General features: G+C 34.6%; 2 protein-coding genes and 1 long non-coding RNA gene across 4 annotated transcripts; 2 read left to right on the top strand and 1 right to left on the bottom strand.

Annotated features, from left to right (window-relative positions):
* The first annotated feature begins 1,747 nt into the window (after positions 1 to 1,747).
* LOC148763237 (uncharacterized) lies at positions 1,748 to 2,723 on the top strand. Its single transcript, XR_016025922.1, has 2 exons — positions 1,748 to 2,470; positions 2,612 to 2,723. It is a non-coding gene; the product is annotated as an uncharacterized LOC148763237 (long non-coding RNA).
* Positions 2,724 to 34,673: 31,950 nt separating this feature from the next.
* LOC148763236 (uncharacterized) lies at positions 34,674 to 35,249 on the top strand. The gene has a single exon (XM_088805757.1). It carries the CDS (start codon positions 34,674 to 34,676, stop codon positions 35,247 to 35,249), a length of 576 nt encoding a protein of 191 aa, XP_088661883.1.
* Positions 35,250 to 42,079: 6,830 nt separating this feature from the next.
* DEG7 (DegP protease 7) lies at positions 42,080 to 61,037 on the bottom strand. Of its 2 annotated transcripts, none has more exons than XM_007033002.3 (24): positions 60,537 to 61,037; positions 60,049 to 60,119; positions 59,575 to 59,709; positions 59,199 to 59,257; positions 58,435 to 58,471; positions 57,450 to 57,575; positions 56,378 to 56,467; positions 55,450 to 55,515; positions 55,298 to 55,354; positions 55,126 to 55,191; positions 54,411 to 54,518; positions 53,159 to 53,239; positions 52,921 to 52,970; positions 52,288 to 52,453; positions 49,689 to 50,153; positions 49,218 to 49,400; positions 49,040 to 49,145; positions 48,515 to 48,685; positions 48,343 to 48,422; positions 47,992 to 48,219; positions 47,609 to 47,821; positions 47,249 to 47,406; positions 44,239 to 44,350; positions 42,080 to 42,735 (listed from the first exon to the last, which is right to left on the bottom strand). In XM_007033002.3, exons 1-24 carry the CDS (start codon positions 60,820 to 60,822, stop codon positions 42,568 to 42,570), a joined length of 3,282 nt encoding a protein of 1,093 aa, XP_007033064.2. In that variant the 5' UTR covers positions 60,823 to 61,037; the 3' UTR covers positions 42,080 to 42,567. The 2 variants fall into 2 exon arrangements, with proteins under 2 accessions (XP_007033064.2, XP_088661574.1); XM_088805448.1 differs by lacking the exon at positions 60,537 to 61,037 and adding an exon at positions 59,852 to 59,964.
* Positions 61,038 to 72,089: the final 11,052 nt, after the last annotated feature.

The raw sequence follows: 72,089 nt of genomic DNA, 5'->3' as shown, positions 1-72,089 counted from the left end.
ATGAAATGGTTTGTGATTTGTTGTTTAAACTTGCCTCTATTTTACTCGCCTTTAAATATTTATAATAATATCTGTTTACTCATTGGGATTGCAAACTCTCACCCACCTCCTTTCCAAATATTTCAGGCCTGTGGTAGCTTGTAGATACCCGATTTTGTTGAAGATTCCAGTTGACTCCTCTATCTCACAGACAATAGGTTACTATCACCAACACTTAGTGTATTTACAGGCCACTTGTCATTGTAATTATTATTGTACATTATAACTTTGTAAATGATTGTATGTATGAATTTATTTTACTTCCACGTTACAAAAGATTACTTACACATGTTTCTATAAATATTGTTTTATATAAAAATATTATATTTTAATCAATATTTTGAATAGTAATATTTGTCTATAAATCCTTTTAAAAAACAAAAATAATAAAATAATTTTTGTCTTTTGATTTACTTGAGCTGGAAACGACTGGTAATTGTTTAAAACGGAATGTTTAACAACGATTGCTCACAAGAAAGGCAAGAAACTGATACGTAAGCCTTGCGGGGTTCCGATTGGCATTCTGGGTAATGAGTGTAAATCGGGACGTCGCGGCGGTTGTCATGGACTCGAGGGAGGTTTCGGGTCGTGACATGTCTAGTAAGGACAACACCTAATACTTGTTGAGATTTTTTGTAAATCAAAGAGCTCTATATGAAGATTGTGTAAGAGCCGTGTGTTTTAAAAGGAAATGGCTTTGAACTTTGGTTGTTCCTACTGGTAGGTTGCTACGGTTTAGGTGTGTTCTATTTCATTATACACAACTTATTTCATATTAGGAGTATGTCCTATATGTTTTTGCTACAATACTACCAAAATGAGTTAGCTTTTGTACACATCTATTAAGGAATGAAATTTTATAGAATGTTTTTCAAAAAATAAAAATTAAAAAGATAAAAGAGAAGTGAAGAAAAAAAGAAGAGAGAGAAAGAGGAGTAGAGAAATAAAGTTGAATAGGACTTATTACGTCATTTTATTATTTTTTATGTATATTAACTATTTAATAAAAAATTATTTTGAAGGGAATTAAAAAATATATAATAATTAAACATTAAAAATTTTGAGGGTCACAACCCTAATAAATATACTATCTTTCACCCCTAATTAAAAATTATATAATGAATAAAATATTTTAAGAATTTTGAAGGGACCACGACCCCTATCACTTAACTACTCTCCATCACTGCCTTGTGATGACATTATTATATAAAAAAATTAAAATTGCGAATGGGGATAAATTTATCACAATTGAAATATATAATCATAATTTTTATTTTATTTAATTTTTTATAAATTAAATTTAATGATTACGATTAAATCTAACTGCGACAACAAAGTTAAATATATTCTTAATTATCACTACTACATATATTATCATGAGTAGAGAAAGGAAATTATCACTTCTATTTCTATCTATCTTTATCTAGGTTTTATAGATTATAAAAGTACATATATATATATATACCCTCTTTATCGGCAATTAAAACAAGTACTTAAGTTCAAGGCTTGAAAGCATTTTTAGCATATACATGTAGGGTAAAGTTATGCAATTCAATTTGTATCTCAAAGAGAGATTTATGCAATACCTTAAATACGTATTCAATAGGTTTAATTAATAATTCAACCATCCTCACTAATTAATCACCTCAAGTGGGCCAAATACACCCTCCCCAGTCCTTCTTCACATGCATTTCTCTTAATTTATAATTACCACTCTCTCAAAAGGCAAATAGTGACCCATTTTTACACCCTATAAATCTTTTTATCAATATTTTTTATAGCAATAATTAAGCTCCTATAGGTTGCTTTCATAATTTCTTGTAATACTTCAGTCATCCATATTCCTTTAAAGCTCGAGCAATTTCAACAGATCACCACACATATCACACCCCCACTCAGCCTCTTCTCTCCCTCTCATCTTTCCAAGGCCATAATCATCAAATCATGGCCCAAAAATTCAATCAAGAAATCTTTGCCTCAGTCTTGGTCATTTTCTTACTGAATTTTCCTGCCTCAACCTTTTCAGAACCTGAAATTTCTGACCGAAGCAAAACAATTGAATGCGCCAACCCTTGTCTACCTCCACCTATACCCGTTAACTGCCCACCACCACCACCACCACCATTACCGCCAGGGCCACCACAGCCACCACCATTGCCACCAGGACCACCACTACCGCCAGGGCCACCGCTGCCACCACCATTTCCAGTCCCCCCATGGCCGCCATTTCCATTGCCACCACCTCCACCATGGCCAATGTATGCACCTCCACCTCCTAACCCCATTTGGCCTTTCTTTCCGTGGTACTTCAAGAATCCTCCGCCACCACCAGATTTTTCATCAGCGAGGCGTGTTGAAATACTCTCTTTGGTTATGGCTCCATGCATGGTTTTCCTAGCAATATTATTCTCTTTCTTCTTCTAATTGGGTGGTACATTTTCTTCTTATATTTTGTAACTTTGACTATCAATTGGAAGAATTTTATGCTTTTCCATACTTTTAGCAGGTCGTATCTACATTGAAGATCGTGCACATTGGATTAATTTCTTGCTTTTTGATATATTTTTATTAGATGGAAAAAACGAAAGGAAATGATTTTTTCTCCCACCACGTGTTGAAGATCATGGCATCTCTAATAGTAACCAATTGCATCGTGCCAAGTCGCAGTTAACCTTATGGTTTCAGATTTGTAGGTTTGGAAGTATACATTTGCCCCTTTTTGCCATATTCTGCAACTCAACGCTGATACTGCCAAAGGGGCAGTGGTCACCGACAGATTCTCTTGTTTTGGGAATGTTACCAATTGCAGCAATGTGCCACGAACCTTATTCATCACACTTTTTTTCTCATGATAGTGTAAGGATGTCAATTAATAAGGTGTTGGTTATTTTTTTAAGTATTTTATCTTGAATTTTATTAATTTATAAGATATTTCAATTTTATAAATATTTAATTAAATTTTAAAAAAAATCACTCAAATACATATCATAATATGTTAAAATTACTTGTTCAATACTCCAACAAGTTAAATATTTATTTAATTGTTTCTAGATTTTTCCTTTTTTTCTCAACTCTCAGTCTCTTTCTTCTCTCCTTTCAGAAAGCATATACTCAAATATCCACAAAATCCACAACCAAAAAATAACGCCCACTACCCAAACTTACAAACAATTGTAGCCAACAATCAACCATAATTTCAATTAAAAAATAAATTTTAAATTCTAAGTTTTTTGTGTATATGTATAAGTAAAAATTAAGAAGTAAAAAGGAGAGAGGAATTTTTAAGGGGGTAAATTTGGGGTGATACCTTGTCGAGAATAAGAGAGAAAGAAAAAAAAAGGAAAAAGAAGAAGAAGAAGAAGCAAAGATTTTACAGAAAGTGGAGAGAAGAGCTGAACTAGGATTTAAAAAAAAAAAAAAGATGATTGAGGATGGAAAGAAAAAAAAAGGAAGGAGCAGAAAAGAGCGGTAGCAGAAAAAAGATGTTAATGATGAAAAAGCTATGAATTACAAAAGCCTTAATTAAAGAAAGGACACATGATATGCACATTGTATAGGTAAAACAAAGAGCACATGACTATCATGTGTAAGCTGTAAATTTGCACAGCAGTAAATTTGTACGGCCAAAATTATTATTACTAATTTTTAGCCTAGGATTTTTCTCTTTCAATTCCAAGGAATTAGAAGGACTTCTAAATGGTTTTGACAAGTCATATAAATGTAACCGTATATTCATTCAATGGTGCTTTGAGAAATAAAGCAATACTTTTTTGAGTCATTTCATTCTTGATCAATGTCTATTCTCCCAAAATGACATGTTATCAAAGCATGTTAGAGTTCTTGGGTGTAAAGGATTTACAGCTTTAGGCTTTTCATTGGTGCTAGTTTCTTGATGCAAATCCACTAACTGTTTGTTGATTTGTCAAAATGACATTTGGTATGTTGATTGTACATGATTTCTTTCTAGACCTACTTGCCATTGATTCCTAAATTTTACCTTGAATCATTTCTTTATTGTTGCTTACCGTATTAGTTGTCTTTGAGTTTTTGAACCAAGCTTTGTTAATGACAACCTCTGAAAAAAATACACCAGTTGCATCTAGTGCTTCCAATTCGAGATCAACCTTTTCATAGATCCAGATACACGCTATCCATATTACCTTCACCATATTGATCTCATGGCTCAATGGTTATAACACTTAAGTTGACTTCAACCAATTTTGTGACTTGGAGTCATTCCTTTATGTTGGCACTATCTATCAGGAATAAATAAGGATTTCTTGATGTTTTATCCCTAAACCAGATTTGTCTGATGACTTATATGTCCCTTGGAAGAGATGTAACAACTTGATTGTAGCTTGGCTGCTAGAATCCATTACCCCTTCTATAGCTTCAATAGTCTTTTATATGGATTTAACCCTAGAAATATAGGACACGTTACAACAGAGATTTGCATAGCTTAATGACACAATAATTTGTAATCTGCAATACTTTTTAGGCAACATTACTCAAGGCATTAGACTAGTGGATGCCTACTTCACTGAGCTGAATTGCATTTGGGACGAACTCAAGTCATACTATCCCCTACCTTACTGTGAGTGTGGAACTTGCAATCAAAAATGCTTCAGAAGGTTTTCAGAGCAATACCAGAAAGACACAATGTTCAGATTCCTTAATGGACTCAATGAGTCTTATTCAGCCTTTAGGTCCTAGATAATTTTAATGGAACCTTTTCCTACTCTAAACAAAGCCAACAATATGGTGTTGTGAGAGGAATCACAAAGGAAGCTACTAATACAATCACAACCTTTATTAGAATCTGCTGCTATGTTGGTGACTACTTATAGGAAAAGAAAAGGGAAACCAGATATCACTTTTGCACATTGTGGGAAGAAAGAATACTTTAAAGAGAAATGCTTCATATTGATAGGCTTTTTAGAAGATTTTAAATTTAACAAAGGCAAGAATAGTCTCAAAAGGAGGAATCCTAATCACTTTGGTAGCAAATCAGTGAATAGTGTTATGACTACTGATGATTCCCATTTTGATCAAGATGAGAATTCAGGCACTAACTCCATGTCTTAGATGTCTTTTGCAAGGACTCAATTTTAGAAACTACTTGCTATCATCAAAGAAAATGATTAGATAGTGAGGTTGGTATTTCCCAAAACACTCAACAGACTAGGCCTTCCTTGGTAAACTCAACTCTCACAAGTATCATTTTTTACCATTATTGCTTAAACATATTTTATTCTCATTCAAATAGCTCATTGAATTTCAATAATTTCATGATTAAACAAGTTCTTGGATTACGGACACTGGTGCATTGGATCACATAGCTTGTAGTTTTGATAATTTTATTTCTTACCATCAGTAAATAATCTTTTTGTTCACTTACCAAATAGAGCTAAGGCAGCCATTTCACATATAGGTACAATTAGGTTAAGTCCAATCTTGATATTATACAATGTCTTATGTGTTCTTACTTTCAGATTCAATCTTTTGTTAGTAAGTTAGTTTACAAAATCCAAAAATAATTGCCTATTTTTTATTGATACTTGTTGTGTCATTCAAGACCTCAAAACATGGGCAGTGATTAGGGTTGCTAAGCTTACATCAAGACTTTACTTTTTGCTAAACAAAAATGATGCACAATATCTAAAGTAATTTAAGTTTGAGAACACTGTCAAATTTCCTTCAAATGTCTGTGTTAATGATTTCAAAATAGATTCTACATGTTTTGACGTATGGCATTATAGGCTTGGACATGTGGCTATTGATAAAATAAAGATGATTCACAAATTTTTTCCAGAAATTTCTTATAATAGTGAATTACCATGTGAGGTTTGCCTTCTAGCAAAACAAAAGAGATTATCTTTTCCTAAACATGTTCAACGCACTACATTTGCTTTTGAGTTAATTCATATTGATATTTGGGGACCTTATACTACTGCTACATTAGGAGGTCATCATTATTTCCTTATAATAGTTGATGATTTTTCAAGGTTCACATGGATATGTTTAATGAGAGCAAAATCAGATGTATTATCATTAGTCCCTTCCATTTATAACTTTATTCAAAATCAGTTTAAGTTTCCATTACATTGATAAGATCAGACAATGGCTCAAAATTCAACTTAACTCAATTTTATGCATCTAAATGTATTGTGCATCAATTGTCCCATGTAGAAACACCACAGCAAAATGATGTTGTTGAAAAAAAACACCAAACATTGCTAATGGTTGCAAGATCCTTGCTATTTCATTCTTGTATGCCAATTAAATTTTAGAGGGAAGCCATTCTTACTGCAGCCCATATAATAAACAGAATTCCTTCATCTATCCTTAGGAATGTATCTCTATATGAAAAGTTATTTGAAAAACCCCATTTTTACAATCACCTTAGAGTATTTGGATGTCTTTGTTTCACATCTACTTTGACACCTAATAGGAAGAAATTTGATAAAAAGAGCATCCAAATGTGTCTTCCTCGGTTATCCAGCTAGTGTTAAAGGTTACAAAGTGTATGACGTCGATGCACACAAGGTCTTTATTTCAAGGAATGTGGTTTTTCATGAAAGTTCCTTTCCATTCCACACCATTACTATATCTACATTACTATTTGACTTTTCACAAAGATCTACTCTGCATGAGTCCCATCTTCATATTTTTGACACTTTTCTTGACAATTTCCTTTCTAGCCAGAATTCAATGTCACAAACAGATTCTCTTGAGTCAACCACTTCACCTAGTTCAGTTCTTGTCCTTGAAACTAATCTTAATTCTCCTACTTTACATCAAGAAAATTATTTGCTTGATGATTCTGTTTCACCTCAAACTCAGGAAAACATATCCTTTGTTGATCATTTAGTTCCTAGGAAAAGTACTAGAGTTAGACATTTGCCTAGATATTTGGAAGCCTACCAGCATAACCTTGACCCTTAATCTAACAATGTCATAGCATATCCAATTACTAGATATCTATCAGATGCTAAACTGTCACCTGCACATAGGATTTTTACTGCCTCTCTATCACATATACCTAAACCTTAATATTACCACCAATTTGTCAAACATTCTCAATGGAGGGTAGCAATGAAATTGAAATTGCAAGCTTTGGAAGATAATGGTACATGGAGTATGTCGTAACGTGCCGGGTCTAGGAACCCGACCGTTAGATGTGAGGTATTTTAGGGAGTCGCCATTAATCTTTTGTTACCTAGGTGTGATTTGCCACCTATTAAATTTGTTTTATTTGACGAAGTTCTAAATCGATTTTAGATCCGTCTAAGGAACAACAAACTGGTCTATGTATTTTATTTAAAGTTGGGTTCGCGAGTATAGTTACTTATAGGGAAGGATTATGTCACGACCTAAATTTCGGGCCATGACTAGCACATGGACCCAATGGACATAGCCCACTAAGCCCAAGCAAGCCTATCTATATGACCTGTTCATCATTCCATCAAAAGTTGCTAAAGTTATATTTCATAATTCCAATTCAAAATAATGCTAACCATTACCATTTCATAGTGGCATTACTAATAAAAAATACATATATTGTCTAAAACATATATCTTAATAATTTATATCAAGTTTGCCTATACACAACCAAAGGGATACTCAACTCCCACCGGAGAGACCCGGGCAAAAGTACAACTATTGAATGTTGAGATACCTACAAAGGAGACCAGTCTATAAGGACACCTTGATTTAGTTACTAGCTACCTCCTGATCTGAAAACATGAAGTTGAAAATGGTGAGTACAAACCCAGTGAGTGAACATAGGAAAGGAACAAGCAAACGATAAGGAAAATTTAAAGAAATCATGATGCATTTATCTTCAACAACTATGTAATTTAGTTTAGTTCTTATTAAACCCTTCATCAAACCTTTAATGAGTTAATCACTAGACGATAAAGGGTCCATGCACAACAAAGGGTTTGAAGAGTGAAAACTTTAATAGCATTCAAGCAAGTCAAGTAAAATGATAGGTCTGCAGCGAGAATGAATTTTCACTGCAGCGAAATTTGGCTCAATTTATCAACTGACCGAGGGTTTCTCACCAAACCTCCTCATTTCAAACTTAATTAATTAATTCCTTAATGTTGGAAGTCCATGCTCAACTATGGTACCAAAGAAGTGAAAAATAAGGCAGCAACCGAACGAGATAACAAGTAAGACAGAAAGTTTCTCGCTACAGCGAGAAGCTTCAACGACTTTCTCAATGCAGTGAGAATCAAGCCAATGTAATCCTCTAAACCCGAGAGCTTTTCGTTGCAGCAAGATTCATTCTCGTTGTAACGAGAAACAGGACATCAACAATAAGTTTTCATTCTCTCAAGAAAAGGCCATTTAGCTACAAAGACAAAATCAACTTGAACATGCTTAGAAATTTCCGAGGTTCAACATGCAATATTCACACATATTACAACCATATACCATACTCATGAACTTTCTATAACACACATATTTATATATATATACATCATCATGCATACCATCCCACCACACTTCGCTCATGTGCACTCCTTACTCGCACATAGCTAGGTTATCATTATCACACAAAAAGGAACATCCAATGCATATTATACATATCAACATATTGTGATAACACATAAACCATTTATATGGCACATTTTCACAAGATAGAAACATTTCACCAAAGGCTTATTCCTCAGGTATATTTTTAAAGAAAAGTTGGATAAAATCATTCAAATGTTTTACCCCAAATACATATACATTTCCCAAAGAAATTTTGAAATGCAAGTTCACTCACCGGTATTCGTTAAATCTTTACTCAACTCCAACTTCCTCTAATGGTCCAAATGGGGCGGTGGGGCTTCGTTGGAACCTATCATCACATTGGCATCACAATTAACTCAATTCACACAACTATAAATTCTAAAAGCTATCTCCTAACTAGCATCCAATAGCATTCAGTAGCTATCTATTTTCACTATTCTAATCACTCTAAAATGAATGAACAACCTCAACTACAAAACACTCACAAGTCTAATCACTAGTCATTCTCAATACTTAAAAATCAACTTTAATTTACTACTCACCTTGGTAGCTTTGTAAATTTGAAATTCTTTTCAATAATTTTTCAAGCTATTATAGAAGCTCCCTCTTTCTCTCTCTAAAATACCTAGCTAGTGAGAGAAAGTACGAAAGTAAGACCTTTCAAGGGTTTTAAAGTGAGAAAGTGAAAGAGCACAAAGGTTATATGCGAAAGTGCACAAAAGCATGAAAATTAAAGCAATCTTGTGAAAAGTTATGGAGGTTTCAAAACAAGCTTCCATGGAGGATGAAAGCAACGTGAGATGGGTGGAAGAAGAAGAAGCTACTGGAAGATGATATTTATAGCTCAAGCTTATCCAACTCCACTTAAATTACGAAAATTTCCTTAACAAGTTGGCTTGTTCTCCTCTAATCTTTGATGCAATCTTTTTACTCTTTTAACACTAGGACAAGGTCCATAATATTCTAGAAATACTAGGGTTCACAAAACTTAAAAATTTTGATCCGAGACAAAAAATGACCATTTTGCCCCTATCTTGGGAATCATCATTATTTTTGTTTCCTTCATCATTTTTTCCTAATTTTCATCATTCATTTATGGCTTAGGCCTACTTAGGCCTTAATATTGTTTAAAAACTTACTTTTAGGGGCTAACTAAAGAAATAACAAAATTACCCCTAGTTAGTGATATCGTGTCTACTTGTAGGTATGAGTCTATAAAGGTCAAGGTCTCACAAATTAGCACCCCTATGATGCTTGTTCCATGAACAGTACCACTTAATCATATATTATCCTAACCCATTAATTTTATTTTTATGTTTCCTTACTTTGATTTATTTAATTCATCTTTTATTCTTTTAACAAGTTAAAATGTTTCATTTGGTTTTACAGATTTGACATGCACTTTGATGTAATTGTGAAATGCATGGCATAAAATCGAGATAATGCCAAATGAAAACCTTTTATTGAGCGTACTTTTTAAATTCGCCCATCATACTAGTGGGATCCGAGAGTATTCTCTCACCAAGGGAAGTACCCGGGGAATTCACCTTCGTAAATTTACTAGGTAGATACCATCATTGGGATAGTCGTTTATGAGTAAAAATAGTATTTTCATGAATGAAAATCCTAATACGGGGCAAAAGCTTTTTATTAAAGATATTTCTCTAAACCCTCCCATCATACTGGTGGGATCCAAGGGTATCTTTTCACTTAACGAGTTTACCGAATAAACTTGCCTTCACGAGCTTCCTTGGAAAGTCCCATCATCAGGGCTTACACTCACACACAGAATATGTCTATATGCCATGACATTTAACAATGCAACCATGGTACGTGATGCACTTATAATTCTAATGTTTGTTCCTTATTTTATTATTTCTCAGTGTGAGCATATATACCATGACTAAATATTTTATATTTACTTATTGCTCCATTTTTATTTCGTTATGTATTTTGCTATATAACTACTTATTTATTTTACTATATGAAATTTTCCAAAATCATATTTTTAGATCAAGTTTTTCTATTATTCTTAATTATTATTATTTATGCATATGTATTTTATCTATTTTTGTATTATTATGATTAACAAATTTATTGTTATCATTAATTTTCTATTTCTTTTATTTGTAGATTTTGATTAATTGGTGATTAATTATGTATAGTTTTTTTATTTATTTAAAATTAGGAACATTGAAATTTCAAATTAGGACCCTCCCATCGTACTGGTGGAGTTTTAATCGAAATCCCTAACCTAAGGAAATTCACTTAGAATTGAGACTTCTCACGTTCCGAATGGACATCCTATCATCGATCTCGATCCTAAAACTATTTTTACATTTTTCTACATCATTTTTATTGTTATCATTATTTATCATTATTTTCTTAATTATCATTATTATTATTTTTGTTCATTATTTTTATTTCATTTTTGTTGTTTGCTTTGTTATACGCACATGTATTATATTTTTTATTATTATTGACTATTCACTTTTGCTTTATTATTTTATCGTTCTTATATATATATATATATATATATATATATATATATATATATATTTAGCCTTAGTTAAATCTACTTATTTCCTATTTATATAAACCTCACCTGTTTAAATCTTTTTTTTTTTGCAAATAAATATTTATTTAGGTTTTGGTTTACCTAACATGTTTGAAACTAATTTTCTATTTTATTTTTATTTTCATTGTTACTTTCACTACTATTTTTTTCTATTTTCTATTTATTTTAATTTCCTAACACTCAAATTGACATTTATATATATATATATATATAACCTTGTCCTACAATGATTTAAATTAAACCAAAATTACATTTTAATTAAGCAAAATAACTGGACCCAAAACTAATTAAAACAAGCCCAAATCAAAGAAAAATGTTATACCTTTTCTAGGTTGAGATTAACCCAGCTCAAAGATCCATGACAGGCCCAAGCCCGCTACACCAAGCCCACTCCTTTAAGTCCATAAGGCTGCACTCCAAACGCACCATTTTGGTGCTTGAATGGTTGGCTGTTCTTTCTCTTCTTCTCTCTTTCTTTTTCCTTTCTTTCTTTCCTTCCTTCTCTCTTTCCTTTTTTCTTTCTTTCCTTCTCTTTCTTCTTTCTCTCCTTTCCCCCTTGTCGTCGGCCTCTTCTCTGTCTTCTTCTTTCTTTTTCTTTTTTCCTTCCCTTTCTTCCTAGCCTTTCTTTCTTTCTTTCTTCCTTTTTTCTTTTCCTTCCTTCTCTCTTTCTTCTTCTCTCTTTCTCTTTTTTCCTCGTCGGCATCTTGTCTCAACGTCGGTGACTCTTCCTTTCTCTCTTTTTTTCTTTTTTATTCTCTCTTCTTTTTTCTTTTTCAGATTTTCCCTTCTCTCCTTCAAACTTCCAACCTTAGTCCTCTCTCCTACTCCCATAAAAAACTCACCACCAACTCACCTTCCCTACCATTAACCCATATAACAAATTTCAAATCTGGCTCTTTATTTTATTACTTTTTGGTATTTTTTGTTTTTTATTGTTGTAATTTTTTTTCTTTGATTGTGGCTAAGGTAGTCTGCTGGTAGAACTTAGGATTTTTGTTACTATTTTTTTTTTATTTGAAGAAGGTGGGATCTTTTTTGTTGTTGCTATTGAATCTATTTTTGGTTTCTGGAAGATTTTTTTTGGATTGTTTTCTGGTTTTCAAAAATCTTCCTTCGCCGTTTGTTTGAGAACTCCTTTTAAGAGTTGGATTGTCCAAAAATTTAGACAATCCAGAGGTGAAATCATGCTATTTTGAGCATGATTTTAGAAGGCTTTGGCACAAATTGGGGGGTTAGTAGCTGAAGGTGACCATTCCTCCCTAAATCTAGTTGTTTCCCAAGGGCATTAAATGCCCTACAATGATTAACAAGAAAGGGAGGCTGAGCATACGCTCAGTCATTGCCCTTCTCTGTTCTCTTTTATTATTATTATTATTATTATTATTATTCTATTATATTATTATTTTTATTTATTTTTGGATGATTTTGAATGGGTGTCTATAGAGTGTAGTTCATTTACCTCATGATTCACATGCAATAGGCTGTAACTGGGTCTATAAAGTGAAGATGAACTCAGATGGCACAATGGAAAGGTACAAGGCTCGATTGTTTGCCAAAGGGTATAGCCAAAGAAAAGGTTTTGACTACCAAGAAACCTTCAGTCTAGTGGCTAAGAAAACCATTGTTAGAGTCTTCTTGGAACTTGCAGTAGCTCATAATTGGTTCTTGTCACAACTTGATATCAACAATGCATTCTTGAATGGAGATTTGGAAGAAACCGTCTACATGGAGCTTCTTCAAAGGTATGTGTCTAAAAGGGAGTGCTCATCTAATTCAGGAATGGTGTGCAAGCTACACAAGTCCTTATATGGGCTTAACCAAGCTTCCAAGCAGTGGAACTCTAAACTCAATGCTTCCTTGATTCAATATGGATTTTGTCAGTCAAAGTCTAATTACTCATTATTTACCATGACCAAGAATAATGATTATGTTGCAATTTTGGTGTATATTGATGATATTCTTATTGGAAGCTCGTCCATGGGTGTGAGATCTTGACCTTTATAGACTCGTAACTAGAAGTAGACGCGATATCACTAACTAGGGGTAATTTCATCATTTTCTTAGTGAGCCTCTACAAGTAAGCTTTCAAATAATATTAAGGCCTAAGTAAGCCTAAGGCATAAATGCATGATGAAAATAAGGGTAAAATCACGAAGAAAATAAAAATAATGATGATTTCCAAGGTAAAGGCAAAATGGTCATTTTTCATCTTAAGTTGAAATTTTAATTTTTCATGAACCTGAGTATTTTTAGACTATTATTGTCATGATCCAAATTCCGGACCATGACTGGTGCATGGGCCCAATGGACATAGTCCACTAAGCCCAAGCAAGCCTATCAATCTGACATGTTCATCATTCCATCATAAACTGCTAAGTCATATTTCATAACTTAGAATCAAAATAAAATTAAACATTTGCCACCTCATACTGGCATACTGAACAAGTGTATATACGTTATCTACAACATGTATCTTAATAATTTACATAAGGTTTGTCTATACACAACAAAAGAATACTCGACTTCTAGCGGAGGGACTCGGACGAATGTACAGCTATTGAATGCCGAGACACCTACCAAAAGATGGATACAAGTCTACACGGACACCTCGTCCTAGTTATCGGTTGCCTCGTGATCTGAAAACATGAAGTTGAAAACGGTGAGTATAAACCCAATGAGTGAACAAGGAAGGGAACAAGCAACAACAAGGGAGAATTTAAAATCATGATGCACTTGTTTCAAAACAATGCAATTTAGTTCCATTCGTACTAAAAACCCCTCATCAAGCCTTTAAATGATTAATCATTTGAAAATCATGAACCCATACATAACGAACCATTTGAAGAATGAAAGCTTCAATGATACGCAAGCAAGTCAAATATGACAAAAAATCTTCGCTGCAGCGGAAAGGCATTCTCGCTGCAGCGACGTTGGGATTAAGTTATTAGTCGAACGAGGGTTTCTCACTAAACCTCCTCATTTTAAACTTAACTCATTTAGTCCTTAATGTTGGAAGTCCATGCTCAACTATGGTAGCAAAGAAGTGAAAAATAGGGCAACAATTGGACAAGATAGGAGACAAAATAAAAAGTTTTTTGCTGAAGCGCGAATTAATCTCGCTGCAGCGAAATTGTAACCTAAAAACAGAAAGTTTCTTATTGCAACGAGAATGAATTTCGCTGCAGCGAAATTGTAACCCAGAAACAAAAAGTTTCTCGCTGCAGCGAGAAGCTTCAGTGTTATTCTCGCTGCAGCGAGTTTTCGACCAGTTTACCCCTCCAAACCCGAGAGTTTCTCGCTGCAGTGAAAATGATTCTTGCTGCAGCGAGAAACAGGGCACCAATGAAGAATTTCCCCTTCTTCCCAAAGAAAACCACCTTGCTGAAATGTCCAAACCAACATGAAACGCATAACAATTTTTCACAGTTTAACATGTCAAGTTTCACATGCATTACAACCATATACCATTACTCATTAAGTTCCTATAACACACATATTTACATATGTATATATGTATACGTATACCCATCATCATCATCATCACCAGCTCATGCGCACTCCTAACTCACACATGGCTGGGTCATCATCGAGTTATGTGCACTCCCTACTCGCACATAATCGGGTCATCCTCGGCTTATGCGCACTCCCTACTCGCACATAGTTGAGTCAATATAATTACACAAGACTATACTCAAACATATATGTATATCAACATAATGCTGTAGCATAGAGATCCATGATAACCACAAGTCATAACATAAAAATTGATTTATCAAAGGCTTGTTCCCAAGGCACTTGTTTTAACAAAAGTTGTATAGAATCATTCAAATACTTTGTACAAAACGATCATATTCCCAAAACAATTTTGATAAGCAGTCCACTCACCGGTTAATTGTAGAGCCTTTAGCTGACTCTAATTCCCTTAATGATCCAATTGGGATGATTGGGCTTCCTTGGAACCTACCATCACATTAACATCACCATTATGTTAATTCACATACTATAAACCCTAAAAGCTATCTCTTAACTAGCTTTCAATTGTCACTTTAAATGGCTATTTATGTTCACTATCTTAATCACTATAAAATGAATGAACATACGCAATAATAAAATAGCTCATAATCCCAATTACTAGCTATTATTCACAACTAAAAATCAAGTTTAGTTTATCACTTACCCTAGGGCTCTTTTGTAGTTGAATTCTCTTCCAATAGCTTCCACACAAATGGGGTAATTCTCTTTTTCTCTCTCTAGAACTTCCAACTAGTGAGAGAAAGTATGGAAATAAGATTTTTCAAGAGTTTTAAGGAGAGAGAGTGGAAAAATACAAGGGTTCTAGTCATAAGGGCACAAAGGTATGAAAACTAAAGCTAGAGAGAGAAAATCATGCAAGCTTCATATCAAGCTTCTATGGAGGTTGGAAGCAATGTGAAAGAGAAGAAGGAGGAAAAAGAAGAAGCTGCTAGAAAATGGGAGAAGAAGCTGCTGGAAGAAAGATATTTATAGCCAATCTTATCTATTCCACTTAAATTACCAAAATGCCCCTCCACCAATTAATTTACTCTCCTTCAACTCTTTATGAAATCTTTTTACTCCTTTGACACTGGGACAAGGTCCATAATGGTCTAGACATACTCGGGTTCATGAAAACTTAAAATTCTAACCCAAGATAAAAAATGACCATTTTGCCCTTACCGTGAAAATCATCAAACTTTTGGTTTTCTTTCCATTTTACCCCTAATTTCACCATCCATTTATGCCTTAGGCCTACTTAGGCCATAATATTATTTAAAAATCTTACTTTTATGGGCTTACTAAGAAAATAACGAAATTACCCCTGATCAGGGATATCGCGTATACTTCCCTTTATGAGTCTATAAAGGTCAAGGTCTCACATTCTCCCCCACTTAAAGAAATTCGATCCCCGAATTTGAATTCACTGTAAGGTAACGTACCTCTAAATATCAAAGAGATAGGGATACTTTGTTCGTATTTCCTCCTCGGCTTCCCACATTACCTTTTCACTAGTGTGGTTTCGCCACAACACTTTCACGATGCTACTTCCTTTGAACAGAGCTTTTTGACTTGCCGATCAAGGATAGCTACCGGTTGCTCCTCATAGGTCAAATAATCTTTTAGTTAGAGGTCTCATACAGTATTACATGAGAGGGATCCGGGTTGTACTTCTTAAGCATGGACACATGAAACACAGAGTGAATATTCGAGAGGTCTGGTGGTAACGCTAAACGACAAGACACTACTCCAACCCTTTCTAAGATCTCGAAGGGTCCTATATACCGAGGGCTTAATTTTCCTTTCTTGCCAAACCTCATTACCCTTTTAGTTGGTGAGACCTTCAGGAATACGTGATCTCCCACTTGAAACTCTAAATCTCTCCGTCTATTATCAGCATATGACTTCTGTCTACTTTGTGCTGACAACATCCTCTGCCGAATTATATGTATCTTCTCAATGGCGTTCTGCACCAACTCAAGCCCCAAAAGTTTCTTTTCTCCCACCTCTAGCCATCCAATAGGTGACATACATCTCCCTCCATATAATGCCTCAAATGGTGCCATTTGGATGCTAGTTTGGAAACTATTATTGTAGGTAAATTCTACTAAGGGTAGATATTGATCCCACCTAACCCCAAGGTCTATCACACAGGCCCTCAACATATCTTCCAAAGTTTGTATTGTCCATTCAAACTGTCCATCAGTCTGTGGGTGAAAAGCTGTGCTAAAGTCCAACCTAGTGCCCAATGCTTCCTGCAACTTTCCCCAAAACCTACTGGTGAACTGAGCTCTTCTATTCGATACTATGAAATAGGGATACCATGCAGTCATACTATCTCATCCACATAAACTCGAGCGTACTGGGCAACCCCGTAAATAGTCTTAATCGAAAGAAAATGGGCTGACTTCGTTAACCGATCTACTATGATTTAAATCGAGTTGTAGCCCCCACTAGTTTGAGGCAAACCCGTTACAAAGTCTATGGCAATATGCTCCCACTTTCACTCGGGCACTAGTAATGGCTGTAGCAGTCCCGCGGGCCTTTGATGCTCGGCCTTAACTTGCTGACAAACCAGGCACTTGGAGACGAACTCAACTACATCTCTCTTAAGTCCTTCCCACCAATACACCTCCTTCAAATCTTGATACATCTTTGTAGCCCTTGGATGTACCACATAGCCTGCCATGTGAGCTTCCTCCAATATTTCTCTCCTCAACCCGTCACCATCAGGCACATAAAGTCTGGTTCCATACCTCAACACTCCATCGGTGCCTTTGGTAAACATTTTTCCTTTCTTTCCCTGAGGATCCTTTAAGGCCTTAGCCACAAACTCATATTTACCTTGTACTTTTTTAATCTTGTCCATTAAGATAGGCCGCACTCTAAAATGTGCTAGCAATGCATTTGCCTCTGAAACATCCAAATGCACTCTTATGTCTCCCAAGCTATGAATCTCCTTAATCAAGGATCTCCTATCTGTAAAAATATGTGCCAGACTTCCCATCAATTTTTGACTCAAGGCATTCGCCACTACATTTGCCTTACCAGGATGGTAGAGAATAGTGCAATCATAATCCTTTAGCAACTCCATCCATCTACGTTGCTGCAAGTTAAGATCCCTATGCTGGAATATATACTTCAAACTTTTGGGGTCCGTCTATATCTCATAAGTCTCACCATACAAATAATGTCTCCAAATTTTCAAGGCAAACACGATTGCTACCATTTCCAAATCGTGTGCGGGGTAGTTCTACTCATGCCTTTTAAGTTGCCTTGATGCATACGTAATCACCTTCCCATTCTGCATTAATACACACCCTAAACCAACCCGCGATGCATCACAGAATATCGTATAACCCCTTGTGCCTTGCGATAGGCTTAATACTGGAGCTGTGGTGAGACATGCCTTAAACTTATCAAAGCTATCCTCACAAGCATCAGACCACTCAAATTTTGTATCCTTACGTGTCAGCTTAGTCAGAGGGGTGACTATTTTAGAGAAGTCCTTCACAAAACGACGATAATAGCCAGCCAAACCCAAAAAGCTTCTAATCTCCGTAACTGATGTTGGCCTTGGCCACATTTCCACTGCTTCAACTTTATTTGAATCAACTTGTACCCCATCTTTAGATACCACATGCCCAAAAAATACAACACTTTCAAGCTAAAACTCACACTTAGAGAACTTAGCATACAATAGATGTCCTCTCAAAATTTAGAGCACTATCTTAAGATGCTGCTCATGCTCCTCCCTACTCCTCGAGTATAACAAGATATCATCAATAAACACTACTACGAACTTATCCAAATAAGGCTTGAACACTTGATTCATCAAATCCATAAAGGCTGCAGGAGCATTCGTGAGTCCAAATGACATCACCAAGAACTCATAGTGCCCATACCTTGTTTGAAATACGGTCTTTGGTACATCTTTATTTCGGATCCTCAAGTGATGGTACCCAGATCATAAATCTATCTTAGAGAAACATTGTGCTCCTTGTAATTGATCAAATAAATCATCTGTCCTTGGAAGAGGATACTTATTCTTCACTGTCACTTTATTAAGCTGTCGATAGTCAATGCACAGCCTAAGTGACCCATCTTTCTTTTTCACAAATAACACCGGTGCTCCCTATAGGGATACACTAGGACGAATGAAACCTTTATCCAACAAATCTTTTAACTAATCCTTAAACTCTTTAAGCTCTACAGGCGCTATTCTATATGGGGGTATGGATATAGGTTTAGTGTCAGGAATTAAATCTATGCAAAATTTAATCTCCCGCTCGGGAGGTCAACTTGGTAATTTCTTAGGAAATACATCCATGAACTCATTCACCACTGACACTTGGCTTACATTTTCAACCTTCGCCTGAGTATCCCTTACTACAACCAAATAACCTAAACAACCCTGTCGTAATAATCTTCTGGTAGATATAACTGATATCAAATTGGTTGGAGCATTACTCCTATCCCCTTGAATACTAAATGATGGTTCACCAGAGTAATCAAATCTAACCAATTTATGATAGCAATCCACACTAGCATGACAGGGTGATAACCAATCCATCCCCAAGATCACATCAAAGTCTAAGGTGTCTAACACCACTAGATTCATCGAAGTGTCTTTGTCTTTGACTTGCATTACACAGGACTCATATTCCCATTCGATCACAAATACCTCCTTTAAAGGAGTAGACACCACTAATTGTTCCTCTCTCCTAACACGATCTATACTCAACCGAGATGCAAAACATGGAGAGATAAAAGAGTGGGTAGCACCAGGATCAAACAAGACTCGAGCATTCATATTACAAACCGAAAGTATACTTGAGACCACTGCATTAGATGTCTGGGCCTATTGTTGTGTTAAAGCAAACACCTTTGCTTGGCCCCTACCGGTAGAACTCTGACTTTCGGACCTAGATGGGCTACCTTGAAAAGAAGTACCAGCACCTCTACCCCTTGATCCACTAGCCACTCGACCCGATGGAGCAGCAACAAAAGAAGCAAATGAAATTGGTTGGGTAGAACCACGAGTAGAATCTGGTGATTGATGTGCCATCTGACAATCCCTCCTAATATGCCCAGGTTGATCGCACTCAAAACAAGTTCTTGTAGTAAGGAAGCATCGTCCATTATGTCGTCTCCCACAAGTATCACAAAGGTGGGTGACTTGACTACTTCGTCTAGAATCTTGTTGCCTCCTAGAATTGAAAGTTCTCTGTCCCACCCCAACATTAGCACTAAGTGAGTCACTCCCCCTCTGGGGTAATCGTGAGCCCCTTTGTGGACCCTAATGGCTAGAAGATGACACCCCACCGCTAAAATTTCTACGGCCTTGATAACCCTCTGTTTTGGTCCTTTTTGCTCTATCTCTCGCAGCCCTACTCTCACTGGTCCTCATCTTAATGCGTTGAGTACAATCCACTACTGTAGAATAGGTAGTAAAATCTCGGGATGCCACAGCCCTAAATAATGGCTCCACTAGCCCATCCATAAACCTCTGAATCTTCATCTCCTCAATAGAAACGAGATAGGGTGCATAGCGAGCCAGCTGCGTGAACTTGATGTCATAATCGGACACCGTCATACTCGAAGTCTGTACTAAAGTCTCGAACTTTCTAGCTCTAGCATTACGAACACTAAGTGATAGAAATCGATCCAAAAAAGTTGTACTGAACTCACTCCAAGCCAACGGTGCTGCATCCATCGGTCTGCCTCTACACAAAGAGTTATACCACTCCTGCGCCACATCCTCTAATTGGAAGGCAGCTAGCTCAACTGACCGAACACTAGAACATCCTAAAGCTTTACAAATCTTTTCCATCTTATCTAAGAAAACCTAGGGTTTCTCTGATGCATCAAACCCTGAAAATGATGGAGGCTTAAGCTTGAGAAAATTAGGAAGAGAAATATCTAGATTTCCCTTCTCAACCTCATGCTGTTGGCGATCGGCCTGTCCTTGGGAGCTAGAAGATTCTTGTACTGTAGGTCTCCCCTCTTCTACCTTCTGTATATCTTCCATACGGGTCGCCATCATCTCTACAACCCGATTGACTCCTTGTAGGCTTGTCATCAAATCCTCAATGGTAATACCCCCAGCTAGGTGTCTATCTATATCACTTGAGGACTGTCCCTCCTCTCGCCTACTCACAAGAGTATCGGCCCTCACTAGCCTAGTGGCCCTGCCACATCTACCTCGGCCCCTAAGGGTAGATGCCTGTGGCCTATCTGTCAACTCGATAGGAGCATCTTGCTCCCTCATCAGTCTTGAGGCGGCTCGTGTCTTAGGTTGCATTCTTACCTAGATAAGAGCAAACACTCGTTATAAAGCACATTTAGAGTCACACGTAAGGAAAAAAGTTGGTTTCTAAGATGGGAAATCTATGAGGTCACTTGGTTGTAAAATGTGCCGCGGTTCACACCTCACAACTAGAGTTCCCACCTCACAACTAGAGTTCCCACATAAAAACCCGACTCTCCGCTGGACCAACAAAAGGAAGTCCTAGAACCTAAATAAACCTAGAGCTTTGATACCAACATTATCACGATCCAAATTCCAGGCCATGACCGGCTCATGGGCCCAATGGACGTAGTCCACTAAGCCCAAGCAAGCCTGTCAATCTGACATGTTCATCATTCCATCATAAACTGCTAAGTCATATTTCATAACTTAGAATCAAAATAAAATTAAACATTTGCCACCTCATACTAGCATACTAAACAAGTGTATATACATTATCTATAACATGTATCTTAATAATTTACATAAGGTTTGTCTATACACAACAAAAGAATACTCGACTTCCAGCGGAGGGACTCGGACGAATGTACAACTACTGAATGTCGAGACACCTATCAAAAGATGGATACAAGTCTACAAGGACACCTCGTCCTAGTTACCGACTGCCTCGTGATTTGAAAACATGAAGTTGAAAATGGTGAGTATAAACCCAGTGAGTGAACAAGGAAGGGAACAAGCAACAACAAGGGAGAATTTAAAATCATGATGCACTTGTTTCAAAACAATGCAATTTAGTTCCATTCATATTAAAAACCCCTCATCAAGCCCTTAAATGATTAATCATTTGAAAATCGTGAACCCATACATAACGAACCATTTGAAGAATGAAAGCTTCAATGATACGCAAGCAAGTCAAATACGACAACGAATCTTCGCTGCAGCGGAAAGGCATTCTCGCTGCAACGACGTTAAGATTAAGCTATTAGCTGAACGAGGGTTTCTCAACTGGCCGAAGATTTCTCACTAAACCCCTTCATTTTAAACTTAACTCATTTAGTCCTTAATGTTGGAAGTCCATGCTCAGATACGGTAGTAAAGAAGTGAAAAATAGGGTAGCAATTGGACAAGATAGGAGACAAAAAAGAAAGTTTTTCGCTATAGCGAGATTAACCCAAAAACAGAAAGTTTCTTGCTGTAGTGAAATTGTAACCCAGAAATAGAAAGTTTCTTGCTGCAACGAAATTGTAACCCAGAAACAGAAAGTTTCTCGCTGCAGCGAAATTATAATCCAGAAACAAAAAGTTTCTCGCTGCAGCGAGAATGAATTTCGCTGCAGCGAGAAGCTACAGTATCATTGTCGCTGCAGCAAAAATGCATTCTCATTGCAGCGAGTTTTTGGCCAGTCTACCCCTCCAAACTCGAGAGTTTCTCGCTGCAGCGAAAATGATTCTCGCTGCAGCAAGAAACAGGGCACCAATGAAGAATTTGCCTTTCTTCCCAAAGAAAAACCACCCTACTGAAATGTCTAAACCAACATGAAACGCATAACAATTTTTCACAGTTTAACATGTCAAGTTTCACATGCATTACAACCATATACCATTACTCATTAATTTCCTATAACACACATATTTACATATGTATATATGTATACGTATACCCATCATCATCATGCACACTATCACATCATCATCATCATTAGCTCATGCGCACTCCCTACTCGCACATGGCTGGATCATCACCGGGATATGCACACTCCCTACTTGCACATAGCCGAGTCAATATAATTACACAACACTACATTCAAACATATATGTATATCAACATAATGCTACAGCATAGAGATCCATGATAACCACAAGTCATAACATAAAAATTGATTTATCAAAGCCTTGTTCCCAAGGCACTTGTTTTAACAAAAGTTGTATAGAATCATTCAAATACTTTGTACAAAATGGTCATATTCCCAAAACGATTTTGATAAGCAGTCCACTCATCGATTGATTGTAGAGCCTCTAGCTGACTCTAATTTCCTTAATGATCCAATTGGGATGATGGGGCTTCCTTGGAACCTACCATCACATTAACATCACCATTATGTTAATTCACATACTATAAACCCTAAAAGCTATCTCTTAACTAACTTTCAATTATCACTTTAAATGGCTATCTATGTTCACTATCTTAATCACTATAAAATGAATGAACATACTCAACAATAAAACAGCTCATAATCCCAATTACTAGCCATTATTCACAGCTAAAAATTAAGCTTAATTCATCACTTACCCTAGGGCTCATTTGTAGTTGAATTCTCTTCCAATAGCTTCTACACAAATGGGGTAATTCTCTCTTTCTCTCTCTAAAAAGTCCAACTAGTGAGAGAAAATATGAAAATAAGATTTTTCAAGGGTTTTAAGGAGAGAGAGTGGAAGAATACAAGGGTTCTAATCATAAGGGCACAAAGGTATGAAAACTAGAGCTAGAGAGAGAAAATCATGCAAGCTCCATATCAAGCTTCCATGGAGGTTGGAAGCAACGTGAAAGAGAAGAAGGAGGAAGAAGAAGAAGCTACTGGAAAATGGGAGAAGAAGCTGCTAGAAGAAAGATATTTATAGCCAATCTTATCCATTCCACTTAAATTACCAAAATGCCCTTTCACCAATTAACTTACTCTCCTCCAACCCTTTATGAAATCTTTTTACTCCTTTAACACTGGGACAAGGTCCATAATGGTCTAGACATACTCGGGTTCATGAAAACTTAAAATTCTAACCCGAGGTGAAAAATGACCATTTTGCCCCTACCATGAAAATCATCAAAATTTTGGTTTTCTTTCCATTTTACCCATAATTTCACCATCCATTTATGCCTTAGGCCTACTTAGGCCATAATATTGTTTAAAAATCTTACTTTTATGGGCTTACTAAGAAAATGACGAAATTACCCCTGATCAAGGATATCGCGTATACTTCCCTTTACGAGTCTATAAAGGTCAAAGTCTCACAATTATGGACCTTGTCCCAATGTCAAAAGAGTAAAAAGATTGCACAAAGGATTAGAGGAGAACGAGCTAACTTGTTAAGGGCATTTTCGTAATTTAAAGAGAGATTGGATAAGCTTTAACTATAAATATCATTTGTTCCAGTAGCTTTTTCATTTCTCTAGTAGTTTCTTCTTCTTCCTCCTCCCATCTCACGTTGCTTTCATCCTTCATGGAAGCTTGTTTTGAAACCTTCATAACTTCTCTCATGCTAGCTCCAATTGTCATGCTTTTGTGCACCCTTTCATAAAACCTTTTGTGCTCTTTCACTCTCTCACTTTGAAACCCTTAAAAAGTCTTACTTTCATACTTCCTCTCACTAGCTAGGTGTTTAGAAAGAGAAAGAGGGAGCTTCTATAATAGCTTGAAAATTTTTTGGAAGAATTTCAAATTTACAAAGCTACCAAGTTGAATAGTGAATTAAAGTTGATTTTAAGTGTTGAGAATGGCTAGTGGTTAGACTTGTGAATGTTTTGTAGTTGAGGTTGTTCATTCATTTTAGAGTGATTAGGATAGTGAAAATAAATGGCCACTTAATGGCAATTGGAAGCTAGTTTGGAGATAGTTTTTAAAATTTATAGTTATGTGAATTGAGTTAATTGTGATGCTAATGTGATGATAGGTTCCAATGAAGCCCCATCACCCCATTTGGACCATTAGAGGAAATTGGAGTTGAGTAAAGATTCAACGAATACCGATGAGTGAACTTGTATTAAAATGTTTTGGGATTAGGGCATATGTGTTTGACTAAATCCATTAAAATATTTTATTTGTTTTCTCTAAAATATGCATGGGAACAAGCTTTTGAATGAAACATTTTGCGTTGTGGAATGCAATTGTGATGAAGCCATGTGCCCTATGTTATGTTGATATATATGTATATTTTAAATATATATGATATGTATTGATAGTAATATTGTTTGTAATTATAATCGAGTCTGTGCGCGATGTAGGGGAGCACATACCGGTGATGATGGGTATGGGAGTGTGGATGATGATATTACTTATGGGGGATGCACATGGTGGTATTAGCTGTGCACGATGTGGGGAATGCACACGATGACTTCAGCTATGTGCTCGATGTGGGGGTTGCATATGAGCTGGGTGAGACGGTGGTGGTATTGGTGTTTACATATGTAATATATATATATATATATATATATATATATATATATGTTTATGCAATAAAAAGTTCATGAATATGGTATATGGTTGCAATGCATGTGAAATCTTGCATGTTGAACCTTGAAAATTTCTAAGTATTTCAAGTTGATTTTGTCATTGCAGCAAAATGGCCTTTTCTTGAGAGAAAGAAAACTTTTTTTTGGTGTCCTGTCTCTCCCTGCAGTGAGAATGATTCTCACTGCAGCGAAAAACTCTCAGGTTTTTTGGGGTTACACTGGCCTGGTTCTCGCTCCAACGAGATTTATTCTCGCTACAGCGAGAAACATTATGTTTTGCTTGCTACCTTGTATGGTTGTTGCCCTATTTTCCACTTCTTTAGCACCATAGTTGATCATAGACTTCCAACATTAAAGAATTAATTAATTAAGTTTGAAATGAAGGGTTTTAGTGAGAAACCCTAAGCTAGCTAAGAAACCCTCGGCCAGCTGATAAATTGAGCCCAAAGATGCTGCAGTGAGAATGCTTTTCAGCTGCAGCAAGGACCCGTCATTTCACTTGACTTACTTAAATGCTACTAAAGTTTTCACTCCTCATATTCTTTGTTATGTATGGATCATCATCATCAAGTGACTAACCAATTAAGGGTTTAATGAAGGGTTTTAATAAGAATTAAACTAAATTGCATTGTTTTTTAAAATAAGTGCATCATGATTTCTTAAACTTTTCTTATTGTTTTCTTGTTTCCTTTCTTTGTTCACTCATTGGGTTTATACTCATTGTTTTCAACTTTATGTTTTCAGATCAGGAGGTAGTCGGTAACTAGGGCGAGGTGTCCTCATAGATTCTTTTCCTTAGTAGGTACCTCGGCATTCAATAACAGTACTTTCACCCAGGTCTCTCCGCTGGAAGTCGAGTATCCTTTTTGTTGTGTATAGACAAACCTAATGTAAATTATTAAGATATATGTTTTAGATAATATATGTATATTTTGATTGGTAATGCCAGTATGAGATGGCAATGGTTAGCATTATTTTGAATTGGAATTACGAAATATAACTTTAGCAACTTTGATGGAATGATGAGCAGGTCATATAGATAGGCTTGCTTGGGCTTAGTGGGCTATGTCCATTAGGCTCATGTGCCGGTCATAGCCCAGAATTTGGGTCGTGACAATCAGAGTTGCCAATGAAGTCAAAAGTTACTTAAATGCACAATTCAAGTTGAAGGACTTAGGAATGCTGAAATATTTCCTAGGACTTGAAGTTGCAAAACCAATTGAAGGAATATCTATTTGTGAAAGAAAATACGCACTAGACCTCTTAGAAGAGCATGGCTTGCTAGGTACAAAACCAGTGTCCACTCCCATTGACTATAATCATAAGTTGTCCAAGGCTACAAATGAAGAACAACTACAAATCCCATAACTTACAGACAACTCATTGGTAAGCTATTATATCTTACTTTTACTAGACCTGATATCTCATATAGTGTTCAAGTTTTATCTCAATTTACAGATAAACCAGGGCATGAACACTTAATGGCAGCATACAGAGTATTGAAGTATTTAAAATCTACACCTAGACAAGGACTTTTGATGAAAACTGATTCAAAAATGGAGATCACAACATATGCAGATAGGGATTAGGGGGGATGTCCTAACACAAGGAAATCTATCACAGGTTTCAGTATTTTTATTGGAAATTCCTTAGTTAGTTGGAAATCTAAAAAGCAATTTGTAATGGCATGCAGTTCAACAAAGGCTGAGTACCGATCGATAGCACTCAGATGTTGTGAAATTGTGTGGTTAAAGTCATTGCTAACAGATTTTGGTTTTGAACATAAAAGCGCAATAAAGCTATATTGTGACAACTAATCTACCCTCCATATTCCCAAGAATCCCATGTTTCATGAGCAGACAAAACATATGGAGATTGAATGCCATTTCATTCGAGATAAGGTGTTGGAAAGTATAATCGAACCATTGCATATACATACTAATTCACAAATTGTTGACTTATTCACAAAAGCATTACAACTACGACAATTCCATCATTTACTCGGTAAGATGTTTGTTCACGACATTCACATACATTTTAAGGGGGAATGTTAATGATGAAAAAACTGTGAATTACAAGTCCTTAATTGAAGAAAAGACATGTGATATGCATATTGTACAGGCAAAACAAAGAGCACATGACTATCATGTATAAGTAGTAAATTTGCACAGTAATAAATTTGTAGAGCCAAAATTATTGTTACTGATTTTTTGCCTAGGATTTTTCTCTTTCCATTCCAAGGCGTTGAAGGACTTCTAGATGGTTCTGACTAGTCATATAAATGTAACCCTACATTCATTCGATGGTGCTTTGAGAAATAAAGCAATATTTTTTTAGTCATTTCATTCTTGATCAATGTCTAATCTCCCAAAATGACAAAAGAAAGGTAGACTGGTGTGGATATGTTAGGGTTAGAGAAAAAAAAAACATATATTTCTTTAGTTATGTGGGAATTTGGTTATATTGCCAAGGCTTTTGGTTGTCCAAGAGCATTACCTCAGTTTCATCTCCCTAATTCCTTTTGAAGCATACAAATATATATATATAAACGAGTTTGGATATCAAGTATGTAAAACTTGATATTCGTACCTTACTCGAACTCAAGATGAGTAGTAAAATTTCTACTCGAACCCATCCCGAACATAAAACATAAACTCTATTAATTGGTTCGAATATTCATGAGTATCCAGTTATTATATACCCGTTGACATCCTTAGACACATGTGATCGTAATTTCATCTTTGCATAAATTTCATTTCAAAATTTGAACTCTATTATTACACATGATCATGATTCATTAGGGTTATTATATTAGTATTTATATATTTCAAACTAATTGTTCAACCAATGTCTTCATTGGGTCGTATGTGAAATATAAGCCTACGATTTATTGGGCTCACACATAAAAGTGCTTGTTAAAAATTAAATATTAAAGTTGGACTAACAGCGGGGTAATTGCTCACCTAACTACATATATACCTAGAACTCCACCTTCAAGAAAGCATTGCATGTATTTCCTCAAACATGGGCTAAGCATAGCTCTATACTAAAGATGGGAGCTTAAGAAAGCGAAAGCATGAGACCAATATTGTTAAGGTTGAACAATCCATGGGACCTATAGCTTGGTTTGCATTTTGAAGCCTTAGCAATTTGAAAGAAACCCTAATGAGTCTACATTGCCAGCCTCGTTTGTTATTGGCTTCTTCCTAGAGGCCAAGACTAGCAGCAGCAGCAGCTGCTTCCTCTATATATATATATATATATATGTAAACCTTTTAAGAGTGAAATCCCATTCAACTACTTCATTTGTTATGGTTTTAGGTTGAATTATCACTACTTTTTAGAAGCTTTGACAAGATACAGTAGGTCGTCTCCTTTTTTTTTCTTTCTTAGCCCCGTTTATGATAAGTTTGTTATTCAATTGATTTTTAAGTTTTTTTTTTTAAGCTAGTATCAATGATTGTAGGATTTCAAGTTAAATGCTCATCATAATTTGATGGCATCGACCACTAATATTAAGGGTTTGGAGTGCAATTTGATTTAATCAAGAATTAATTTTAGTGGAAAAGTTTAAATAAATTTATTTGTTTACTTTCTCTTACACTTGTTTTCCAATGAATTGTGATGGTCTTGAATTGAGTACAATATAACATGAATTTCTATATCAATCATCTAAGTTTGGAGTAAGAAATAACAAAAAAATATAAAAAAATTTCCAATAAAAAGTAAATTTTTATATTAATTAATAAGCAGAAGGCTTGGAAACACGACTACAATATTATAGCAGAAAAATAATTAACTACATAAAGTAATCTAAAAGTACCCTTTATTACTTCTTTTTTTAGAAAAAAAGCTAAATGCAAACATCTCTAAAATATTCTTACTTGAGATCCTTAAGGGCTAAGGCCTAAAAATAGAAGAATAATACTAAAGAAAACATGCATAAAAAAAGAGTTCTTTTGTTAAATGGGTCCTATGCATAAGATGTTTCTGACAATAGACCTCTTTATAATTTTAACTGTTTTTAACCAAGAGAATTAAAATTTGGACAAAATTACCCTTAATGAAATCGATCCATTTATTTGGCTCTGAGCCTTAATACGAAATCTATTAACGGGTTAAGTGTGTTTAGGTCTGCGCCTCAAACTGACTCATATTCTTTGAGCTTTCCTTTTCAGACTATTCATCTCTAAAGTATTCCTTACCAGAAAGAAAAACGTTTAAGCATTTTGAACATTTTAGAGTAGTTTTTAATGCACGAAGAAAACCTGTGAGCGTTTTGAGCATTTTTAAGTATTTTGGAATGATTTTTGATGTATAAAGAAAAACTTTTGAACATTTTGAGCATTCTTTGTGAAGTAGGCATATTCATTAATTATGTTGTTAAATGAAATATGGTGTATCGTTTGAAGTTATTGATCTTGTTAAATGGAATTCAATAGTTTTGGTGATTTTTGAGAATCACATGACTAGTTTTTAGGCATTAGGTGACTGACTTTGGACATTACGTGACTGACTTTCGGCATTGCCTGACTAGTTTTTTATAAGGCATTGTGTGACTAGTTGATAAGCATTGCATGACTTGTTAGTAAAGCATTCCGTGACTAGTTAGTAAGGCATTGCATGACTTAGGCATTACTTAAAAATCAGTCACGCAATACCTAAAACCAATCACGCAGTGATTAAGTCACGCAATGCCTAAAAATCATTCTTGTAATACTTAAAAATCAATCTAATCAATTTCACCTCTTTAACTTTGAGATTCTATGAATAAACCAATAAACTCAAGAACCTAAAACACATACTTTTTTTTTTTACTAAACCATGAAATTGTGCATTTCATAAAAAATAGGTTACAAAACTCCATAACCTTCCAAAGCAAGACAAAATAAAGCCCTATCAATAGAGCCTTGCTCACTCCCTTTATGCAAAAACAAAATATATTCCCTTTACAAAATATTCCTTGAACAACTTCAATTCAAAATCCCATAAAAAAATCAAAATCTCCAGCAAACATACTTAACAATCATCCCAATCCCAGACACAATAAAACTGCGAACCACCATAAAACCCATCAAACATACTTTAGTTATTTCTTCTCCCTGAGCCCATCATCTAAACCAATCTAATCCAACTCATCAACACAAGCACCTCCATTGCAGCAAATGTTTTGAACTAAGTCATCACCAGAAAGCATCCAATTACTAAATTCATCATGCTACCTGCAATCACCATAGAAGAGCAAAATTGCTATTCATCATCCTTGAAAACCCCAAGATCCACCATCTAAAAAAAATAAAACAAAATAAGAAAGAGCTTGATGTCATCTCTGGATGGTGAGATAGACAATATTTGACCAGAGAGAGAATCGAGATTTAATTTTAAAATTTTAGTTTGGATGGCGGAATAGAGAAAACTGAAATTATTTTAATTTGTCTGAAATTGTTTAAAGGGTATTGTTGTCAACTCATGTTAAAAATTGTATAAAAATAGTTAAAATTATAAAAAAAATGATATTTTTGAATTGAGCTTATGAGGAAGGTTATTTCTCACAATTTCCTCTAAACTCCTGTGTTTGATTGCTTGACAGTAATGGTCGATGAACAGTTCTTCTTATTTTCCTTTTCCCTCTTTTTCTCCACTTTCTTCTTATTCTTTTCCTCCTTTTTTCTCTCTTTCTCCTCCTCATTCCTCTCTTTTTCGACCTCCAAAGAGAGCTACTAAGACTCTGCGAGAGGTGAAGATGTTGGTGTAGGTTTGCTGTTGTTTCTGCTGACCATATTCATGGGCTGTGAAGATGATGCTTGTTGAAATCGATATAAAGGCTGATCATGGTCAAAATGCATGGTTTGGGGCATTGAGGTGGAAGCAAAACAATGACCCAAACTAGGATAAAATATGCTTGGCTTAACATCTTTGCCATGGTGGTGCTGCTGCTAAAGCTTTGGTTGAGACGTGAGATAATAACAAGAGACTTTGGCTTTAATTGTATGTTTATGTATATACATGTATAGGGATTAGTCAACAGGGATTTATATTAATAGTTCTTAGGTTTTATTTAGGGTTTTATGATTGTTCATCTTATTTTAGTGAAGCAGCTGCAAAGGCATTATATGTTTAAAAATGGAAAGCACACATATTTTAATACCCGTTTCATTTTGAATTCGATATCTATCTTTTTCCTTTTTTAATGTAATAAATATTACATTCTCTTTTTCTTTGTTTATACATTTAATGCACTTCTTAATTTTCATGATTTTTTAAAAAATTTTTGTCATAAAAAATCATGCCTAGAAATACTATAAAAAATTAAAATTTTAAAATCAAATATCTTGAAGTCAAAGTTATTTTTTTTATAATTTTTGTAATAAGTGAAACTTGAAAATTTTATTTAAAATGAAGCGAGTGTTAACATAATGTAGAAAGAGAAAATTTTATCCATTTACAAGATGCCACATGTCTTTTGAAATTTATTATAATTAGTAAATTTTTTAAAGACAAATTATGCATCATCATGTGGCTTTTATGACATCATTTAAGTTAAGCATATAATTAATTATAAAATAATTAATTTTTTGACCAATTTAAGATAAATACACATAATTTGATCAATCAAAATTCACTTATGAGTAACCCAACTTATTTTTAAATTAATTACCATAATTTAGAAATAAATAATATAGGTAATAGTACAAGTCCAAGGCTTTGGTGGGGCTAAAAAATATGTGACCCATTACTCGCAATTGGCAGAGGGATCATTTTGGAGACATGTAGTGGAAAATAGAAGCTTTGGAGGGGAAACTACATGATTTAGACTTGGAATGACAGTTGATGGTGACTTCAAAAAATGACAAAAGGTAACTCATAAACTTTCACAATTATGATTATTATATCGTATTGAGGAGCGATCATAGAAATAGAAGTCAAGACCAAGTGGATTACAGACAGTGATAGAAACACAAGATATTTCCATGCCAGAGTCTCGGCCAAAAGAAGATCTAACCTTATGGACGTCTTGAAGATAAATGATAAGTTGGTGGATCATCCTAGCAAAATTAAAAAGGAGGTGGCAAAACACTTCACAAAACTTTTCAGCAACAGGAAAGTTCTAAAACTTGATGATATATAGTGTGACTTTGGAAAGTTAAAGGAAGATTCTGCTCAAGAATTGGAGGCACCTTTCACGGAAAAGATGTTTGGGAGACAATTGGTGATTTTGATGGAAATAAAGCCCCGTGACCTAATGGCTACAATTTTAATTCCTTAAAAGCCAATGGTCCATTGTGAAAACAGTGGTCATGGAATTTCTGGATGATTTTTTCAGAAGAGATTGAAACTTTTGTTACTTTAATTCTTAAGGTGGTCAATCTTGCAACAATCGTTGAGTGTAGACCTATTAGTTTGGTGGGTAGCATTTACAAAACTCTTGCCAACATATTGAAGAAAGTGGTGGGAGATATTATTGGAACTCATCAGTATGGTTTTGTAAAAGAGAGATAATTACTAAATTGTTCTTTGATTGCTAATGAGATGATTGACTATTTGAAGAAGAATGGTGAAAAAGGGTCTTCTGTTAAAGATGGACTTTGAAAAGGCGTACAATTATGTGAACTGAGAGTTCTTAAATTTAATTACGGAGAAGATGAAATTCGGTATGAAATGGTGTGGATGGATTATGGAATGTGCCTCTACTGCAGCTTCAATTTATGTACTCATTAATGACACCCCAATGAAATAAATTAAAATAGAGGTTTTAGTCAAGATTGCCTTCTATCTCTTTTCCTTTTTAATATAGTTGCTAAAGCATTCAGTTGTCTTGTGATGAAAACAGGAATTGAGCAAATTTGCCAAGGCATATCCCAATTGGCAATTAATGGTGGCCTACAATGATCACACCTACATATGCTGATGATATGCTACTGTTTTGCCAGCCTAACATCAATAATTTGATGAAAATGAAGCGTGTATTGAAGTGTTTACAATTGATTTCTAGATTAAAAATTAATTTTTTGAAAAAGCAATTTAATTAGTGTAGATGTTGAATACTCGGGGTTACAGGAATGGTCAAATCAAATGGCTTGCAAGGTGGGGGCGCTACCTACATCTTATCTTGGTCTTTCTTTAAGAGCTAGTGGTACGTACCCTCCTAAGGATATGGAGGTTGGTGGTGGAGAGATTTGAGGTCAAATTAGTCGGATGGAAGTCAAAATTATTATCCATTGGTGGTCGGATTACACTCTTAACATCTGTGCTAAGCAAGTTGTCAATCTTCTTTATGTCAATGTTCAAAATGCCCATAGGAGTTAAAAATAAACTAGATAAAATACAAAGGAGGTTCTTATGGAATGGGGTGGTAAATAAAAATAAAACCCACTATGTGAATTAGCATAATGCATATAATTATAAGGAGTTTGGGCATAGTGGATTTGGAGATTAAAGATCTTCTTTTACTCAATAAATGGTTATGGAAAGGGGTGGAGTTAGTCAATTTTTTTTAGGGGGGCTAAAGGCTAAGAAGAATAAAAATTAAAAATTTTTAAAACTAATATATTGAACTTAACCATTAATAATTAAAAGATTTATAATAGACAATAATTTTATATAACATGTAGATCAAAAGAAACAAAAAAAAAACTTATAATAGTGCTCGAGGAAAATTTTGTTAGACAATGGCAATATCTTTCTTAATATAAACAACTAAATTATCTGTAAAAAATTTATCATCTATTTTATTTTGGAGTCTTGTCTTTCTCAATATAAACGACTAAAAAATTAATCTAGTCAACATTCAATATTCTTATTCTATTATATTTAAGCTTATAATACTAAATATTAAACTATAAAGCATAAAATATAAATAGTTAAATATGATATACATAATTAATAATTTTTTCTTAGACTCAAGATAATTTTCTTTCAATTAAATATAAAACGTAAAGCACATTAAAAATATATACTCAAGATAATTTTTTTATATAATTAGGATTAATAAAAAATAATATATTGGTGAAATTTTAAACAATAACCAATAATAGATGGCACACGTTAAGGCAATTTTACTAACTTACACCCCGAATCTCCAAAAACCCAAGTTCAGTCTCTTGACCACCTTTGCATGGAGGCGGACGTATTTGGTGACCCTCCACCAGATTCTGGGGGAAGATCTCCCTTATCTGTTAATCATGTGGGATCCAAAAGGATTCGATCTGGATTAGAAACTGAAGATCCTAGAAGTCAACCTATGGATACCCTGCCTTAAAACTAAAATGTACTACCTGGTGCTTTACCTTGTTTGTCTTACCATCATGTTCTATTTAATGAAAATCAAGAACATGATACGAATGGGGAAGCCTTTGACGATGAAGAAGAGAAGGCTGAAGTACCTGAGTTTGATGAGGAAGATACTGATCTGAATATTGGTGGCCATATATTCGATTAACACAGGAAGAAAAGCTAATTTGGAAACCTTGGAAAAATACCCTAATAGTTAAACTATTGGGTAGCAACATTAGCTACACCTATCTTTGTACTAGGGTAAAATAGATGTGGGGTTTGGTTGGTGATTTCCAAGCGGTTGATCTCAATAACGAATTCTATTGCTTTCGTTTTGACAAAGAATCTAATTATCTTCATGTGCTAACAGATGGGCCATGGACCATAGCAGATCATTATCTCATTGTTCAAAGATGGTGTCTAGGATTTAGATCAGATGAGGCCTCAGTCGAATCAGTAGTAGCATGGGTTCATTTGCCTGGGATGCCTCTTGAGTACTATGATAGGGAGATATTGGCTCGTATAAGTTATAGGATTGGAAAAACAGTCAAGATTGACCAAACTACTTATTCCCAATCAAAAGGGAAATTTGCTAGACTATGTGTGGCAATTGATTTCAAGAAACTACTTATACCAAAAATCTTCATTGGAGGCAGGTGGCAAAAAATCAAATATGAGGGACTGAAAATGTTAAGCTTTCATTACGGGAAACTTGGGTATAGTGAAGTGCGATGTGTCATGAAGCAGAAAGAAAAAGAGGGATTATCTGAAGAGCAATCGTTGAAACTATCAGAGTCCCATAAAATTGTTCAAAAAGATTACGAAACAACCAAGTTTGGTCCCTAGATGGCTGTGAAGAAGAATAACAGAAAAACTATAATGCAAAAGGCCAAAGCAACCACACAAGCGAAAAAACTACAACCTACTTCCAACTTGGGTTCACGGTTTATTGTGTTGGACAATGAAGATATGGAGCAAGATGAAGATGTGGTGATACCAAAGACTATAGAGAATGCCACTATAATGCCAGAAGTGATTAGAACAAAGAAAAGCATGACTGCAACTTATACAAAAAAGTAACTCAAGGAAAACTTGCAATCTTTCGCAAGTGTGTCGAATAAAGACCCTACATCTTCATCTAAGGTCCAAGGCAAAAAACAAGTCCCTAAAGACCCAAAAATAGCCTTTTATAGTGGTATTATTAGGCCTACCCAATAATCAAATCTAGAGATGGTTGAAAGTGTGGTACAAGGACCCTTATCATCGCCTCAATTACAAATTCAACACTAAAAAATGGCCATGTTCTTGGAAAGTGGCGGAGATAAAAATGAACAAGGTGTTGGAGTTAATGGTGCAACTCGTGAAAAGATAACAAAACCAATGGAACATGATAACCCTATTACTCGAGGAACAGATGATCTCTCTTGCTCCATGGAAATACCAAGTTTTATCATGCCATGGTGAAGAGTAAACAGAGGAGGAAACATATCTCTACCCTCAAACTGGAAGACAATACTTAGTGCGCGAAACCATCAAAAATTGAAAATCTAGTGGTTAGTTTTTTCATGAATTTATACACAAATGATGGGATTCACAAAACTCTTCCGCCAACTCCAAATTGGAGATCGAATATTGAAAAATCATCAACATTGGTCGTGCCTCTTACGAGTGAAGAAATTAAACAAGCTCTTTTTGCAATGAATCCCAACAAAAGTTCGAGATATGATGGGTTTCTTGCAAGCTTTTTTCAGAAAAATTGAAAGACTACTGGTAATGACCTTATTATATTTGCACAAGATGCTTACCTAAAAGGTTCCTTTCCACCATCATTGAACCACACACTTATTACTCATATCCCTAAATTGGAAAGACCAAAAAAAGTGAGCCAATTTCGCCCTATAAGCCTAAATTCAGTTCCATTGAAATTGCTCAGCAAAATTCTTGTAAATCGTTTATGACCAATGCTAACAGAGCTAATTGGAAATACCCAGAACAGCTTTATAATGAGGCGACAAGCTTCTGATAATGTCATTGTAGTGCAAGAGGCCATTCATACAATACGGACTATGAAAAGAAAGAAAGGAGTTTTGGCAATCAAAATCAACCTAGAAAAAGCTTATGATAGAGTCAAGTGGTCATTTCTTCAAGAGGTTTTTATGGAGATAGGCCTTCCCTCAAAATGGATATCATTAATTACACATATTGTCTAGACCCCTACATTTTCTGTCTTATGAAATGGTAAGCAATTGGAAATATTTGTGCCATTGAGAGGCATCAGGCAGGGAGATCTACTATCTCCCTATCTTTTTATATTATGTTTGGAGAAATTGTTATAGTTAATTAATGAAGAAGTTACACTAGGGAATTGGCAACCTCTCTTACTGACAAAAAATGGAACGGCTCTCTCTTACCTATGTTTTGCAAAAAACATTATGTTGTTTGGAACAGCTACTCAGACCCAAGTACAAGTTATGATGTGGGTTATTTAAAAGTTTTGTTCAGCATCAAGACAAAAAGTAAGTCTTGAGAAATCTAGAATACTTGTCTCCTCAAATGTTCACTCATTCAAAGCCAAAGCATTAGGTCGTGTTGCTTGCATTAGCCTCGCAAAAGATTTTGGCAAATATTTAGGGACCCCGATGCTTCATGGTAAGGTTACAAAAGCCACTTACTCTAATTTATGCAGCAAAGTGAGGAGGATGCTTGAACAGTGGAGTAATAAATTCCTTTCAATGGCGAAGAAAGTCTCCTTAGTGCAAGCAATTACTAGTACAATGGCTTCGTACGTTATGCAAACCACATTACTTCCAAACAACATGGCCATGGAAATCGATAAGTTAAATAGGAATTTCATCTGGGGTCAAGTAGGTGGAGAGAGGAAGATCAATGTAATAAACTGAAACACCTTTTGTTTACCTAAAGAACTTGGAGGTTTACGGATTAGAGAGACTAAAAAATTTAATTTGGCTCTACTTACCAAGCTTGGTTGGCAATTGTGGCAAGGAAACGAATCTTTATGGGTTGAAATCTTACAGAAGAAATATCTAAGGAATCACGTGCTTTTTTCAGTCCCAGCTAAATCATCTGATTCCCACATTTGGCATAGCATATTAAAAAGTAAGAAGGTTTTTGCAAGGGATTAGGGAAAGGTAGTAAATAATAGTCTCCATATGAAATTATGGTTGGGCTCTTGGTTACCTTGTGGCCCATCAATTAACTTTGCTACCAAAAACTTGTCCCTAGTTGAAATAAAGTTACCAATAGCATGTTTCTATGATAAATATGGAAACTGGGACTTAGATTCTCTTACAGATTTCTTACCAATGGAGGTTCTTCAGAAGATTGTTTCATATTCCATTAATTCCAGTAATACCGACACTGACAAATGCTTTTGGATTTTGACAAGTAATGAAGAATTCTCTATAAAATTTGCCTATGAAAGTCAATCTGCAACAAATCTTTCTGAGAAGAATAAATAGAGACAAGTATGGCATTAAAAGAATTGTAGGAAGGTCAAAATGTTTATATGGCGTGTTTTGCATGAATCTCTTCCAACAACAGCATGGTTGATGTCAAGGAACCTAGGCACTTCGAGTGTTTGTAGTAGATGAACTAATGATACAAAAAATCTTATACATGCCCTGCAAGATTGCTCTTCATCTAGAGACACATGGTTGGCAATTAAACCAAATTTGACTTTCGGGGATTTTTCTTGTGTTAGACTTGTAGCAATGGATCCAATCAAATATGACTAGCAATGTCCTACATGATTCTCTACCCTGGAATGTTATCTTCATTCATACACTTTGGATGCTCTAGCATTGGAGGAACTTGAGTATATTTGAAACAGACTTTCAATGGCTAGTTAATGCATCACAAAAGGTCTGGCTAAAAGCCAAGGAAGCTTGGGATATTCTAGATTGCTGTGAGCTGAACATGAGTTACGAAATTCCTGCAAGCTGGGTTAAACCAAATTTTTCTTATGTGAAGCTGAATATGGATGGTAGTGCGAAAGGACAACCAAAGAATGCTGTTGCTGGAGGCTTAGTCAAGGATGAAAAGGGAAACTGGTTGTTGGGTTTTGCTTTCAATATAGTTACTTCCTTCTCCCTTGGAGCAGAGCTTTGGGCAATTTTAAAAGGTCTTGAACTATGCTGGGAGAGAGGCTTTAGGAAGGTCTTGGCAAAAACGGATTCTAAACTTTCTATTTAAAGGGCAAACCGATTAGGCTCTCATCTGGAACCATATTCCAATATTGTGGAAACAATACAAGAAATGCTCCAGCAAGATTGGTCTTGCTCAATCATTCACGTATTCCGTGAAGCCAATAGTTGTGCAAACTAAATGGCAACCAACTGTAATAATCTTCCATTAGGACTACATACATTTGAGACTCCTACTTCTAATATGTCTTCTCTATTGTTAGCTAATAAATTAGGCCTATCCTGGCCTAGACTCTTGTAATTTGTTTTGAACTAATTAGATTTCTCCCTTAAAAAAAATAACCAATAATGTAACGTTAGAACTTATATTTGAGAATTACATATACAATAATATTTTAATTTTTAAAAATTAAAATTATTAAAAATAAAATCTACATAACAGAAAAAAAAAAGAAAAAGAAAAACATGATAAGTAGAAGATAAACCTACATAATAGAAAAAAAAAAGAATATGGTTGATGATTCATAGAAATTTAAAAAAGAAAATCTATAGAAACTTAAAACATATGAGCAAATAGAATAGAATTGAAAAAATAATAATAATAATAATATAAAGAGAAAAAATTAAATAAAAACTTTACTTCTTTATAATTTCACAATACAAGGACAAAAAAAAGAAAGGGAAAGATGGGTAGAGAAACGTAAAAAATTTAAAAATTTGAATAAAATTGAATGAGACTTGTAAGGTCATTTTATTATTTTTTAATTATATTAATTATTTAATAAAAAATTATTTTGAGAAGTCATTATGGTTATGGACGTATGAAAATGAAAGAGAGAGATTCTAGAGAGATTTCCTTACTGCCAAGAATGGAATTGAACTTGATGCTTCGCTGCCAGAAGCTATGTTACCCAAAAATACTCAAATGTGTGGAAAAAGATAGTTCTTCCATTATTTTCTATTATCAAAATTTTTTTGCAAGTTTTATTCAATTTTAGTGTAGTAGTTGATGATGGCAAAAGCATATGATTGTGGCATGATGAGTGGATCAAAAGTACCGTTTTTAAATTAGATTATTCAATAATTTTTGCTTTACCATTGAATATGAATGGTAAACTTACTGATTTTAAGTCATGGGTAGAGGAGAGTTCGCAATGGAAAATCGAACTTAAAAGATGATTATTTGAAGGAGAAACATGTCAATGGTCTTCTTTATGGGATAGATTAAAGGATCAGATTTTGGAAAAAAAATTTTACTGATTGTGTGATTTGGAAAAGGATAACGAGTGAATGCTATTCATCAAAATCGTTTTGTAGGATGGTCCTTGAAAGTGAGAGTGAAAAGAGTGAAATTTGGAACACATTTGGGGAGGTACACATTACATAGAGTATAAGTGTTTTCATGGTAATTAATGCTAAGAAAGGTTGCAATAAAGAGTGAACTTGCCAAAAGAAGTCTTGTCAGAGATAACCAGTACATTTGTTTATTGTGTAAACCTGAGCAGGAAACAGTTAATCACCTTTTTCTTTACGAGTCTTGAAAAATTTGAAACTTTTGGTGCCAAGAATAGGGCTACACATGGGTTGGACGCAATGAACCTAAATCCTCTCTACTATCCCGGAATGCGGTGCAACTACAACAAAGAACTTAATAGGCATGGAAACTGGGGCACTTTACCATTGGGATGCATAGTAGGTGTTGGAGTTAGTAAAGCTGCGAGTTGCAGCATAGGCAAAAGGAAAGTGACCTGAAGGGAATGATTTTACTGCTGATTTATTTTATAATCCAATTAATTTGGTAGTTTCGTAAAAGATCACAGAATCAGAGTCAAATGTGTCCTAGCAACCATCATCAAAAAGATAATTGAAATTTAATATAGATGGTGCGGCATCCGGTGATACAAGTTAAAAAAGCATTGGAAGGCTATTGAGGGACAACAATGGTAGGATTAAAGCTATGTTCTTCAAATCTATTGGGATAGGTTATTCCAGTTTAGCCGAAGTTTTTGCCTTTAGAGAAGCATTTATAATCTTTGCTGCATCAGAACGGAATAACTCGTTTAAGCTAATGATTGAAAGTGACTCTACAAATATTGTGCCATGAACCAACAAAATCTACTAGAGGTCCATGTTGATTGGGGAAATGGCTTTTACATTTAGAGCAACTCAAAGCTCAGGTGGTGGATTGGAAGATCTCACATATTTTTAGGGAGGTAAATATGGATGCAGACTACCTTGCAAAAGTTGGTGTACAACGTGACTCGAACTTATTGCGGACTTTTAATCCGAGAGTGGTAATCTCAGAGATAGAATAATTTGTTTAGTGCACATTTAGTTCTGAATTTAGTCACTGGATCCAATGTGGCCAGATGTCCATGATGGTATGGAATTGGCACGACTAGCGCATGAGAAGGGCGTGAGTTTTTTGAGAGAATTTGATTATTCTGGAAGTCAAAAGTATGGGAACAATAAGCAAGCTACTGATTAGGCAGGCCAGCAAACAAGGACAACATCAACATTCCAGAAAGAGTGGAAGAGGTTGTTAGTGGTCTTCAACCATTCCTATCTAATCATCTAGAGATAAGAAGTTATCAAGGTTTACATTTTCCTCGTTGTGTTTGATGTGCCAAATTTCGTCTCACTTGTAACATGTTGTCATCTTCCACCTCTAGGAAAACTACCACTGCTCAACCGTCTTGTATTATAGAAGCCATGGATGCAATGAAACACTGTAGTTAACGGGGAATAAAATGGAAATGGGATTAACTAGCTCGTTCCCGTCATTGGGGAGCCTCAGTGTTCATTCCATGTCTAACAGTAAATGGAAGAGAAATGTTTCATTGACTTCATGGCTTGTGTCTCAGCCACTGCCCAAAACAATAAAAGATTTGGAGAATCAATATTTTGCCAATTAGGTTAGCGACGTATCTTACATCTCTTTGCATTTGTGATCTTCCTAGCTCGACAATGGATTGTCGCAAAATCATACACTTCTTGTGGAGTTTAGTGTGTATGGCCTACCTAATCTCGAGTCTCCGTCTAATCAAACTAGATAATATGCTTCTTAAGAGGATAATGTATATATATTTCGTGTAAATATGTTTTCAGAGCCTGTAAGTGGACACATGAACTTTCAAGAAGGATTCTGGGAGATCACAAGGAACATGCTGGAGGATGGGCAGCATGGATTTGGTAACAAAAACTGTCTAGCATAGATAGACAGATATCTGTATCAATGCGGTGATCTGTGGTCTAACATTGTTTGAGCAAATGCATTGTTTCATTGTGCATCATTGCCATGGTTTATGCACTCTATGATTACTTATTATGATGACTGTATAACTGTAATATACTATAGCCATTAACAAATCTCCTCCAATATTGGCAACACAGCTTTAGCTTCTTCATTTCCTATGTTTCGTATGATTTTGTTTGATTACATATGAGAAAGTTCAGAGGAGAGAAATAGGAAGAAAACAAAGAACAGACGCATGTGCATCTGGCAAGAAGGAATTCAAGGAAAAGTGGAAAACCGTGTCAATATCATCAAGTCATTTTGCTTCAAATCCAGAGGAGATGGGGACAAGTGAATGAGAACTCAAAATGGAAGCTATTAACTTCTCTGCCACCATACATGCAACCCAAATGGACTACACTACAGAAATTTTATTCTTTTATTTTTGTCCAACCATTTACCTATGTCTATAATTGATTTTACACAATATAATTATCTTTCAATACAATATATTATTTGCTGACAGATTTCGTGCTAAATAAGTGCTTAGCCCTCACCGGATTGTCGTAAACTTATGCTGAAACCTATAGCTCCCAAGATGATGGCACCAATTCTCTATATAATCGAACCAACTGTAAAAGTCATTCCAGCACCAACCCTCTGCCCAAATTGACAATTGCCCGCAGGCCATATCAAGAAAAGTATCTGATTCCCTCGTACAGCAGCTGCCTCACCAACAACAAATAGAAATTCCCATTCATGAGTTTCAACAATCCAAGGTCTTGATCACCCTTCGACGCCAAATTGCAGTTTCTGGATCAAATCTCAGTTCCCATGTAGGCCAGTAGTGCAGATCCTGCTTCAATGTTAAAACTCGAGGCTTTCCATTCAAATGGACTGTCCTCACACGAACAAACTCCCCATGTTCCAATTCCTGTTAATATAGAAAGATCACAAAAATATTATTCAAGTAAACTGACTAGAGAAGAAATTTAACAAACCAAAAAAATAGCAATGGAACACAAAAAACAACTAATTAACCATTCAGTCTGAGTTGGTTAACTGTCTTACAAGTTTTCTGATAGCTTAAATCTTGCACAATTTGAAATACACAGTAACACGAGTATGAAACAGAGACTTTGTTTCTTGTGTCATTGCTCACAAACCAAACTAACAATTCCAGTAATGTGTTGGAAAATCATTATGCTTAAAACATTAAAACCCAACTCAACTAAGACTGTTGATCAAAGAACAAATAATAATTCAATCATGGCCTAAGTCTATTTAAGTTCAAAATTGCAATATGTAGGTAAGAATAAAGACACGAAACAAGAAAGAATAAAAATTTAACTAATGCAAAGTACGCTTCCTATCAAAAGCAAAAACACTCTTATGCACTCCATCAAACCCAATTGATTTGAAAAAATTTCAATGTTACAGTACTAGCAATGACAGATACACAATATTGAATACAAGTATTTGCAAAATATAATAATGTGTTTGCAAGTTTCGAGAGATATAAAAATAGGATAAATGGGTAGGAGGATGGAGAGTAGTGGAGTGGAAGAATTTCCTCTTCACCTTGTGTAGGAAATAGAGATAAGAAGGGTTTACTGCTATTTCAGTAATAATCCAGTTAGACTAAATTAAACTTCAGTAGTATTTTGCAAGAGAGTGACCATAAGAAGAAACCATTAACCAAACCCCTCTTCTTCCAAATCTCTCGATCCAAAGAACTTTAAAAAGTGACATTTCGACAAAGTTTGAAAGTTTTAATCAACCTCAAAGCCACTATATGGAAACCTCTTCAACAGAGAATGGTCCAACCTTTACTCCCTCCAATCTAGTCTCCTCAACCCTCCTCCCTCCCCTTGACCCCCCACCCCTGCCCCCCAAAAAAATTGACACTCAGTAATTAGGGCCAACTAAATCTTCACATTGCTTAAAGGTGCCTACTTAGCGGCTTAAGAACAATCTACTGCTATTGCCCTCAAGGCACTCAATGGTAGGATTTATCCTAGCATATGTGACACCAATGAACCACACCCATACAAATACTGCAAGCACTTATTAACTCCTACATGTTCTGTATATAATCTCCAATCTGTCATGTAAGAGCTTTGTGCATCTCATACAGTATAAATAAATACAACAAATGCTTGTCCCAACAGTAAAAACTCAGGAAACTCAAGTTAAAGTCTTAAGTTAAAATCTTAGGAAGTCCGTTTAAACTTATGGAATGAAAGAGGCTATTTGCTGTTGTGTAGTTGAAAACCAAATAGGCTTCAAAATAACCATTAAACATTCAAAATCTAAAACGTGATGAAGAAAAGGAAAAGATTTTAACTTCCAACAGCACACCATACAATCATATAACTAAACTTTTATGTATGAAGCACAATATACAAAGAGGGAAAAAGGAGGCAACTAGGCTTACCTTTGTCACATTAACAAAAGCATCTAAATCAGGAGTTGCTTTTCCATTAACCTCAACAATCCATTGTAGAGCATATAACCCATATCTATGAACAGGACTACCATGACACCACCTGAGAAAAGAACAAATTGTCAAGACCAATACCAACAAATTGAATATTACTAGCATAAACTTCTGTTGATTAAAAATTATCATTCTTAGAATAATTGTAGATAGAGTATTGTAAAAGCCCCTTAGCATAGCATGGGGTCCCTTAATTTCTAATAATTAGCATGTGGAGTTTTATTAAATAATTTCATAAACAAGAGACTTAGAGGCAAAATTAGTGTTGACAATAGTTAACTTCGTAGCCAAATTAACCAATGTAAAAACGAAAAAAGGATACATTATAAATGTCTTTTCTGTAGGGTTGGAGATTGTGCAAGATCAAGCTTGAAGATAAAAAAATCAGAAATCATAGTCGGATTTCTCTTTTCAAGAGTAAAAACCATCTTATTGACAGTAAAATTTCCTTCAGGCTGTTAGGGATTTAGGATTAAAATTTGTTAAAAAGCTACAAAATTTCTGTGATTTACATTTCTTCTTGTATAAACTAATTAAATCGAGTACTAGATATTATTCAAATCATTCAAAGAAGTTATAATGATTAAAATTAGGCATAATACCCAAAAAGGCTCCTGAGCTATTCAGAAAAATTTAAATAAACCTTTATTCCTTTATTGCTTTCAATTAAGCCCTAGTACTTTTATTTTGAGCCAAACAAACCTTTATGACTAATATTTAACTAACTGATGTTAGTCAAAATGCCACTTGTCATTCTATGTCACATGGCGTTGATGTAACATTCTAACATGTCATACTAGCTGTGGTATTTCACCCTCCATGTCAGCACTAAGTCAACATCACGTGAGTTTAAAATGACAAATGGTATTTTTGACTAATAACAATTAGTCAATTGTTAATCACAAGAGCTTATTTGATCCAAAATAAAAATACAATGGCTTGATTGAACGCAAAAGAAGGATAAGGATTTATTTGAATTTTTCTTTTTTGAATAGTTTAGGAGCTTTTTTAAGCATTATGCCATTAAATTATTATGGGATTAAGGCTTGAGCATGAAAGGAATTATAAGGAGCACCACAAGATCTGCCATTATATTAACTGAAATCCTTACAACACTTAAGTTTAAATAATATTCTTGTATTAATCCATGAAGTTTGACCAACCAAAATTTTATGTGGTCAAGCTATTTAAGTCTAGCTTTTAACAGATCAAGGAAAATGAATTTGGAGTTGCCTAAGTTCAGTTAAGCCATTATCTTTGTAGGGTGCATATGCTGTCAGGCAGCAACACCAAGGGCTAATCTCAAGATTTCTTTGTGTACTCTAGGTTGAATTATGGGTTGTTGAATTAGAAACAAGACTAAATAGGCTTTTCAGTCATACAAGGCTCCAGGTTAGACACAAGACTCAATAGCTTTAAAGTCATATAAAGCTCTAACCATAACTCAACTTAGAGAATTTGCATCCTGAAATTGTTCCTAGATGCTATAGCCTAACAACATTTGCACCCAACAAAGAAAAGTGGCAAATCTCAATGTAAAAAACCCCAAATTCAATTCTGTTTGATCCCATTATAAACTAGACTCAACTAGCACTCAACGCATACAAAATTCAGATCATAAAACTTGAAGTTTATACTGAAACTTTTTTTATTGCAATACAGAAACTCACATGTTAGGATTTTTGTGGTTTTGTGATACTCCTTGTGAACCCTAATTCTTCCATATTCCAGTTCTTAATCCCATAAAAAATTCATCCTTGTATCTTTTTTGAATGAGCAGAATAATTCCTAGTTATCCAATTAAATTAGATTATACAACAGCGAATCAGAATCACATAAATTTTGAAGTTTTTTAACAAATTTTAATCCTAAATCCCTTACAAGTCAATAAAAGTTTTCCTATATATAAGAGAGTTTTCACACACGTTAAAAAGAGATACAATTACGGCTACTGATCTTCAAACATTCAAAAATTATAAGGATGGCCCTAATTTTGCAGGGAAGTCCCTCGCTTACAAAATTATTGCAACAAATATCCACATTAATTATCAAATACTAAGGAAGGGCTTTTATAGTACTTAAACACAAATGATACTTGGGCTGGGGTATTACACCTAAAATGTCCTTGGACCAAATTTTAATTGGTTTGGGGTTGTAAATATACCTCTCATTTTGTTTCTTTCTAATAATTGAAAGGGTGGCCTATTTCCAAGTACACTTTTTCAAATTCAAATCAGCCATATTTATTGACATGTGGGTCTCACCTGTTTACTCACATGATAACCGAATTTTGGGTTGAAGAAACTTAAACATGCGTGGAAATAAGCTCACCCTAATTGAGAATATAATTTAAATATCATAGAATGATCTTTAATATTTGGTTGATATTGGTGCATATATTTCTTTTACAGCAGCTATCTTACGTGAACTTTTACTTATTGAAACTCCTTTCAGAAAAGTATGAAAAACACTAAACTAATTATTTTTCAAATGCAGCTATATTTAAACATCAAAATCCTTCTGTGAATCAGTCAAAAAGAGGTTCAACTAATTCTAAAAGGTATCTGATTGTCACTCCCTTGTACTCAGGCAATAAGGGACAGCAATCTCTTAATATATGCCAGATCCTTAAGCAATCAATTCATGAAAACTATGATTTATAACTGCCTTCAAACGTACAAGTTAAATTAGATTGATATCGTGTTTGCTTTATTAGATGCCGATTGCAGCCACAAGCAATCAAACTTGCAAGCATTTTACTACCTTCAGGTATGTTCATGAGTTTTCTGGTTAAGGAATTCAATTAGTAGTGTAGCAGTGTTCTAATGCCTTCAAATATATTGAGGCTAAAATGGTTCCACTGCCTTACTGCCACCTTCTACGTTCTCATCATTATTTTCCAACAAAAATGAATATGAAAACATTTTACTAAGAGAAAAACCCTTACCGTGCCACATAAACACCATGACCTTCTTCAGGAAGAAATCCAAGAGCACGCACGGCTGGATGAGGATCCTGAACAATACACCCACACCAATTAATCACTCGTGTTGTGCCATTCCCATCCCTAACATCTGTCCCCACAAGAAGATCAATTTCTCGTCCCTGGCATACCATACAATTAAAAACACAATAAGGCAAATCATTTCTACAGTTGCATATTAGCATTAATAAAACTTAAAGTAAAAACACAATACACTAGATAGAACATAGAGCTTATGAAAATTCTTTCAGTCAAATTAATAATAGGAATAATTACAAAGTGGAAAAAGACAGATACTCTTTCCACCTGTATCAATTTGCTTACCTGCCGAAAAATGGTCATGCTAAGGTTCCCTCCGTTGTCACCATTGTCCAATGCTTGACAAACATTTTCTATGTCCCGAAAGCAAGTAACTGGCTCTTTATTTACTGATAAAACCATATCACCTTGTTCTAATAAATTTTCAGCTTTTGATCCCGCCAAACAACCTTTTACACGTAAAACTTGACGTCGCACTGGGTCTTTCTTGACTAGAGCCTACAGAAAAGAACAATTAATGTGATAATTTGATGAGATAATATGAAACTGACAAAAGGACTTAAAGAGAGGGTAAAAGACATTCTCACAGCATCTCTGTTAACATATTGCCAAGATCTTGATTCAAAAATTTGCTACACAAATAGATAAAATAAAGAAACAAAACATACTTGGATCCAGTCATCACTTAATCCAAAGCTTCTGGCCTTTGAAAGCAACGTAGGATAAAGTTCAACCTCTAAGATCCTAACAAGTGGCATCGGCCTTTTGGCACCATTTATGAGAAGAGGCGGTCCATTAGCACCAGATATGATCTTGTCAAGAACTTGGCTTATTGCATAAACTGGGACACCTCTGACAAATTGATGATCCTCTGATGTATTGCAACCAAATTTCAGCTGAAATCAATGATGGGAAGCATCAGATTATATGGCGATAATGGAGTTTATCCAAGAAGGTTAATAAATAGAGGAAACCTTTGGTTTTTTTTTCTTTTTATATTTTTTGGTCAGAGTGGAAACCTGTGTCGAAAAGCTTCCCCAAACTGCTTGAACCTTTCCATGCTCATCTGTTAGCACACCCGAAAATGTACTACCAAAATCTGCAAAAGCATACAAGATCCATTTTGAACATTTTGAAATCAACATGTGGGTAAATTTAGATTCCACCTTCAAGTAATAGCAACAAACATACCCGTATCAAGCTCAATAACTTCCATATTTGTTGCTCTGTACCGTGGACAGTCAGCAGAGCCAATGTTCAGAGCAGCACATGGATTGGTCACAACTGATTTCCTTGATGTCGCTTGTAAGCTTCTACTTAAACCCACAAGATAGACTGAATCCCCACGACGTAATGCAGGCTCTGTCTCAAACAGAACAAAATGTCAATCCTTGTCAAAAGTAGACTCATGGTGTTTTAAATTAACAGAAAAAACACACTACAGAAATCAACATTAACTTTCCATCCCCCGGCTCCTCTTTCACTGCAGAACTGAGAACAGACTTCCTTTTACCAAATTGGACTTCAAAGAACGTAAGAATAAAATCTTTTTATCCTTTTGTCAAATCAATTTCCCAACCAAATTTTCAGGACAAGATGAAGCATATGGTATAATAACAACAAAAAAGTGTAAAACCGGTTGCATGGGAGAAACATGAGCAAGTAAGAATACATCTAATGACCAAACTGTAGAGTAATTGCAAAAGTAAAACCTACCAGGAAGTAGTTCCGCAGCACGAACCACGGAAGCACCAACAGGCCCTAGAGCCGAGGGATCATATGCAACTACAGCATAATTGTGAACAGGATGAAGAAAAACAACCTGCAGTTGAAAACAGAAAACTCAACAAACTATGCTATGATTTTTCAATGTTGTTTCACTAAAAGAGCATACCTCTCCAGGAATTTCAATTGGATAAGCAGCAAAGGACAGCATCACATCGGATGCAGAAATTGCAACTGTATTCTTGTCAACAGCAACCAAACCCATACTACGAGAATGATATATAATGACACCAGTCCCAAAAAAATGTTGTGAATGAACACCATCAAGCATGCATGATGGTGGCACATGAACCTGTAAGCATGAAAATCAACTTAGATTGTTCTATTGAGAAAAACGAGAGACAATAAATTGCCAATAATAACAATCTCAACAACAGTCATGAAAGCAACATGAACTCATACAGTATAACGGTCATAGAAGAATGGCTAAAAACATAAAGAGAATGGAAACATCATCATCTACCATCAAAGTTATGTTGTGACAAAAATATTTAACAGAAGGATATAACAAAAGGAAAGGACACAGCTGAACTGTATAGTTCACAAGAAAAGAACTATGCAATCAACAGAAATTTGTTACCTCAAACATTACAAGGGTAGGCTCTATTACTTGTTCAGCAATTGAAGCATTAGCTGCTGTAGCTGTTGCACCTTGATAGTCCCTTAAAACAGCATTTTCCGTGGCAGTTGTGTCCTCCAACTTAACTTCACCAGTTTCATTTAAGGAACAGTCAGCAACAACTCCATCAAAAGACATATCCTCTTCAACTCGTCTTTTTTTTGATCCAATACCTGTTTCATCCCGAGAATGCAATTCTGCAGAAGCATGCTCACAACTGGTTTCCATACTAGTAACACCATCAGTCAACTCTTGGTGATTATCTTGATGTATGTGTTCCATATGAGTTGCCTCACCATTAACACCAGATGATGGCAGCATGGACTTAAAGGCTGGCTTGGCTGTCCATAAACCTGAGCTATCATCACGAGTGTATATCCGTGGAGGTGCATACCATTCATGGCGATCAACCGTGACCAATACAGACTGCAACCATCAACAGAATCACAGAGATCACAAATAGCATGGATAATCTCAATTGAAGCAAAAGCAGAACATGTCCGCAGAGCAAACAAATAGGACACAGAGAGAACGCTGGCAACCAGAGGAAGAAGGGAAGAGAGGATGCAAAGAAGTAATAGAAGGAATAACATGGAAGCAAATCAGAGAAATGATGAATTGTAAGTTCCACTACACACTTGAAAAGATAGGAAAAAATCAATTCCTAAAACTAATAAAAACAATTTCATAATAAATAACTGCAACTACTATCCTCACAACATTTTCAGTTCTAAATACTTAAAACTTAACCATTCAAACTAACCTGCAATACTAGTGAATTTTTCAGAACTTAATATCAGAGTAGCTCAAATTCTTACATTATTCGAATAGGTAGAATTGAAAGTGAATTGAGGTTTGACCAGATCCAATGATCCAGATCAAAACCCTACCATGATCCTTCCTTTTAAAATTCTAAACAGAAATTGATGTTGGAGCACATAGGATTCAAGTCACAGAAATTTAGAATCATTCAGTGTAGTCAAGGAATATACGCAGGTGCACCTAGGGGCTAAGGAGCAACAATCTAGTAAAAGTGTCTTCCAACCCCCAAGAAGAGGCACCTTCACAAAAAAGGCATGCCTCAGTTAAGTTCCCTTTAGTCTTCTTCAATACCTTTTTTTCTTATGCATAACATTTTCAACTGACAGAAAAGGAGAATGCATGTGTGCTATCAAGAACAAGAAAAAGTGGTATTGCCCATTATAACTACTTGTTGGAAATAAACAATACTTAGAGCCAGAATCTAATGGTGACTTTTTGTAAAACTTTAACACATTAGACAAGGAATTCAGTCAAATTATCAAAGAATATATAATTTTACCTTCGTTGGGTATAACAATAGATAACAAGTTTTTTTTCTTTTTGGTAAATATTTATGAATCTTTTTATAATAAGCCCCTTGCTTCACTAAATTAAGCACCTTTTTGTGCTTGATGATCAAGCGATAGCACACCTTGCATCTTTGATCAATCTAGGATCATAAGACCAGTCAAGAGCCTAAAAATCATACCTCTAATGTTTGCATAACCAAATCCTAAACAACCCTTTCTCCAGGCTCTTTCTAATTGACAAATGACATTTTAGGAAAAATAATAGAGGATGATAGCTATTTTAACAATCCACACACAAGTAACTAAAAATCGTGGGTTGCTCTAACGAAAATAAAAGAACTAAAATCATAATAACATATTGAAGGTTTGTTTCTTTTATGAGTCAGTTTGAACCTGAATTTACCACCATCCAACCCCATCACATTAATACTCAGGTCAATGCCTAAGGAGTCAAATTTATGCCGACTTTGTTTCCTTTTGTCAATCATGTTTGGAAGCCATTTGATCAAGCCTCCATCAACATAAATGAGTCAAACTTACCTCTGTTCAGATTTGGCTCATTTATTCAAAAAGCTTTAAATCTTCATTCAAACTTGATTAACGTAATAAACAAACACAAATAAATTCATTTTAAGCTGTTCAACTAGTAAACTGGTTTGTTTTTACCCCTAATTTCTCTCAACAATAGAAGTAAAATACTGGAAATACTTCTCAGAGACCTTTAGGAACCAACCCAATTCCAAAGCAGACTCGACTAAAGGTTACCAGCTGGTCTTTTCCTTTAATTTACATGCTTCGTGTTTCCCTTGAACAGAGAAAGAAGCCCCTGCACTTTTGCACAGCATTTTTGAACAGAAACATCCCATGCAAATGTTGGGTCAAGATGGGTATCCTACAACAAGTTGATAAGCCCACCAAAACACGAGGCTTACCAAAGCTCAAAGCCCCATAACAAGCCTAGTGATACTGGGACAAAAAACCATGTACAGTACAGCCCAATACCAGGCTAGGTCAGAACTCTTTACTACATTGATGGTGCCTCCTTCAACCTCAATTCATCACATACTCCATTCAATGTTAGAAATATTTATGGCATAAAGGTAAAACTCACCCATTCAATTTTCCAGGAAATGCAAAATTCATCAATAGCTTATATGCATAATGCTCAACAACTGAAGTTTGCAGAAACATAGGCATCAGGTGAAACTGCATAGTCCATGATAAAATACCTTTCTTCGATGACGATCCAAGTAGCTTATATATTCTAAAGGCACCCGAGCACCCCGAGACAGCTTAGATAGAACAGAAATTAGATCCTCAAGTTTTGATATTGCCTCACCAGCAAACTTCTTAATGATGGCATGTCGAGGAACTCCAGCTCTAAATAGCATATATCTGCAACAGATGAAATCAAACCATTAACCAACTGAAGAAAGCCCAAAGCAATAAAGAGCAATCTCAGTATTGATACAGATTAGAGTAAATCTAATTGTGTCATGCGTAAATCCAGTATTTCCCATTTTGGTGTAAGGATAAGCAATTAAAGATGCTTGCTAAAAAACACTATATAGTGTTGAAAATAATATTAAGCATAAATTAGTCTTTCAACCTCCAAAAGAGATGAAGCAATCCTTGATGCCATGCGTATGGAGGAAAAAGAGCTCATTAAATGATAAAAGGTAACTCAGAACTTATATCGTGGATTATGACCAAACACCAAACCTTACTTATTAGATAAATTAGCATAAAGAATTTAGGCACACAAACATATGCATACATTAAATATTTTTTTTTTTCTTTTCAAGACACATTTTGAATAAATAGATATGACAATTTTCATAAATATATTCAGTTAGACTAACCCAGGTTCTGAGACATATACAAGACCACATTGGAAACGGAAATTTCTTGCCTGTTTCAAGTAACAACAAAATAAGTCAAATTATCTGTCAGCAACAGCAGCACCATCCTCACACAGAATAAGGGTAAAAGCAAATAAATAATCCTATTCAGGGAACAATGTATGGAAAATCAGAGTGAGAAGGGTCAGGGGGCAGGGGGCAGAGGGGCTCCACGTGTTAAGCAGAAACTGCATCCTACCTGCTGGTAAGACAGGGGGTGTATTACTGCACCACTTACTTCTAAGAAGTGAGCAGGAGTTATTGAGTGTAAATCCTGAACCTGAAGCAGAAAAAGGGAAACACATTAGCTTTTGCATTCATTCTCAACATAAAGTAAGACAACAAACTACAAGAACGAGCATCTGGAAATTCAGTCAGTAGCTACTTCTCAAAAGAAGTCCTGCAGCACATTATACTAACTTATTTCAAGACATCATTGTCATTATTATCATGCAAACAAACCGAGATTGAATCCCACAATGATTAGTATCAGTGTCAATGATCTAAGAGAAGGGTGCCCCTGATATCTGTTCTGGTGTCTCGGGTGGGATGGAAATGCAAGGAAGAATTTTACCAACTAATGTCCAGAAAAAATTTTTCAAGAAATTTGACAGTTTGAATAACATATATGTACCAAAATAATATTTAGGATGCACAATCCAAAGCAATCATAAAAACATATGCAACGGCTTTAAACCAGCTAATACTAAATTCTGAACCATTGTCCAAAAAATGCATTAATTTCCTCCCAATATACTCAGTACAAGAAGGGCATAAAAATTAAGGAATCTAGGCACATGGTGCAATCAAAGTGCCAAATCCTTTCCTCAAGAAGCAAAAGACCGTGTAAGAACCATATTTTAATGACAATGAGAGCGATTTAGAAAACAGTTAATCTACTATAGCATCCGTTTGATTAGAGTTAGCAAACAGCAAATTGTGTCAACAAGTTCAACACCACAATTGGCATATGCATCAAAAACCAAAAAAAGAAATTGACAGTCAAATTTACTAAATGATATGAAGCTTATCATTTACTAGAACATTTAATTCACTGGTTAGTAACATACCATATACACTCTTTGCTACTTCAATGAGCATTTAAATTGAAAATTCATATTAAGTTTAACCAGTGGCCCTCCAATTTATTATTATCTACTTCAGGTTCAGTGGGAACTAGGCTAGCCAATTATAAAGATAAAAAATAACTCAATTATCAAAATATACATCAACATGCAGATCACTGATAACAATTGTTCTTCTTGAGACCAAGATAATTAGTAATGGTGCATGGACCACACTGCCACAGTTACAAATAAACCCTTCATATTAGCCACCAGGATCAAAGTCAAAATTAATCACAAACTATATAAGGTGAGATCTAATTTGATCCTCAAGGCATCAAAAGATCATGAGCTATATAGACATAAATTAGAAGGAATAAGTCTTACCAGTAATTGCACAGTCAACGGTGTGCCACCTCTTTCAATTTGTAACTCTATCGTCTGCTCAACACTGTCATCAAGTAAAGTTTCCAATTTCAGAAATTGAGTAATTACCTGCAATAGGTTTTCAATAACATATTAAAGCCAAAAAACATAAGTATTGTCTTGGAATTTCAAATTGCAATAATTAAGCAAATTCTATTAGGGGAAATGAATAGCTGCCGCAGTCAGTTTATTTTACAAAAAATAAAAAAAGAAAAAGTCTTTCCTCTATGGTCATAGTAGAAATTCCTACTTGGGCAAGTATTAAAAAATGGTTTGTAGGCACCCACAAATAAACGTCCACCAAAAATTCATTGAAAGCACCTAAAGCACAATAGATGTCACTTATTGAAGGCAGGTAGGATATCTTCCAGAGTTCCTTATAAACCATACACGTTAACAATAAGTTCTCATCAAATGAGGGGAGGTGAGTCATTAGGAAGATACTTTATCACAAAAATTAGGAAGATGCCCTAAAATCCATTCATGACTATATGAAGAATTTCATACTTAAATTTATACATAATGTCAATAACCAATATCAAAATTTTGCCAAGCAGAGAGAGCAATGAGCTTCCTTTAAAATTTCAATCATATAAAAGTACGACAAAAGAACAAATCCATAAATTACAATACAGAATCAAAACTTGTTTCTTCATGACTGTATGCTTAAATTTACCTCCCCATTCACCCGAACAAGTACATCACCTGGCTCCAAGTGGTTATGAGCAGGGCCACCTGGCACCTAAAAGTAGGTTCAGATTCAGAGGATAATGAAATAAACTAAAAAAATGGGGGGAAAAGAACAATTTGAAACACAATTTGGATAAAGAAAACTGAACTTTACTCACCACAGAGTCAACAACAAGCATTCCAGTTTCACCTTGTGCAGATGCACGCCGTGCCATCTAAATTTGGAAAAAGAATATAAAATGAGGAATCACTTTTCTAAAATGAGCCATGGGAAAGCTAGAAAAAATAATGACAACAAAGAAACAGGAACCTGCTCTGTTTCACTTTGAAGACCAAGCCGACGTATCTCGTCAAACCCCTTATGGAGAAATGTAGCCTATATAAAATATAAATCCTACATTAAAATCATCTAAAAGCAAATTCTCAAACATTAACAGAAATGCCAAAGGGCATAAAAACATCAAGAAAACAATCTATATAGTGCAGCCATTGATAAACTATGCTGTGTATAATCGTGATAACCAGCAATAACACTTAAGTTGTAGTGCTTGAGTGGTTATGGCCCATTCAAGGATGTTTTATTAGGCCTTAGTTAAAGGAAGATCAGCAATTTTATGTTAGGATTTATGAATAGTAAGCTATATATAGTTGGGTTTGCAATTTCCTAGAGAACTTTCAGATTATGGATTATCAATATAGTTAATCATTGGAATTGGATATTCACTCCACTCTTCCTCACAATGTCTCTCATTCTTCCTCTGTCTTCACCTCTTATTCCCCCTGAGCCTCAATTCTCTCTCTTTTCCGACTGTTTCTCTCTCCTCTCTTTTACTCCCCTTACCACCTATTTCTCATTCTTTCGTCCTGCCCACGTCACATCAAAAGGAGGGATCAGGGAGCGTTTACTGTTCTATCTGTAAGTTAATATTCTCAGGGTTTGTTAAGGGAAGGAGAGGTGCAAGCATACCAAGTCATTTTATTTATTAGGGTTTTCCACAAAAATCCAAAAAACCAAGATCTAGCAGGACATCATAGCATCTTAATTCTAATAACATACCAGGAAAAAAAAATAAAACAGGTTGTTCTATTTTTCAGTTTCATATGATTGCTTGAACATCTAGACATGAACATCACCATATTTTCCAATCACCTAATCCAATACTGAACCTTATGTATTCTACAAAACAAAGGGGGAAAAACAGAAGTAAAGCTCTACAAGGATAACATCAACAACAAACCTGAAGCGTACCACGAGGTATAGAAACTGCTTCCCACTTACTCATGTACGAGTCTCCTCCTTTCTGGAGAAATTTTAATGCCCTTACTACCTGAAAATCAAATAACTAATGTTTCAATGTCTGATTTTTCATAGAAATCAGACAGAACTAAAAATGTGGTTCTGTTTGTTCAGAAAATCAAGGGCAAAGCCCATTTTCAGTGCAAATAAAAACTATGGACATAAAATCCAAAAAGAAGTTGGGAGTTCTACAAAGATTTCATGGGCCAATTTTTTGAGGCCAATTTTTAGAAGCATGTGTGTGTAAGTTAAAAGTACTTTGGATAGTAGAATACTAGAAAATATTAAAAGTTTAATAATATATCCGATAAGGTAAAATAAACTTGTTCTGCAGAATCCTGACCCAATAATACAACTGCCAAATACAGGTGGAGGAACATGGCAAGTCAACAAATAACGTAGACAACAACAATCCATGAGCAGGTCAATATGGTTTATAAGGCTTCAGAGGTTCTCATCCAGTCAACAATTAACTGGCTGGACTAACTTTGAGAATCCTATTCTTGCAATCCAGAAACATTCTCTATTTTAAAAACATTAGTATCAAGAAAAAGCAATGTAACTTATGCACCAAGTAAGCACATATCTATAAGCTATAAGGTTCAAAATTCAACCCATAGAGGCATAACCAGACTGGGACTGACTTTTCTAGGCTCCAGATCTGTTGAGGATAATCCTAAGCAAAAGCAAGCCCCAATAATACTTACAAGACATTCAACCAAAAATAATAAACAATAAATAATACAAATTTTACCAAGGATTAGGCCTTTCCAGGAGCAACCTGACAAAAGGTTTCAAGTGCATAGATTCGGGTCTTTTAGTTATACACTCCCTTTTTTACAATTTCTAAGGGAATCATACAAAGCTTGAGTTAGATGAACCATTAAATATTGTAGCCCAAATCTCCAAATTCGGCTTACACAATCTTCAGTCCTCCAGAGACAAATGGAGTGGAATCTCGGATAATACCAGAAGCATGGTATAAAGGGTTAAGCAGTTAAAGTACTACTCACACGTTCTAGAGGTAGAAAAAAGGCTGATGCACTGGATGACTTGCTACCAGCATTCAAGGCCACTGCCCTGCCTTGCCAATCAATCACTGGGGAACCACTTGAACCACCTTTAGTACCAGATGCTGCCTGAAAGTTAAGCACAAGTGTAAATGATACAATCAAGCACAGACAAGCATACATGCAAAACTCAGATACTTGCAGAACCAAGAAGGTTGTCTCTTCGACAAAACTATCAAAAATGATAATGTCATTGAACATCATAACATGCCACACCAATTGAAAACATTATAAGTAATACTTTTCATAATGCTGCAGATCCATCATAATGCTAATCAGGTTTAAAGCATTTAATACCATCCACAATTTTTCACTTATTCTGAACCTTGTTAAAAATCATATCCACATGATTGCACTCTATCATCCCAAAGATCACTGTTTACTTTAAACTTACTTATACAAAGAAACTATAGAGCTTTCCAATGACTTATCATGAACTTCTTCCAGAGATGAATACAATTACACAGTCCCTCTTCTCCAACTTGAATGTTTACTTTTCAATTTTAGGAAGCTTGAAATTATGTCCTCCCCCCCCCCCCCCCCCCTCTCTGTTTGGTACAGATCTTTCTTTTTCAAACACAAACTGCAGCTTTTTTATATTCCATATTATATTTTTTTTCTTTTCAGCATTAAAAACCATTAAACATCAATATTAAAAAAGAATTGGAATTTTTTAAGAAATTTAAAGTAAGAACCTCTTTTCTTAAACGATGTGCAAGTCAAAAATGGGCATTCAATATGGAAATGTGGGTGCATATATTTTACTAAACATGTGTTGCATGAGATATATTTTTATACACTCCAGGATTAAACCATGTTTTTGATTATATTCAAAGAACATCAGACGAAAGAAATTACAAATTAAACCAGAAAAGGTTAATCAACCCCCCAAACATCCAATATGTGGTATAAAGAATAAGCTACATACTTGCATGTAGAAAGTGTTGAAATCATTATAGCCATCCCTGCAACAAATAAGCATGTCAGCAAACATAACAGATATTTCTAGAAATCATAGCTAGAAAGCATAGATCAATTATTGACCAGAAGTCATGACTAAAACCGAAGAAACTGAACTCAAGCATTCCTCACGATATAATACCAGCAAAGGTAAAGGAAAGGTCAAATCAATTTTAAAGTTATGCCGACTAGACAAAAATGAAACCTCATGATGATCACCTACAACGGAAAGTGGTGCATGCAGTGTGCATGTAACTCCTATATGGCACACACCACCAGGTATAAAGCATTAGCATGATGTTTGCAGAAATCAAAGTAGAGTGGAACTATGCCTTGATTTGGTAGAAGATGCCAAATGAAGATATGAACGAAATCAAACATAAAATCAATCTCAGTCAGATTTGGTGACAACTGTATTTGAAACATTGCATCATACAGAAGGTAACACAAACAGTAACTCAAAGGCAAAATTCAATGAAGGCAGAGTTGCCATGATAAAGTTTGCAACCACAAAATTCAGTAATGCTGATGAAAATATGTCAAACTATTACAATGAAATCAAGAGTATGAGACACAATGCCAAAATCAATAATGGTACAAGAAAAACCAGTTTAATAAGACAAAAGCATGAGATCATCAAAGATAGCTAATGTTTGTTAAAATAATATCGATGGTATAACATTCTTAAAGTAGATGATTCAAAAGAAAAAAATTAATAAAACTACCACATACTTTTTATAGTGAGGAGCATCTCTATCCAAACGAGCAAGAGTACCAGCCAATATGGAAACCTACAAATTTTGATTCAAATCAGCAGAATAACTGTTAGGTACCTGGTTTTCATGTTCTCAAATAGCATGACATAGTGAGACATCACTCATGAAAAATAACTGGTATCTAATCAGAAAAACCATGAATTTCTCCAAACCGATGTAAAAGGACTCCTTCATTAAATGATTTTCTTTTCTTTTCTTTTTTTTTTTTTTTTTTTGGCAATCCCTTCAATAATTGGAATTCAACATTAAACTAAACATAATGTTAATAAAATAGAAATAAGAAATGAAGAGAAGTAAAACAAAGACTACTACTGTGATTCGAATTCTATTACCTTCTCTCCACTATCATTACCAACAACCCTGATTTCTAATCCAACACAAGCAGCATCTGGGGCAAGCAGAATCTCCTCATAGTCTAAAAATTGAATGGCATCAGGATTGTAACGAAAGAAGCCAAAATCATGAACCTGAAAAGAATAACATGATGTTAGTCAGTTAGTGCCATATATAGATAGAAGAACCCACAATATAATAGCCGCTGTCACAAGAGCAAGTAGAAATATCAACTTGAATGCAAAGCATATCATGTGGCAGATGATCTAACACAACCTAACCAAGTAGTCTCAAGCAGTGTGAGCCCACAAATCAGTCTTCCTAGGAGAACAACCAAAACCAAGCACATTGCCAATGGTTTATTTCAAAAGTCATGCCCGAATATCCTACTGCGGAATAATGAACTACATTACACTCAGAATAAGATAAATCACCAAGCATAAATAGAGTAAAATGAAGAAGAGTTCACTCACCGGATCTCTATATATAGGATGCACAGTAATTTCTTCTCGATTTACAAACATTGCTTCGGCAACAACAGGTCCTACAAGCAGACAAGACAGTAATTAATTCACAAATGAATGTTCCGAAATTTTATGAGGCTCAAACAACAAAAATAAACAACGCTCTCTTTTCCTTGCTTTTTCCTAGTACTATTAGTTTTCTGCTCCTTCAAAAGTTACGCAAAAGTAAAAGCAACAGTAAAAAAGAAACAAAAAAGAAAAAACAAAATCAGATCCAATTAAAAATAAGCATATAGGTAATGCGACGCAGATTCAAGCATAACTGATCCATATAATACTAAAATCATCAATTTTATTACTCAAAACAGTTAAATTTTTAATTTTAATCAATTTTTATAACTACATTTCGGAAAAGAAAAAGTAACTAGCAAATAAGCAAAACCAAACAAAAAAAAATAATTCAAAGATGATACTAATAAATTCTTCACGAAGTCAACCTGGTTTGACTACATGCCGATTAGTGAGAATAATTCCTCTTCGCTTATCAACAACAAAGCCAGTAGCATAACTAGCACCAGCAGGCTCCGTATCAAAAGCACGGCAAGCTGTGGTACGGAGGACGACGACGGCCGGAACAACTTTATTAAGAGCCTTCCGCCAATCCTCGGCAGTTGCGACGTTTTCTTTGAACGGAGGGTCGATCTCCATACAAAGCTCCTCTTTGATTGTCGATTCTAATCCCATCGCTGTCTCCGATCCTAACCTCTCCAACGGATCCCCCATTCAAGTTAGGGTTTCGAAATTCACAGGAAAATGAAAGTTTCTTTTTCGGGCTTTTTTTTTTTTTTTTAAGTCTTTGTTAAGTCCAAATTATTGAAGGAATGAAAGCTGATTTTATATTGGCATTTCTTTTTTCGTCTTTTCTTGGTTAGTTCGTGGAGTGCAAGCTTTTGTTTTTTTTTTTTTTTTCTTTGAGTGGGGGTGCATGGTGCTTGCTAGTCTCCACAGGGTAGATTCAAAGCACGTGAGACAATTTTTTCAATAAAAGGTGCCCAGGTGGTCCAATATCTACGATGGACGTTGGACGTTGGAGTTTGGACCTTTCTATCCGGCTTTTCTTAGTTTGGTATACTTCTATTTTTCCTTTCTTTTCTTTTTACATGTCCTAATTCAATAAATTATTTAATTCTACTTATAATTTTTACGCTGTGATATGTGAGTTGGTAAAAAATATCCCAGTTAACATTTGAGATTTTCAATCTTTCTATTTAAAATCTAGGGTCTTATTTTGATTAGTTTAGAACAATATCTAATGTCTTTTTAAAAAAAAAAAAGTTAAGTATTGATTGTTTGAGTAAATTTTAAGAGGCAATCTTTCATTGCATAGCATAATTAAAGTTGAATTTTCTTTTTTTTTTTGTGTATTTTTCTTTTCTTTTTCTTTTTCTCTCTCTTGGCAATGCTAACCAAATCCAACTCCAAGTGTCATACCCCACATGACGAACTTAGAGGTTAGGCAAGCCCACAATAACACTGCTTGTGCGCCACGCGAGCCAACCTACATGTCAACAAGCAAGCAGTGCACCTAACATTGCTCTGATGGTCTACTCATTTGTGTCAAAAATAATCTTTCAACGAGCGAGAGGTTTGAAAATATGAAAGAGGATCTTCCTAACCATTAGAAAAAGGGAAAGCTTTGTAAAGGGGTTCCATTGGTTTATAAAAAGGATCCCCACCCTAGCAAAGAGTAGCTAGGTGGTGTGAATGTGTGAAGTGAGAGGGCTTATCACCATCCCATGTCACGGGCAAAGGTTTTTTAGAGGTTTTTCTTGCGTAGATATTGTAGCTTTGTGAATATAATATCTTTTTCCTCGCTTTCATTTTGTTTGCTTTTCATTACATATTCTTAGTTCATTCCTTTCTTAGAGGGGAATGGGAGTTTCTAGATTGACTTAGGACGGTAACGGTTATCACTTAAGGCTCAACAAACTCTTCCTAATTAGTTTTCACAAACTATTAGGGATAGCAAGAACAATAGGAAATTAAAACTAAAAAAAAAAAGAAATAGAGAACTGTGACGTGTATTGTGAATTGAGGTAGAGGTTGGTATTTATAGGTTGAAAATTGAAGTTAAGGTTGCACAAAATCAAGGAATTCAACGTTAAAATCAGCAATTCAAGAAAGTTTGAGGCGTGAAACATTAGCCTTAAAGATAATTTTTGTCCCTTTGGAGTATTAAACTCAGTGTAAAAAATACGATAACAGTTATCACCCAAGATTCAACAGACTCTTCCTAACTAGTTTGCATAAACTATCAAGGATGCCAAGAACAATAGGAAAATAAAACTAAGAGAAAAGGAAGGTAGGAATTATAAAGCAGAGAAAAGGAGAAATTGAAAGGTGTGTTATGAACTAAGGTAGAGGCTGGTATTTATAAGTTGAGAATTGAAGTTAAGGTTGCACAAAATCAGGAATTCAACGTTAAAATCAGATACGTTATAAAACTCAGTCTAAATTCAATGTTAAAATCTCAAATTAAGTTAGCAGTTATAAAACTCAGTCAGAAGGCAATGTTTGAAATTGTTTCAACTAGTAGTTATAAAACTCAGTTAGAAAACAGTGTTTGAAATTTTTTTCATCTGCTTTAATAAAAAAAGAAACTAAAGCAATGAGTCAAAGGTTGAAGCAAAAAATAAATAAAACCAAGGTATAAAATTTTACTTAAGCCTATTTTAACTGCTTTAATAAAAAAAGAAACTAAAGCAATGAGTTGAGGTAAAAAATAAATAAAACCAAGGTACAAATTTTCACTTAGGCCTAGCCCACATGTATACTCGCATGCAGAGGTAAAAAGTCTGCATTTTCTCAAGGCTTGGTCAATCTCATGTGTGCACAAATCCACTTTTTTTTTCCTTGCAACAAGCACATAATGGGTTTACTTATTTATAGTACTTACTTCTTTTTGTACCTCGCAATATGGGATATTGGAACTATTAGGAAAGTTAGCTCAATGAAAATATCTAAAAGGGGGTAAATTGGATTTTAAAAAATGTTTTGAACTTGAGAAACTGGAAGACATTATAGTAACCAACTACAAAAAGTTTCTAGTCAACTATGCTCATGAAGAACTTGATTTAAAGCAATTTGAAAATCTTGTAGTCGACTCTACTAGTCTTATAGTTGACCCTTAACCAATAAAGTCATTTTCAAAAGATGTAAAAAAAATTTCAAAGGGAGTTATAATGCATATATAATTTTTTTACAAAACTACTCAATCAAATGCAAGAAAATGATTATTTTTGAAATGTTTTAAATGTTTTTAAAGTACAAATCAAATAAGTGTAACACAAAAAAATTGTTTCAAAAGTAAATGTGTATTGACGATAAAGCAAGACTTAATAAAAAATCAAAATTAAGATGTTAAGAATATAAATCAAACTACAAGCACTTTATGAAATAGGTTCTCTTGAAAAGAAATATAGCAAAACAAAACAATGATAAAATGAAGACACTAGGTGAAAATCAAAACTTCTTCAAAATGGATTTTCTACATGTGATAGAATCAAAGCAAATGATTTTGCTAAAATAGAGTTTCAACAATAAATCACAAAGTATAAAAGTAAATCAAGAAACAAAGATTTATAGTCGTTCGACTTTTCAAGTGCCTACACCCATTCCTTTAGTTCACAAAGGAATTTACAATCCATTAAAAGGATTTTCGCTTTTTAATGGGAAGCGATAACTCTTACGATGGCTTTTAAAGGGTTCAATCACAAACCCATGGTTTTAACGGGTTCACCACAAACCCATGGTTTTTAACGAGATCACCACAAATCCATATTAACTTTTTAAGGCTAAGTTAGAACCTTTACAAGGATAGCAATAATGCCTCTAAAAGGTGGATTTTGTTAGTTTGGTACAATGTAGGAAGAATGCCTAACACTGGATATGAAGATTGGATATAAAGATGAGAGTGAAAGCATAAAAAAATTTTAGCTAAAAAAGGGTAGGTTTTCACTCATTTTCTTTCAAGAGCTTGATCCTTAAGAGTTTGGCCTTTTTCTTTCTTCTTCCTCACTTTGAAATGCTCCCAAATGGTCCTTTTTATAGTTTAAGAGGTCTTGGAGCCGTTGGAGATGATTAGAGCAAGAAACTAGTAGTTTTCCTTTTGAATTTTGTGTCTAACAGTCACTTGCAGTCGACTATAGAAGTTTTCTAGTTGCTCCTCTTTTAGAAAGCTTGTATGTTTCTCATCAAAGCTTGAAGGGTTAACTAGCACTATTCCAATGTCAACTATAGTCACTATTCTAAGGTTGACTATAGGCTTTATAGGGTCGATTATTGTTGTCTCCTTTTAAGTTTCTTTGTCCGTTCTTGACCATTCTTCCATAGGATTGACTTGCCTTGCTCCAGAATCAATTAGAGCTTTGTTTCTTCAAGATTCCTTAAAATTTTAGCACATAGCTTTGGCCATATCTTCCTTATGATCAAATGTTGAGTTAAGAGTAAACTTCTTGGCTTGAAAACAACCTTGGTGTTGTGAAGATCAACCATCATTGAATGCTTTGAGATAAGCTTCAACACTTGTGAACCTATCTTGCAACTTCAACATCTCAAAGATGAATATTAGAGGGATCATAAATAGAAATCTTTCAAGCAAATTTAACACTCATACAATTAAGTCATTCAAGCTTGTAAACGTTTGTTAAGTAAGTGAAAATTCAATGACTTCATGAATTTACACAACTAAGATAAACAAGCTTGTCATCATGTAAGAACAAGTGTATGAGAATTAAATCATTTCGAGAACTTGTCAAGAATCACTCAAATAATATTCAAGCAAATTAAGATCGTTTTTTCATAATCAAAATTATATAATCATTTTAAAGCTAACAGAAACATTTTGAAATACCACTATGTCCAACAATCTTTCACATATTTCATAAGGTTTTGTAATAGAAAGTTTTTGTTGGGTTTAATCTCACTTGAGTGTAATGCATTGAGATTGGTGCTTTTGAGCTATGAACCAAGCTTAGAAAGAATGAAATATAAAAGAATTTTGGTGAAGTTTATAATTTATATGATCCAAAAATTCTTTATGTGAAATATGATTTTCATTAATCACATTACACCCCCACAATTTCTACTGTTCAACACGGGTTTACATGAATAAGCCATGCCTGTGCCTAGTTATTCATAAGTGCTTGAGAGAATTTGCCACTATTCTCATAAGAACGGCCCCACTCCACACTTATATAGGTTATTCCATCAAGTGCATACTGTAATTTTATACGCCACCCTTAAGGTATATGGAATTTATTAAGAGTTTAACTTACCTTCTCTTGCATTGCAATCTTGCATTAATCACACACCATAAGAGGGACAATAATTTTAATAGTGCATCAATTTATCAACAAATAACTTGTTATTACTCATATAAACCTAATTCATAAGATCACCATTCACATAGGTTGGGTTGTCATTTTGTTGATTTTTCTTAATTGGCTTAAGTCCATTTTCCCTCAATGAATGATTAATTAATTTTCTTCCTAAAGGCTTAGTCAAAGGATCAACCAAATTCAGCTTTGACTTCATATAATTAATAGACATAATTTCATCTTTAAGCAGTTTCTTTACCACATCATGTCTTAAGTAAATGTGTTTATTCGTACCATTGAAAGTTTTATTCTTCGCAATAGCTATTGCCAATTGGCAATCATAATGCATAGACACAAAGAGTGTTGGTTTCATTCCCAATGGAATATCTACTAAAAGGTTTCTTAACCATTCAACATTACCAGCCAACTTTAAAACTACAAATTCTGATTCTATCATAAATTTAGTAATTATTATTTGTTTAATTGATTTTCAAGTTACAACACCTTCACCAAGGGTGAATACATAATCAATTGTAGATTTTATCTTATCTAAATCTGAGATCCAATTAGCATCACTATACATTTCTAATACAACGTGAAATCAATTATATAAAATACCATAGTTTATGGTACCTCTCAAATATTTCATTATTCTGCTCAAGGCAATCTAATGATCTTGATTGGGATATTGTATATATTTGCTCAGTTTACATACAACATAAGCTTATCAAGTCGAATATAATTCATCAAATGCATCAGACTCCCAATAATCTGAGCATACTCAAACTGAGTTACATTATCACCTCTATTTTTCTTTAATTGGGTATTAGCATCATTAGAAGTATTCACAAGTGTGACATTAAAATGTCCAAACCCTTTAAGTAGCTTCTAAATATAACACTATTGTGTTAGCATTAGGCCACTATCACATCTTAAGATTTTAACACTCAAAATAACATTAGTTTCTACTAAATCTTTAATATCAAATTTAGAAGTTCAAAAATATTTTGTTTTATTTACTAAATCAATGAATATATAAAAAATAAGCATATCATCAACATATAAACTAATAATCACACATTCACTATCAATAGTTTTTGTATACACACATTTATTAACTCTAATAGTAGAAAATCCATTACTAACAAAAACTTAATCAAATTTCTTATATCATTATTTTGGTACTTGTTTTAAGCCAAATGAAACTTTACAAACTTTGCTTTCTTGACTAGGAAGAACACATCCCTTGGGTTGTGTCATATAAATTTCTTCTTCTAAATCACTATTTAGAAAAGCTGTTTTAATACCCATTTGATGAACAAATAGTTTGTAAATCAAAGGTAAGTTAAATAAAACACGAATAGATGAAATTCTTGTTACTAGCGCAAAAGTATCAAAATAGTCAATATTTTGTTTTTAAGTAAAATCCTTAGAAACTAATCTAGCTTTGTATTTATCAATAGACCCATCAAGATTAAATTTTCTTTTAAAAATCCATTTACAACCAATTGATTAGGTCCAGGTAGTAAATCAATTAATTTCCAGGTTTAATTTTGTAAAATAGAATCAATCTCATTTTTTATAGTTTATTTTCAAAATGGACTTTCTTTAGAAGAAATTGCATTAGCATAAGTCAAAGATTTATTTTCTACAAGATAATTGTAATAATCATTAGCAAAAGAAATTTCTTTCTTTGGTCTTTTACTCCATCTCAAATCATCATTTTGTATTTCAAAATCATTTTTACTAAAAGGTGCATGAGATATTGTATCAATTCTCAATAGAAAAATATACTAAAAAAATCAACATTTTTTATTTCAATAATTGTATTATTATAAAAAACATTACTTTTTAATGCAAGAAATCTATATACAGTACTACGTTCGACATAACCAATAAACATATAGTCAAATGTCTTAAAGCTAATTTTTCGTTTCTTAAAATCAAGAAGCATAACCATAGCAAAACGCTCCCAAACTTTTAAATATTTTAAATTAGGAGAATAACCTTGCTACAATTCATAAGATGTCTTACCAGTTTTCTTATAAAGAATTTTATTTTGAATATGACATGCAGATAACAAAGCTTCACCCCACAAAATTTCATGTGCGTTAGAACTAACAAACATAGAATTCATCATTTCTATTAATGTTCTATCTTTTCTTTCAACTACATTATTTGATTCAGAGGAGTATGGAGAAGTTTTTTCATGAATTATTCTTTCTTTTTCACAAATATCATTAATCGATATATTCATCCCCTCTATTTGATTTAACTCTTTTTATCATTTTATTCAATTGATTTTTTACCTCAGCTTTATACTTAAGAAAATTGTCAAAAGCTTCATTTTTATGCCTAAGTAAATAAACTTTAGTAAATCTTAAGTAGTTGTTAATAATTGTAACATAATATTGCTTACCACCTTTAGTCATGGTTTGTTTCAAATCTCCCAAATCAGTATGAGTTAAACTTAACAATTCAGATTCTCTATTTATTGAAATACAAGTTTTCTTAGTCAATTTTGTTTCAGCACATCTTACACATTTACTAAAACATGTATTTTTAATACTAGAAATTAAACCTAATGATTGCATTTTCTTAATAAAAGGAATGCTAACATGTCTGAATGTACCATGCCATAAATCAATTGAGTCAATCATGTAAGCAGAAGAACTAGCATTTTCATTGATAATATTTGCAATCTTAAATACAAAACGTCCCTGATTACAATATCTCTTACCCGCAAACACATTATTTTGTTATTACGATCTTGTCATATTCGAATGACACACTCACCCCAACCTTGCCTAATAAAGCCATAGAAACTAGGTTTGCTCTTATATTAAGAACAAGTAGAACATCATTTAGAACTAAAGTCTTGCTAGATGTGAGCTTGAGAATGACTTTTCTTTTACTAAGAACTTGAGTAGTTTGTGAATCACCAAGATATATTGTCTCTTGACCTTCCCCAACTCGAGTATAGGAAGCAAAGGAATTTTTGTTTGCACAAATATATTTCTTAGCACTTGAGTCTACCACCCATTCCTTCGCATTGGCCACCATATTTGCTTGAGAAATGATTATAACAATTATATCATCGGATTCATTTGCTTTAACCAAGTTAACTCTTGAATTAGTTGGTTTGTTATTTCCTTTTACTCTCTTCTTACACTGTGCTGCATGATACCCTAGCTTCCCACAAACAAAACAACTACCTTTTTTTTTAAGGTGGGATAAGGAGCTTTGGGTTTATAATTAGGTTTGTCAGTGCATCTTTGTTGATGATGCTAGATTCTACCTTGTTCCAAATTGGCTTTAGTTGTCACTTCTTTAGCTTTGGACGCCTTAATCTTTTTCCAAGTTGTATCTTCTATAATGCTGTGCACAATGAGGTCTACAAGTGACAATTGCTTTCCTTATGCTCCAATTGTTACTTGTAGCCATTCCCAAGGTTCTAGCAGCTTCTCAATTAATAATCAAACAACGAACTCTTTTTTGAAGTTGATATTTTTTGCCTTCAAATCATCTACTACCTTGTGATATTCATTAATCTAATTCTTGATATCCTTGTCACGACCCGAAACTCCCATCGAGCCCGTGACAACCGTCGCGAAGTCTCGTCAGACACTCATTACCCTGAATGCGGACCAAAACCTCGCAAGGCTTTCGTATCAGTTTTCTTACCTCCCCTATGATCGACAGTAACAAAAATCGTGTTTTGAAACAATATGGACCATTTTCCCATCCAAAAACAATGAAAATTTATTTTTGTCTCACAAGGGTATTTTTATCATTTTTCTTCAAAAATATCGAAACCTGCCAAAAACATAGTGTAAAAGCTAAATATGTTCATACATACTTTAAATTAGATAACTGAAGTATAAAATTACTTTTACAGTGATACGTGTGCTCCCAACTGACCAAGAAGGTGTAGGGCTACGAACCCTTACTTTCTAGGATGCAACTCCGAGATTAATTCTCATCTTAATCAACTATCAACAAACTGTCCTAAGCTTGAAAAATGGATAGAAAGAGGGGTGAGATTACATAATCCCAATGAGTAAATAATTACCATCAAAAGCATATAAAACCGAGTAGATAGAGACAATATAAAAACGTTATATCTCAATAATGTTCATAACGCAAAATTCGTTTTGATCTATACCAAACAATTTCTTTTCATCAAAATTTCCCGACTAATGAATTTTTTAAACTTGGCACCTGCCAGAATCATTCTCGCGAGTACCTTCGTCAAGGTATCCCATTGAGACCGCCAAGGCTGCTAAATGTCTCATACCCATAAACATATTTTCGCATCTGACACACAGCCGTTCATTGACGTTGGCTGAGTCTCACTCTCACGTGGTGGCCCGAACGTGAAGTGCACTCAAATCTTACTTCAAGAGATGCTTCATCTAACATCTCCCTTTGGAGGTAAGTATATAATTGGGTTACCGTTCCCTTCTCATAGGCAGTCCACGGAAACCCCCACCACTGCAGTGACTGTTTAATATGCCACCAGACCCATAAATTTTTCAGTAGCATAATATGGTGAATAAAATTTAATCCAGTCTACCGAGACCAATCCAAAACTGTTGATATATTTCATACTAACCCCAAAAATTTAGCCATCATACTACCATAGTGTCATAAGCCACAATTTCAATAACATATTAAATCATAAATTTCAACACAGTTTCCATATACTCAATTTTCCCAAAACAATATTTGATTTCAAAACCAGTATAAATCTCATTTTTATTAAAAAAAGCATTTTAATTGAAAAACATAAAATTTTATAATTTAAACTCACTATTCAATAAAAGCATCAAACATGCATAATTACTCTAAATATTTAAGATGATAAATTATCCACTCACAGTATTAGGAGTAAAAATACTCCTATTTTTAATCCGCAGGTACAATCCTTTACTCGTATCTAATGGCTCACCACCTAGCCATAATCCATGACACATATTCCAATTAAATTGTGTCTAACAGTCATAAGCTATTTCAGGCTCGATATATATATGTGTGATATGAAATGAAAAAAAAATGCACGGGTAGCCATCTAGACCCGGTATTGGCCTAAGTCAATTTTTTATCCGATAAATTGGCCAATGCGTCCAATTTCACTCCAACTTGCTCCATTTCTTTTCCAATCCCTCAATTCACCAAAGACTATTATTTCTTAATCAAATTGCCTAGAATAACATCCCATTCTTCCTCATTATTCACTTAGAGAATTCGGCTATTGATGGGCACCAAACCTTTAGTGGTTTTCTTCACTTGTTTTCATGCTACACATCATTAATCACCTAAAAACACTAACATACCTAAAAATCAAACCAATCCAAGATCATTCTTTCTCCATACCCATTTTGACCAGCCATGAATTCACCATGAAAGCATGCTTTTCAACCATGAAAATTAAGGAGAAATGCATGGGTAAGGTAAATCACTAGCAAAATCAAAGAAATTTTACATTTGCTTGATCAAATCCCTGAATTCCAACACTTTCTCTTTGATTTTTCTCACCTAGGATTTGTTCTTCCTTGGTTTCTCTTCTCTTCTGGTTTGGCCGACCACTATGGGAGAAATGGGCTGATTTTTATGCCATTTTATAAAGAAACAATAAAATAATAAAAGCATGACACATGACATTTTCTTATTGGTTCAAATTTTAAATATTAGACTTTTAATTCTTTAATTCTCCACTACACATTTCTCATGTTTATCCATTTTCATGATGAATAAAATCCCTTGGTCTTGACAAGTGTCGGGGGTGAAAATTTATCGATTTCCCTTCGGGACTATAAAATTACTATTTTGCCCCTATACTCCAAAAATACCAAAATTATAACTTTTTCACTTATCAACCTCAAATTATACTCCAATGAGTCAAATGTGATCAATCTTGATCAAAAACTTCTTCCAATATTCTAATTTTATCCTCAAGTGGCAAAATTATCATTTTGCCCTTAGATAGTGAAAGTTCTGATTTGACTCCAAATTAATCCTCGAATTCCGAATCACCATTTTGAGTCATTCCTTTACTATAAAATTTTGAATTTCACCTTAAAATTCCTATTTGAACTAGTTCAAGGCTTAATCGACTTAATGATACCATTAGGGGCAATGTCGTCTTTTAACGATTTCTCGAACTTCCTAAATATGTAAACATTCTATTGAGCATGTAAATGACGTTGTAATTATTTTATAGAACAGGGTTTGACAATCCTTGTCATCTGTAATCTCCAAACGATAAAAGTTTTTAATCACAAACTTTTGTTTTCCAATATCTTTAGTTGTATATTTGGCAACCATTGAATCCCATATTTCCTTTGCTTCTTTGTAAGGACTGTAAATATCAAATAGCTTATTGGAAAGCATACTAATAATCATATGCCTGCATATCTTATTTGCATGCATCCATTGTTCTAGTATTTTGACATCGTCTGACTTGAAATCAAATTGTGCGAAAGCCACTCCATGAACATCAAGGATGGAAAATATCCTTTCTTGCCATCTTTTGAAATTATTGCCATCAAATATCTTGATTTTGGATATGTCAGGAAACGATTTTGTATAAGACACTAAGGACATTACAAGAACAAACACTGGCAGTGAGACCTGGGTTAGAACCATTGACGGTGGTGGTGGCAGCAGGGA

Source organism: Theobroma cacao, chromosome 4, assembly GCF_053813885.1.
Source record: "Theobroma cacao isolate CCN51 chromosome 4, ASM5381388v1, whole genome shotgun sequence".
In the NCBI taxonomy this organism is placed as follows: Eukaryota; Viridiplantae; Streptophyta; class Magnoliopsida; order Malvales; family Malvaceae; genus Theobroma; species Theobroma cacao.
Note: the sequence above shows the minus strand (reverse complement) of the source record. Positions and strands in the feature narration are given on the sequence as shown.

Bases quoted from the DNA above. Each gene is read 5' to 3' on its own strand.
- LOC148763236 (XM_088805757.1), top strand. From the start codon at position 34,674: ATGTGGGGTTTGGTTGGTGATTTCCAAGCGGTTGATCTCAATAACGAA.
- DEG7 (XM_007033002.3), bottom strand. From the start codon at position 60,822: ATGGGGGATCCGTTGGAGAGGTTAGGATCGGAGACAGCGATGGGATTA. The intron at 59,258-59,574 runs GTAATAGAATTC...CAAAATTTGTAG, and splicing joins GTAATGATAGTGGAGAGAAG to GTTTCCATATTGGCTGGTAC. The intron at 47,407-47,608 runs GTAAGCAAATTG...ATGGTATGCCAG, and splicing joins GCATGACCATTTTTCGGCAG to GGACGAGAAATTGATCTTCT.